Genomic DNA, 69,963 nt, shown 5'->3' with positions numbered 1-69,963 from the left:
CCCCTGGGCTTCCCCAAGTTGAGCCAGAGGCATCCCGAGTGTAGCACTGGTTGGCGGTGAGGGGAGAGCAGGCCCATTGCCCAGACCTGCCCAGAGGAGGTGCCTTTGCCCAGAGTCCTGAAGGCCTTTAGGATGTACTTTGTCTTTGTGCATCATTGCTTAGAATTTCCCACAGCAGAAAATGACTGTGCAGCCGCTACCCTGAGGGCTCGAGGACAGAGCTGGAGAGACAGGAGCCTTCGCTGAGCTTCTACTGGTGTCTGTGGGCTTCTGGGCTTGGACAGGCAGGATCTGGAGGGGAGTGCTCAGCTACCTCCTTGCCTTTTCTCTAGTTTGTCTGGATGCCCCATTGCTGCTGCTGAAAAATTAGCCAAATCCCATGAGAAGCAACAGCCGCAAGCGGGAGATCCTTCCAAGAATAGCTCCAATTCAGATCGGATCCTCAGGTGAGTGAATTGAGCCACAGAACTCACTCAAGGGGCTGCCTCCCCAAATGCTTATACGGGGCTTCCCAGTGTCTCTGGGGGTCCATGTGCACATGTGTGTATGCGTACATGTGCGAGTGTTCATGCTTGCATGTGTGTGTGTGTGTGTGTGCATGTGTGCGCTGATGCCCTCGGCTGCCCTCAGGACTTCCCAGAGGACAGATTCTGGGCACACACAGGGCAGCGTCTGACATCTGCCACCCTCACTGGTGTTTCGTCTGCGGCACAAACACCCACAAGGCCGCCCCTGCCTTACTCTCCCCAAAGGCATCTGATCTCACTGCTTGAGATTGCTCAGGGATCTGTTTGTAGAGACCCTGATCCTGTCTCGAGAGGGTGGACCACACCACCCGAGGGCCACTGCCGTCCAGAAGCACCAGGAGCTGCTCTTTCTGTCTGTCTTGCCTATACGTCCTTCACTCCAAGGGAGGACCCTAAACCAAGAGAGAGAGATGGGTTCATGGGGTGCCCTTCAGAGCATTGCCTCCTTGTGGTCCCAGGGGTTCTGAGGCAGCAGTGGGCGTGTGTGTGTGTACACACCTGTGTGTTCATGTGTGCACATCTGTGTGTGTGCATGCAGACGTGTGTCAGCAATAAGGGGGCTCCTGAAAGAGCATTCAGAATGCATCTGCTTAGCACTCCTGCCAGCCATGTGACCCTGTGAAGCGGGTACCGCAAGTAAGGCCAGAGTCTCAGAAACTTGCCCAAGGTTACACTTGCTGGCTGGGGGAGTTGGCGCTGGCCCCTGGCCAGCTTGGCTTCAGGAACTTGTTCTTGACCACAGTTCTCTACCCATTGGGGTGATTCCCCCCCGCCGCGTACCCCGCTGCCACTGTCCTCACTCAGTGGACCCTCTGCTTCCTGTTTCTCTGAGAGACTAGGATTCACATATTCTTCCCCTTCCTCAGTTCACCAGACCACAGTTCCATATCTGCCTCCCAAAGGAGAATGTGGGGGACAAGGGCCACTGTACCCTGTAAAAGCCTAATACCTGGAAGTCACAAACGTGGGCAGCAACATGGACCCTGGTCTGGAGAGAGGCCCCCTCCTTTCAGGGCCCATCCAACCCTGTTCCTTCCCTGGCGTGTGCCTGGCAAAGGTCCACCCAGAGGAACTTGGTTGCCCACCTTGGCCTGCTCTGCGGGTCCCATGTGTAGAGTCTCTGGATGGGGCCAGGGCCTCACCTTCCTGCACTCCCATCCATGGGTGGCTTTAGGCTTGCATTCCAGTTGGCCTCTTTCCACTTGTTGGCTTTTGATATGGTTGGAAGCGGCTTCTTACCTCCATCCTATAACTGTTCCTTCCAGTTTCCTGCCATTTATTATTTCGATTCCTTTCCTGCCTCAGTCTAAGTCACTGGTAACATGCCACAGCAGCAGGCAGGTGAGGCCCAGTAAGCCCAGGGTCGAGGGGAAAGAGGCTCCTAACATGGTAGCTGTGCCCCCAGGAAATCTGACCTCTATTTGTCTGCCTGTAAAAGTGGACAACAATGTTATCTTGTGGACTTCAAAAGCATCTCACGAGGTTTGAAAAAGATAGTGACATTTTGCCTCCCTGGGCCTTTGGTGAGGAGCCTCCAATGGTCATGATTGTGACCAGGATGCAAGAGCCTTCTGTTCGGGTTCTGTTCATTCTGTGTGGCCATGTTTCTGGATGTCATACCCTGGAGTGTGGGGAGAGTCTTTGCAAATCTATGCTGGTGTCACAGACACTAAGTCTTTGCTGTGGGATGGAGCCCTGGCTTAGGAAGTCATTGAAAAATGGTACCAATGTTAAGTTTAGGGCTCTTTTTTCTCCCGGGAGGTACCTGAGCACACTCCAGTAACTTCTTCAGATGCTGCCAGGCCCTTCCACCTTCCTTGGGAAAGGAGAATGTGCCCATGCTTGAGGGTGTCTGCTTTTTGAAGGTTCTGGCTCAGAGCTGATTTCCTCATGGTTGCAGGTCTTTCCGTCACCAGGCTCCTGTTTTGGGGCCACACACAAGGTCTTGTAAAACTCAGCACCTTGAAGACCTCACCATTGACCCCTTCTTACTTCCTGTGATCCACTCTTTTCAGACTGAAGTCATTTCTTGGTTCAGAGTCAGGAGCAAAGAGAGAGTGGGGGTGCAGAAGGGTCTCCCAGGCCTCCCCCTCTCTCTTCCTTCTCTCTCAGCTGACAGCACAGAAGCCTGTCCACGCCTTGTGTGGTTGCCATTCTCCACCTGACTGGTCTTCCCGCCCTCGCTCCTGTGCTGTTCTGGGCTGGTATCTTCATGCTATCTCCTGTGCATTTTAAACTCTGAGCTCTTCCAAGGGCTTCAGGGATGATGAATTGAATGCCTGCAATGGCCTTTTCATTCCTGTCCTCAACCTTCTCAGCCCCTCCAGGGCTCTTCTCAACTGTCTTCAAGCAAAGAGTAGTGAGGGCTAAAGCCCGGCCCAGTGAAGAGCCTGATTCTGAGAAACACACCCGTCCCTCTAGATGCCCTGGCATCTCCTCCCTGGGGAACTCTGTTATTCCACCAGGAGAATTCTGTCTAGGGGTGGCTGGCCACTGTCCTGGGGTGCTCCTGTCGGGTTGCCTGCCAAGGGCTCATACCACTAGTAGCAGAGCAGCTTGAAACCTGCTCTCCTAAGTTATGGGCAAAGTCTAGGGCCCTCCCTCTTCTGGCTAATGCTGTCTGCGAGGGCACATGCCATTGTTTCTGCAAGGTTCCAGTTTTTCCTCATACAGATCAGGCCTGAGGCACCCTTTAGTGGTGGGATATGGGGGAGGGTCTCTGTGCACAAAGGGTTCTGAAGGGTTCCTGCCTAGGCTGTGGGATGGGGCATGGGGTCCCCAAGCCCTGTCCTCATGGTTATGCACCTCTATCCTGAACCTCAGGCCCATGTGCTTTGTGAAGCAGCTTGAAGTCCCTCCATATGGAAGCTACCGGCCCAGTGTGGCCCCTGCCACACCCAGGGCCAACCTGGCCAAGGAGCTGGAGAAGTTCTCCAAGGTCACCTTTGACTACGCAAGTTTTGACGCTCAGGTTTTCGGCAAACGCATGCTTGCCCCAAAGATTCAGACCAGCGAAACCTCACCTAAAGCCTTTAAATGTAAGTAGGGGAGATATGCTCCTGGGAGGGCTTGAGAGATGGGGGAGGAGGGACCCCTTCGCCAGGAGCATGTAGGGAATCTCCCCCTTAGGGGACCCGAGCTGTCTCAGTGTCCATTCAGGTGACTTTCCCAGGGTCTATATCTTGCCCATGTTTTTGCCACCATGTCCCCCATCAAACTTGACGTATCTCTTCACTATGTGTGAAACAAAACCCAGGTCCTCTATGGTATGCATGTCCAAAGGCTTGAGAATAACTTCCCTGATGTGGTCCACTCTGCAGGGGTTCAGACAATTCAGCCAGGCTCTGCTGAATTGCTTCCTGACAGAAGCTATTTGCTTTCCTGCATGTGGACCATCTTTCTGGATACAGTGTGTTGTTTTAGCTACAAGTGTTGTGGATACTTGTACTAACAAAATGCATTCCTACAAACTTTTGAGAAAAATCCTTCCTGTTTGTTTGGTCACTCAGTATACTAATCTGTGGATTGTAAGCCGATTAGCCCTAGAAACACATATGAAATGGAAAAGCACCCCAGTGTGCCCATGAGATCGGAGCTGGCATCTTGCAGTGGGTGTTTGGCCCTCAAATGTAGCAGTGAGGCATTGCCATCATGTTAATAATGAAAATAGTAACTGATGCAGCTGCCAGCTACAGTATGGACACCTTTCCCACTTGTTAGGGTTAGGGGTTTCCTATCACTGTGTACAGGCACCAACAGACAGTCACAAAGAGCTTTTCATATATCTGGAAATTTACTGGTGATATCGTGATATCAGAAATGTCATGCTTGAGGGTTATTTATGACTACTGTATAATTACCAGAAGAGAGAACATTTTATGTCCTCATTTGTCATGTTTATTTGAACAATAATGTTACTTTATTAAAGAAGTATTATGGGTACACCAAAATCAGCCTTTTGAGATGTTGTGACAAAAATTTTCCTACTTGAGTGACATTCCCATCCACTCTCCCTCTTTACAGAATTCTTTACTGTCTCAGTAAGCATTCACCAATAGACAAGTTGTTTTTGAAATATCAGGGACGCGGGAATGTCTTTGGAGGGTTTTATTCTTTCTGCCCAAATTTTAAATGAGCCAGAAATAGCCGCTTCAATACCCTGTGAGAGGGCGAGTAGGAGTGTGCTGTGGGCACACGTGACGGGGAAGAATGGTCCTGCCTCAAGCCCTTCCATGTAGCTGCGTCCTGTGCTCTCCCAGCCACCCCACAGTCCCCGCCCCCCCCAACCCCCCACCCATGTCTGTGTGGCCACCATCCATTCAAGTTCTATATCAGTCTGGTGTTGTTCCCTTTTTGCAGCCAAACCTTTCCCAAAGGCCTCTTCCCCCAGGCACAGCCCCAGCACTTCATCCTCTTCTGCAGGCTTCGACTACGCGCATGATGCCGAGGCTGCACACATGGCCGCCACAGCCATCCTGAACCTCTCCACGCGCTGCTGGGAGATGCCTGAGAACCTCAGCACGAAGCCACAGGACTTGCCCGGCAAGGTTGGTGTGTCCCCTACAAGGAGCTCCGTCTGAGAGAGATGGACTTTTGGATTTACAGTCAGGACCACATGCCGACACACAAAATGTGCTCAGGGACCCCCAGTGTCCACTTGAGAAACTTTTCTTCCTCCCGGTCACGGCTCCTGATGACCGGAGGGGTAAGATGGGTGGGTTCCCTCTGAGAGCTCTGGGTGCTGTGCCCGAGGAGGACTGAATGGCTATGCACGTGCGTATTTCCTCCTGCTCCCCTCGAGCCTGGGTGCTGAGCACATGTCGGTGTGGGATCATCTCAGGTGTCTGGTTTTGTGGTGTTAGCAAGACCTGAGAGAGTGGAGGCTCCTCCACGTGAAGTTCAGGAAGTGGCAAGTCAAGATTCTTGCTTCCCAGAGGTTCTTCTCTTCTTGTTTGGCTCTGCTTCCTTCTAAGAGAAACTCTTCGGGGCGTTCTGTAATGCTGATTTAAAGTACCAGAAGGCACATGTGGGAAGGGGTGAAATCACTAGCACAGATTTACCTTCACAATTGCAGGCTGCAGACATTGAGGTAGATGAAAACGGAACTCTGGACTTGAGCATGCATAAACACCGCAAGCGGGAAAACGCTTTCCCCAGCAGCAGCAGCAGCAGCAGCCCTGGTGTGAAGTCCCCTGAGGCTTCCCAGCGCCACAGCAGCACCGGTGCCCCAAGCAGCTCCATGACTTCGCCCCCGTCCAGCCAGGCTCCCCGCCAGGACGAGTGGGATCGGCCTCTGGACTATACCAAGCCCAGCCGCCAGCGAGAGGAGGAGCCCGAGGAGGTGGGTGTAGGACCGGAGAGCGCCGATGTGAAAAAGTGCTTGCTTCTCCAGGGAGAGCTTCCAGAGTCCTGCCGCTGCCCACATGGCGCCTTGCCACCTCTTAGGAAGCGAGGACTCGGCCTGCCCTCCTAGAGAATTTTTCACCCTTGAGCCATGATATCATGGTCTTGTCCCATCCAAGAGAGAAGTGGCCTTCTCACTTCCATGGACATGGAGATCAGCCCCATTGTGGGCCCCGGGAAAGCATGAGGAAGAGAAGGGCATCTTTCATATCCCATGGGAGATATTTGGGAATGGCTCCAAATTCTTTGGTTTTGTGGTCTCCCCCCAACCTGCTGTCCACACAGGGACACCCTGAATTCTGGCAGCAGTCCCTCTTCACCATCCACAGGACACTCTGGCCACCTGGCTCCTTGGACAGAAGCAGGAGAAAGCTCCTGGCCCTGGGAGCCCCTGTGGCGGGCAGTGGCCTGAGTCTCAAGACCAGCACCACCTGGTAAAGAGCAAGAAGCCAGGGGTCTGTGTCGGAGATGCAGTCTGGGGACAGTGAAACATTCTTTTCCAGTCATTCTACCCTCTTGAGAGTGGGGCTGTTTGAAGGCTTTTCCTCAAAGACGTGTGCATCCTGAGTAGCAAGGCCCAGCTGTGAGGGTGGTGCAGACTCCAGGCAGCCTCTGCACGGTGTGGGCAGGCCTGTAGACGCCTTCTATTCTCCCTTCCCATCCCTGAAAGCTCCCCACCAACCCTAGAAGGGCTGGGGGGCAGGTCTCTGTGGAGGAGGAGGTGGGCGACTAGGATTCCTCTCTGGGAAGCCACCACCCTTGCAGTTCAGTCCCCCCAGTGAGCCAGGCTCCCGCTACACACTTCACATGTACCCCTACTTTGCAGAGGAGTAGACTGGACCCCAGGCTGAGGTCACTTGGCTCAGTCATGTGGCTATAACTTGGTGTCAGGCCCCGGAAGAGGGCACCTCTCAGACTGAGCCCTGAGTGGAGGGGGCTGAACTGTATGGGAGGTTTTCTCTCTGGTGGGTGGGAGCCCAGTATGAGGCCAGGTGGGGTCTTTCTATTTAGAGGCCATGAGTGGTCTGCTCTTTTCTTGTTCCAGTCCTGCCCCCAGGTCTAAGCTGCTCCCCGCCCTTCCCGGTGACTGTAGTCCCTCCCTTGGCCCCTCCCTGCACCTGTCCATGATCTCCATTCAGGCTACATCCTTGGCTGCCTTGCCCTTCCCCTTCTCCTTTCACATACCCTCTGAGCACCCCAGGATTCATGTCATCAGTCTCAGGAGTCCTGAGGTCGCCGCCCACTCAAGCCGGTCCCCACATTCCACCCCACAGTCACTCTCCAACCCGGAGCCTCGGCTCACTCCTAGACCCTTCTTCTCCTCCAGTCCCCTTTCCTGAGCACAGGAGGGTCACCCCCAGAAAGGCCTTCTGCATCAGGCCTTCCTGGTCCCTCTACTATGGCCCTGGGCTCCCAACTCAGACTCTCCTTCCAGCTCTGCCCAAGGCTCCTTGATCCGTCCTACATAAGGCTGCACCCGTACTCAGTCTCACCTCCCATCCCAGGTGGAGGTGACCCACATGCCCGAGGCCATGGGACGGTGTTGGGACCCAACGCCCTGGGCTGCAGCCAGGACAGTATCCATGGGGCTCTGGGATGCTCTCCCTGCTCTGGAACAGTCTCCTCCCCGTATTTCTGGGAAGTTGCCTTTTTTTTTTTTCTTTTTTTTTCTTCCTGAAGACCCACCTTAAGTCAGACTTGCTCAGGGGAATGAGCCACTTTGTCTGCACCTTGTCCAATAATAGTATCCACAGCAGTAATAGCAACACCCACCACATTGACAAGATTCATTATCAGGTATTGAGAGCCTTCACTATGCGGGGCTCCACTCCCCAGAAATCCTGTAAGGGTCTGCTGTTACCTCAAGTTTACAAGTGTAGCATCTAGGGGCACCTGGCTGGCTCTGTCGGTTGGGCATCTGACTCTTGGCCTGGGCCTGAATCTTGGCTTGGGTCATGGTCTCGCATTTTGTGGGTTTGTGCCCCGTGTCGGGCTCTGTGCTGATGGCATGGAACCCTGCTTAGGGTTCTGTCTCTCCTCTCTGCCCCTCACCTGCCTGTACTTTCTCTCTCAAAATAAATAAGTAAACTTAAAAAAATAAATACATAAAGGTATAGCATCCAGGCCCCAAGAGGTTAAACAACTTGCCTGGGACACACAAGTGCCAGCATTTGGGATTTGGGACCATGAACTATCACACTGGTTAACTGTCTCTGATATAGGCCCACTTGCCGGTGTTGACCTTCTCCACTCTTGTGGATGGGGATTGCCCTTGTTCACCCCTTTGTCCATAGTACCCTGCCCTCTGGTGGTTACTGAACACCTCCAGACATAGAACTGGAGCTTTATGAACTGCCTGCTGTGGTCAGGGTGTCATGCTGGGTGGGGAGGCATAGGGCTAGGGGGTCACAAGGTCACTGACTATTTTTATCACATTTAAAAAAATTTTTTAAAAAATTTATTTCTGAGAGAGAGAGAGACAGAGAGAGACACACAGAGAGACAGCATGAGCAGGAGAGGGTCAGAGAGAGAGGGAGACATGGAATCTCCATGTCTGTGGAGACAGAGCTGTCAGCACAGAGCCCGATGTGGGGCTCGAACCCACGAAGCATGAGATCATGACCTGAGCTGAAGTCGGACGCTTAACCGACTGAGCCACCCAGGCGCCCCTATTTTTATCACATTTTTATGTGATTGTTCTCATTGTGCTATCTCATCATCATAGCATTTCAACAAACACTTGTTGAGTGCCTACTGTCTAGTGAGCACTGAAAGAACTGCATTTTGTGTAGGTTCTTATATACAGAAGGTGGCCCAGTGGCAGTTAGGTGGAGGAGACCCACATGCCTGAGGCCATGGGAAGGTGTCAGAGCCCACCACACTGGGCAGCAGGCAGGCCTCCTCATTCCTGGGGCAGCTTAGGAGCTCTTGCTGAGGTGGGGGAACACAGTAGCTCCTCAGGGGTACTGTCTCGTGGGTTTTGGGGGTTAAGTCTTCCTCCCTCATCCAGATGGTAGGAAAAACCAGAAAATGTCTCTGTGAACACTGTTCTGAAGGGTCCCTCTCTCTCAGCCCCCGGTCGGGCACCCGGCCCCCCGCCAGCCGGTTAAAACATCTCCCTGCTGGTTTTTTGCAGTCAGAGCCAGCAGCCCATTCTTTTGCTTCTTCTGAAGCAGATGACCAGGAAGTGTCGGAAGAGAGTTTCGAGGAGCGCAAGTATCCTGGGGAAGTTACCCTGACCAACTTTAAGATGAAGTTTCTCTCCAAGGACATAAAGAAGGAGCTGCTCACGTAAGTCCCCATCTGGGCTAAGAGGGCTCCTTGAGAACCTCTATAGTCTGGGAAAAAAACATGTCCTGGTCTGAGCCCCCAGTGACCAGGTCCGCTCAGTCCTGGACCCTGTCCCTGCCCTGGCCTAGCTCTGACCGTCCTCCTGGCCAGACTGCCTTGCTGGGCATTGGGCGTCCTGCTCTGCAACCCTCTTGAGCCAGGCAACAGCTGACAGGCTTCCTGTCTTCTCTGCACGGTGCTGGAATCTAACACAGTATTCTAAAGTGATTAAGAGCAAGGAAGAGCCTCTGTTCTGGCCCACAGAGCAGGGCGGCTGAGGGAAGCTGACCCTCTCCTGAGCCCCAGCTCTCTGCCCTGGCTTACAGTGCCCAGGCCTGATGTGTACTCTGCTCTGAGACACGGTGCCCTCAGCTCTGGCAGCCCATCCAGGCCCTTTGAGCTAGTCCCCATGGGGTTCGAGCAGACACTGTTACAGAGTGGGGAAGCTGCTAGTAGATACGAGTCATCCCCTGGTTGGATGCCACCCCGCAGCCTTCCGGTCACCCCACGCTGAGAGCTACTCGTCCTAGAGGACTGTGGGAGGTGGGACCTGGCGCCTGCACCATGGGTGCTCTGGCTCTCACCCATGCTCAGTTTGTTCCCGGGGGTCCTGCTCTTGCTGTGAACCAAACCAGCTTCCTCCTACCAGGTAGCTGGCTCTTCCCAGGCTCTGCTCTGGGGTCACGCCCTCAGGGAAGGAACTCCCTGCCTACATGTTCACGGGTGCAGACGTGCGTGCATGCAGCGTGCATGTGCTCGAGAGGCATCCTAGCTTCACGCGGAGCTTTCATTTGGTTCATTTTTCCTCCTTGAGTTAAGCTGTGTGGGGGGAAGTTGCAGTCTGGCGATGAGGGCTGTGCTCTGAGGGCTGAGGGGGTGAGTCGAGAGCGAGTGTTTATGGCTCTCCTGCGGAGGCTCTGCTCGGGGGGGCTGGCCTGGCAGGTGTGCCGTGCTCTCTGTTCTGACGCTCTGTTTCCTTTGTTCAGCTGCCCCACCCCTGGCTGTGACGGCAGCGGCCACATCACCGGGAACTATGCCTCTCACCGCAGGTTTGTCCCTGCTCGGGTCCAGCCTGGCCTGGGTGCTGCGTGGTGGGTCTTCCCCTCTCCTCCTCTGCTCCCCCTCTGGCTCACCCCGATGTCCCATCTCTTCTCTTTCAGCCTCTCTGGTTGCCCTCTTGCTGACAAGAGCCTCAGAAACCTCATGGCTGCCCATTCTGCTGACCTCAAGTATGTCTGCCCTCCTGGCCACCCATCTCTTGGGCGGCTCCCTTGCTCTGCTCTCTCCTTCCGTGAGGCTCCAGCCAAAGTCGGCCTTCTCCAGGGCTCCAGCCCCAGGGGAGCCCCTCCCAGTGGGATAGGGCAGAGAGACCGGCCATGGAGGGGCCGACTTGCTTGCCTGGGGCTCCTGCTGCTGCTGCCTGTGTCTCTCCGCTCTGAGTGCTGCTGTCCGCCTGTCCCTTGCTGCAGGCTCCTGTGCTGCCCTTGGCCCTGCTAGCTGCTCTGCGGACCGAGGGCTGGAGGGCCTTGAAGGGAGTAGGACCCGCCTCTGGCTCCTGGTGACCTAGCCCGTCTCTCCCTCTCCTGAGGACTCTGTACAGGGCTGTCTGGGACTGCTTTTCTCACTGCCCTTGAGATTTGGGAGAAGTCCAGAGCTGGCCTTGGCTCCTAAGTCTTGCTATGGCTCAGCAGGTCCAGGCTGCGCAGCTCTTGCTAAAGGAGCTGATGATGATGATGATGGAAGAGAAAACGCTTTGCCCTTCCCTTCTCCTAGTGCCCTGCAGCTGCTTCTGTCTTGGCCCCTGGTGACCCTCCCAGTAATGCCTCTCCATGCTCATCCCGTCTCTTTGCTGAGCACCCCCTCTTTCTGCTTCTCCTCCCTGCCCCTAACACACAGGCACCGTCTAGCCTGCTTGACAGCCCTGCTTACATGCGATGCAAGCACCCAGAGGTTTCCCAGGTATCAGTGTCCTCTTGGGGCTGGAGTTGGGGACTGCCACTGCCTTTGATTTTTATGCATTCAGTTGAGCTGTGGCATTGCAGCCACTGTGACCGTGCGCCATGCAGTGCTGATCCTGGGCTCTCAGGCTGAGCAAGGGCTCAGAAAGGAAGTCCTACTCTTGTCCTCTAGGGTCACTCCCTCTCCAGGGGTGGTCATTCCTCCCTTGGGCCTCCATATTGAGGGGCCCCGAATCTAGGCTCATTCTGTTCTGGGGCCAGATAGGAGCTAGGGCCCTAGAGACTCTAAGACGAGGAGCTGTTATTGCCAAAAGCTTCCAAGGGGCCTGAGCTGATTTAGAAACAGGGCAGAAAGCTCTAGATCTATAGAATGTCCCTATCCTGCCAGTCTCCTCTTTGTCACTCTGGGAGGCCTATTTGGTCCCAGAAGCCATAAGCGTGCCATTTCCCCATTGTTACCAATGGGGCTCTCTGTTCTGGGCAGGGTTCACTACCAGAACTGTCCTTCTAAGAGTTAACAGCTTTAATGTAAACACTTTCTGAGGCTCAGCTCATCATGGCAGATTTGCATAGGTACTCATCCACTCACCGTGTCCAGCCCCAGAAATCTGTCAGCCCTGCAGGCTCAGGACCCTCTTCCCTCCACTCCCCCCCTCCTTTCCTTCCTCTTTTCCACCTTTCCCATGTTCCCTTTTTCCTGTTTCCTTTCCCAATTCGACTTGCTTTTTAACTGTGATTAGTTTTCATGGTTTTCCAGCTCGAAGGCCTGAATGACTTTAGAGTTCTAGGTATGAACACATATGTGCACAGTGGACCTTTCTTCCTGCAGAGCGGGTGCTTGGGGACAACGTGGGCCTGGTCTGGCCTGGAAACATGGCCACCTGGGAGGGTTAGCACTCTTCTAAGACTAAGAGCCTATAAGGAACTTTAACCTGAACTTGTTTAAAAATAGCAACAGAAAGCTTTCCTTGTGTGAAAACAAGTCACCCATCAGCCTCAGCAAGGTCTGGGAAGGTGGCCGAGGTACCCTGACTCCCCCCAAGCTTGTCTCTGGTCCCAGAGGTCTCTGCGTGGGAGTCCACTCTTTGCCCTCTCAGGCCACAGCGTGGGCTTGGGGTGGATGTGGGCAGGGCTCCACAGTGTTCCTGGTGTGCTGGCGCTTTCCACTCCCTCCTCCCTTCTCTTGTCCCATGGGCATCTTGGAGAAGCTGCTCCTGACCAGCCATGTGGCAGTGATGGATGAAGGCGATCTGTCCCCAGAGGGGCACAGACATCTGTATCACTGCCTTCCAAACAAGGCTCTTTTGGTGGCCTCCTTGTCAATAACTGGGTGCAGCAACAGTCTCGGATGATGTGTTTTCTGTGTTTTAATCCAACCTCAGGGGCATTTGCTCCTCTGCTCCTCCCAGCTCCTGACTATGGTCAGGGGCAGGGGACACAGCTGCCCTGGACCATTCAGTTTACTCTGTGTGTGTGGAGTTGGGGTGCAGCCACACACCCTATAAGGTGTGTGACAAGGTGGAGGACAGCCCCTCCCCCCATGCCATGGGTCAGGGAAGGGGCTCAGAGGCGAGACCTGGTGTGTGCCACCAAGATGTAGTGAATCTCTTAGACACAGGACTCTTCTTCTTACCCAGACAACGTACTCAGAAGCAGATGGTTGGGAGGGTTCCTGCCACTGACCCTGTGGGTCCTCAAGGGCACAAGAGTGGTTGACAGTGTCGGCGCCTAGCACGGATACCTTCTTCTCCAGTCACATGAACCTCATCCTCTACTGAATATGGCCTTTGGGAACACCCATTGAATCAGGGCTCAGCAAGGAGTGCAGGTGGCCCCACATGCCTGGAGACGGTGTGCCTCAGTGGGACCCTTGGGAACGCCAGGTCCACGTGTGCTGGGGCCTGGCAGGGACCACCCCCACGTGCATGCTCTCCCTTGCCAGCCTAACTCACAGGTGCCACTGGGGGTCGTACCACAGTATGGACCTGCACTCATGGGCATCGAGGCCCAGGGCTGCTGTGGAGCCATGCCACCCTGGCCAGCACTGTAGCACTGAGTCTGAGTTCTGCCACGTTTCCCCGGAGTTGAGAAGAAGCAGAGCCCCAGGGAGCCACCTGAACGGCTGCAAACTCAGGAAGGAGAAACACCATCCTCACGCTCTGCACTTAGCCTTCCGGAGGGCAGGAGTGGGGCTCCAGCTTCAGCAGGCTATGAGAGTGCTCAGCATGGCACTCTGAGCTGAGGAGGGGGCAGCAGGGCATCAAAGGGGCCTTGGCCTCAGCAGACAGTTGTGCGAAGCATACCCTGATGTGCCTGAGGGACTTGGTGCCCACGGCCAGGGGCCAACCCCAGCAGCTCACACCCTGAGACCTAGGATGATGCAGAGACACAAAGCATCCCCGCAGGAGAGGCGCACCAGTTTGGGGTTTGTCTGAAAGGATGAAGCCCACGTAGATGGAGGTGGTGTGTGGTTTCTATGAAAATGCAAAAACTTCCTGGACCTAGATGTGTGTGGGTTGGTATGTGACCACACATGCCTGGATCAGGAGCCATCATAACCTCAACAGGGTTTGAGTTACCCTTAAATCCCACAAAAGGGTGATTTGACTGGCTGGCCTGTTGACAGGCCAGGGAGGCATCCCACGTGTGGCTCACAGGGCAGGGATGAGGAGGGTGCCTTGAGAAAGTCCAAGGGACAGGAGAAGGAGCGGGTCGGATGGGAATTGAATTCCTCCATGTTGCCATGACTCTTTGAGCTTCCTCTGATGCGGAACAGGCAGTGTTGGCCTGTGAGGTCTGGGCGGCAGCCCAAAGCTGTGGGGATCCTTTGGCTGTGGTGGCTTCCTCTGTCTTGCTCTAAACACCAGATGCTGCCGAAGAAGAGGATGTTGAGAAAGGGCCTTGGGCACAGTACAGGGACTGAGTGTCTCAGAGAACTCTGTTGATGGAGAGGCAGAGACCTATGTCCCATTCCAGCTGATGCGAGTCCCCAGAACCCTCTTGGGGTCACTTTTATATTGAGAAACAACCTCAGCGTCCATGGTTTTTCCTCTGTGTGAGGATGAAACTAGAAACAGCAGATAAGTATTCTGTGAGTAACAGGCTTTCCAGATGTAAGCCCTCAGGTCCTGTCTGCTCCTACTGGGTCGGAGCTGCGCCCTCATACGTACCAAGGTGCAAAGCTGGAGACCTGCTCCAGAGGGTTCTGCGGACCCACCTGCAGAGTCAGGCATGCCTCCCCACGCTGACATTTTTCCTCCATGGACATCCAGGGAAAAACAATTTGAGGAAACCCATACTTGTATACTAAAGTGGAATTTTTACCTTCTATGTGACATGTTTGTCAAACGTTTTGGTTGCATCAAGTTGGGTTTTTGTGTTCCCCATCCTTACCCTGGGCTAGTGCCCACCACCCCTGAAAAGCCTCTGGTTATGCAAATTCTGCACTCACTGGGAATTACACCTCTAGGTGCCCAGTGCTATGGATGGTGTGTCATGGATGGTCAGTAAATATCTGTTCCTTTGCTCAGATGGTGGTGACCCTCCCAGAGAACAACTCTTCTTCCTCCTAGCCATGTCAAGGAAGAAGAACCCATCTTAAGTGTTAGGTTTGCCTTTCTGGACACTGTTTCAAGGTCTATGTGTGATCTGGAACCTTTAAGTCCAGCCTAGAAGCCCGCAGAAGGCCAAAACAGGAGCCTATCATTCCTGCAGTGGAGATTTGCTCTCGTCTTGGGCCCTCTGGACCCCCGGGGAGATGGAGTGGCAAAGTTCTGGAGGCCGGATGTCTTGGCAGCAGGCTAGCCAGGACGCTCACGCTGTTTGTGAGACTGGTGCTAGGGAGGCGAGTGGGCCCACATCGGGGCTGAGCACAGAGGGGGTCCTTTTGTGGTCAAATATCTTCACTGGCTCTGGTTCCAGCTCCGCTGTCCTCCACAGGTGCCCCACACCCGGCTGTGACGGCTCTGGCCACATAACAGGGAACTATGCATCACACCGAAGGTGAGCCTGCCGTGGCCTGGGGTGCCAGGCTGGATAGGGTGGGGTGGGTCTCTTCCTCAGATGAAGTTGCAATGCTCCAGATAAGACATTAATGTTGCTGGTAACGACAGCCTGTTTCATCTCTGTGGTCTGAACTGATGTGCCATGTTGTTCTTAGCAACCAGAACGAGGGGCTCATGGTACCACTTCCTGTCATAGCCCTACTGCCCAGTCAAATGCTCCATGACAGAAGTTTCCTTGGGATCCCCTGGGGCTGCTGATCACAAAGCTGGAGGGGAGGGGTGGGCCAGATGTGTGCGAGACGTTGCTGTTCTGGGATGATGGTGGCTTTTTTCCCTCTTTCGAAACTAGCTTGTCAGGCTGCCCTCGTGCCAAGAAAAGTGGAGCCAGGGTGACCCCCACAAAGGATGACAAGGAAGACCCTGAGTTGATGAAGTAAGTTGGGGTCTTGCTGACCCTCTTGGTTGCTTTGCAGAACTGGGATTTTCCTGTATGTTATGATTTTAAAAAGCTCCTTCTAGACTCCTTTTTCAATTAATACAGCTGGTCAGTGACAATGGCCATTTTTACAGAGTTCTCCTACTGTGCATGTGGATACTTACGAAGCTGTGAGCCATGTGCGTTGGTATCGAGGGCACACACAGTGGGCTTCTGTCCAGGCTTCTTAGATCTAGGGGTGTTTGATGGGGCCAGGAGAGGCAAAGAGCCCTGCCGCCCATGCACCTTGGGGGTACACCGGGACGTAGGCTCCGGGCATGGAGCAGCCCCACAGGGTGCTCGTGGGTATGGCAACCTGCACAAATGCGGTCTGATGGGGAAGGTCAGGTGTAGGAGTAGACAAGGAGAGGATGGTTAGAAAGATGATCAGTCTTCGAGTTGTGTGGGTCTGCACACTCACACACTTTTGCAGGGAGCTGGTGTGGAAAGAGTGAACCCAGGAGGGTCACCCTGACTGGGACCTCGACACTGCTGTTGGGAGGAGAGAGGACATCCTGGGCCTTATGTGACTGAAGTCCCTGAAACCCTCTCCTGACTGTCTCACTGGGGGTCCCTAACATGTCATCAGGGGGATTGTGTGTGAACTCTGACCTTGTGAGGGCCTGTATCATTGTAAGCTTATCCTTCCAGAAAGGAACTTGCCACCTGAACCCCCCACTTGCAGGTACAGCTAACAGAGTGACCCACCGTTTGATTTGCTCAGGACTTTCAAAGCCAACGTCGGACAAGGCAGGCAGTGGGTCCCCTTGCCAGTTGAGGACTAGAAGGGAATGCTTCCGGCTGTATTGAGGCACAGGGGCTTGGAGCTGGCTTGGCCAGGTCATAGCCAGGCAGGTCCGCAGGAAGCAGATCTGCCCTGATTGCGTGTTGCCTTTGGGCCAGTGACAACTGGATGCTCGCCCTACAGAGGGCAGCAGCCCGGGCAAGTTGCTCCTCCTCGGAGCTCCCGCTCGGAGATCTCCCCAGCCGTGCCCAAACATCTGCTCGGCCACAGGAGGAGAGGTCTGATTGACCAGCATCACACCCTTCAAAGGGGCTGGCCCCGGCAGCTGTTTGATGGTAAAAAGCTGTGGCTTGTTTATTTTATTTTTTACAATGAAACTATAATGAATGCTAAATCAAAAACACAAAATATGTGGATATTGGTGTCCTGAATGCAGCCCACTAAATGCTAGGATGGATAAAGAGTATTTATCCTTCGGAGAAGCCAGGAATTTGCCTGTGATCATATAAATGCAAGCTGCTATGGATTTAGTAAGGATCCTGCTGCAGGGATATGATAAGTGAATTGTGCTGCATTTGCAAATGATTAAAATCAAGATCAGCATTTTTCAAATTAACTGGGAAAAATGGTTTTCCTCCTCCTACTGTGCTGTCAACTTTGCTTTTTAAAAAACAAGATTTTTGCAGCCAAGTGGAGAATATGACTTAGAAGCAGGTCAGCATTTACAGGATGGATGAAGTTCCTAATGGTTCCATGGCAAGGCGGGGCGTGTGGGAGGGGCGCCTATTCAGCACCTCCATTTTATAGGGCCTCCTCCCCAGCCATAAACTTTAACTGTATTTATAATTGACTATCCTCTTTAAACAAATGCAGACCGCAGCAGAAACTTTAACCGGGGCATCAGGTCCTGCTGCGTGGTGGGATTTTGTGAGTGTGGGCTAGATGGGATTTTGGAGGCTGGTGGAGGAAGAGTTCCCTTTATGACATCTTGTGTCTGCACCATTTGAGATTAAGTCATGTCAGCACGTTGTGGTAAATCCCTTTGGCCAAAACTAAATAACTGGCCGTAAAAGTCTGTGGATGTTCCAGTGCAGGGGTTAGGAGCTCAACGCCTGTTGCCTGTGGAGAGCCCTACCTCCACCCCCTCCCGCTGTGCTATCCCCAGTCACACTGGCATCTGACAAAAGAGATATACCTGAGACCCCGGTGCCCTGGTGGCACAGGGCTTACCTGGGAAGTACAGAAGCTGCCGGACTTGGAACCCTACACACACCTTAATGTGAGGTCACCCGACAGCTCTGAAGATTTGGACACTGGTTGTGGAGGGACAGGAAAGTGGTGTTACCACCCTCATATCTGAAATACTCACTACGAATAAATTCCAGGGAGTCATCCGTGATGAGGAGGGTTAGGGTTTTACAAAGAAAGTTGGAAAAAAGAGTTTAGATTCAATTGTGTTTTTATAACTGTGAAAGGCTGCCTCTCATTTGGCCTTTTGATCTTGTGATGTCAGATTCTCACATGTGCTTTCAGAGCACCTGGCCCAGGTGTCCCCTGGGACCCCACATCAGAGAGGTGTCCTGGTACAAGGGGTAGACATACCCCTGGGGTCTTTACTAGGCCCTTGGCAGTGTCTCCACACTGGACTGATGGCTGAGATGACCTTGGACTGGTTCAGCAGCCATTCCACATGCCTGAGGCCCATGTGGGTGGGGTGAGGAAGAGAGGGTTAGGTACCAGGAGAGGAGACAAATGAGGATGGATCCAGGCAATGGAGGCTGGGAAAATGTCTGCAGTGGCCACCTTGGAGGTGAGGTCCGAGCTTGGGAACAGCTTCTAGGCAGCGAGGCCCTGTCCCCTCACCTGCTGGGGCAGGAGCCCCGGAACGGCCCTTGACCTCTTGAAGACTTTGTGCCTCTGACTTCTCCACCCCAAGGACCTCTCTGTAAACTGGGACCATGTATCCCCTTGTAGGGCCGTGTATGTTTGCCCGGTCTGTGGCTTATAAAACGTGGGTAACAGACGGCAAATTACATGAGTCTCATTTGTTGGAGGGGAGAAAACAGAACTTGCAGGTAGAGGATGTTGTCCTCAGTCAGCTGTTGGTTCCTAGGTGGTCCTGAGCTCAGACACCACGATCCTGCAGTGTCGTCAGTGCTCAGAAGGCATCACAGGAGGCTCCTAGTCCAGGTCCCTCCCAGAGCCCACAAGAGTGGATGCCCAGAGCCCTCTGCATCAGCTGGTTTTCTGTGGTGCATTCATTCCAATGGAAGCATGAGGGAGACTTGCTCTGAACTTTTTCTCAAGTTACTTCACCTGTCTCTGGGGCGTTTGCTATTTCCCAAGAGGATTCTCTCCCTCTCCTCCAACAACTTGGCAGGAGTCACTATCAAATGTCTGAACCGAGTCTTTTTTGCATGAGCACTCTGGCCCATGTTCTTCCTTCCAGAACACACATTTCAGATGTGGCAAAGCTGGGACATCCATGGACATCATGCCATGACAGCCTCATTCTGGGATGCTATGGGGTGATGGGGCCCCTGCTGTCCCCACACTGCCTGGCTCAGGGTGCACTTGTGAACTTCTGTAACTGCCCAGGCCCCCAGGTGCTGTGCTTGGTACAGTCTCCCAGGGAGTGGCCTCTGGATGGTTTCAGCCGACACCTTCACTCCACATTGCTGGGGTGATATAGAAGTGATGTGGCAGTAAGGTCTAGGTGTGGACCTAGAGCCCCCTGAGAGAAACCCGTGGGCACAGAGGCATCATGGCTCCTGGGGGATGGGGAGAGAAGGTAGCTGCTGACCTTGCAATCATGCAGGAGGCATGCAGGTGAGGCTGTAAAGGGAACGTGATCCCTGCTGCCTTCACGTCTGGTCAGAACCTGGGGCTTCAGGAATCACTCCATCAGTGGCAGTTCATCCAGGAGCCCCCAGCAGTCTCGGTGTCTGGCATGGAGAGGCTCTGGGCCTCCCTTCCCCCTCTAGTGCTCTGTGCTCACCTCTGACCTCTTTGTGCCAGGTGCCCTGTGCCAGGCTGTGTGGGGCTTGGTCACATCAGCGGCAAATATGCCTCACACAGAAGCGCATCTGGCTGTCCGCTGGCTGCTCGGAGGCAGAAAGAGGGTTCCCTTAATGGCTCACCGTTCTCCTGGAAATCACTGAAGAACGAGGGGCCCACTTGCCCCACTCCGGGCTGTGATGGCTCCGGTCATGCCAACGGTAGCTTCCTCACCCACCGGAGGTAACTGCCCTGCACACCCTGAATTTCATAGGGACCCTAGCCTTGGGCGTGTGGGCAAAGCTCTTTAGGAAGGACCAGATTACGGCTCAGTTGTGGCCTATAGTTTCTCCAGGAAAACGCAAGGCCCAGATTGGTAGCTGACTGGGGGAAGCCATAGAAATTCTGTTCGTATTAGATCATGGTGTTTGTGACATGCCTCACCCCATGTGGCTGCTCCACATGGAGCATGTGGAGTCCCTCCAGCAAGAGTGAGTGGAGCCCTGAGTCTGGTGTGTACATTCTCCAAACAGGTGCCAGCTTCTCGTGAAAAGCTGGCCCCTCCTGCTGGGGCCTCTTCCTTGAATTTTGGGCCCACGTCTGCCTGCTGTGGGAAGGGACATGGTGACAAGACACCTCCCTGCCTGAGCTTTCACTTGGCCCCCAACACCTGTCCCAGGGCTGGGATGGGGGCTTGCCTTCCCCAATCTATTCCTCTGTGTGCCAGGCAGCTGAGGTACTGGCTGAGGTGCCGGGGTCACCATACAGTCCATCCGAAACCTTCTTTTTCTTTTTTTCTGGCCCTGTCTCTCCACCTATAAGATTAATTAACTCATTCATTCCACAAGCTTTTACTGAGAGTCCACCAAATGCCAGGCTCCAGAGACAGAGCAGAGAACGAGTTGATTTGGGCCAGGTGGGGGACAGGCTATAAGCAAACAAATGAGTAAGGTATGCAGTATGGCCCAGAGGGTACATGCTGTGGGGAGAATAGTGGCAGGGAGGAGTGAGGAAGGCCTCTCTGAGGAGGGGGTGAGGAGCTTGCCCCAAGCCATCTGGGGATAAGCCTTTAGGGCCTGAGCTGGGAAAGGCCTGGGCTACTGAATGAGGAGTTTGGCAGCTTGGCAGCTGGAGCCCAGGAGTAGGGGCAAGAGGAGATGAATGAGAAAGCTCCAAACCAGGATCCTACCAGGCTGCCAGCCAGCAAGGACTTGGCTTTCATTGTGATGTGTCATCGCAGACTGGCCCTTGGTGTGTGATCTTGGACTGGTTTTTGGTGTGACCTTTGCTTCCAGCTTATCTGGCTGTCCCAGAGCAACATTTGCTGGAAAGAAGGGAAAAGTCTCAGGGGAAGAGGTTCTCAGCACGAAGTTCAAGACGAGTGATGGTAAGGTGTCCCTCCTGCAGTTCCTCCGAGTGATCTCTGTGACCTGGGTGAGTGAGCAGTACTGGTGGGATTGGGTGGGGAGGCAAAGCCCCTCCTAGAGTGGGTCATGGTGGAGACAGACCGCTGACCTGAGCCGATGGGTCTCCCAACCTCAGCTCTTGATCCCTGGTTGCCTCGAGTCTGGGCTCCTGGACCTCAAGTGGCCATGTTTGCTCTAACCTGGGAATTGATAAGTGTTGGCATCAGAGTACCCTGATGGCAGCATCAGAAGCCATGTTCTCAGGGTTTGTGGAGTTGTTCACTCGCTTAATGAAGTGTCAATGAAGAGGGAAGCTGAGGAAATTCAGCACCACCTCGAAAACTTCCATCTTTATCTCGGCAATTAATACTTGCCAAATAGATTTATATTCTCCTACCCATGACCCAGAGTCAGGGGGAAAATGTAGACACATGGCTACTAGTCTCCAAGATTGACTTTTCCAGCATGAAATGTGGGATATGAGCTGCCCACCAAGCCAGGCAGTTTGCCTCTGCTTGGAAGGGCTCCCCAGTTCCACCTGCTGGCCGGGGTGTAAAGTTGAGAGCCACAACCAAGGTTTCTCTCTGGGGCAGTACTGGAGAACGATGAAGAGATCAAGCAGCTGAACCAGGAGATTCGCGATCTGAACGAGTCCAACTCGGAGATGGAGGCCGCCATGGTGCAGCTGCAGTCCCAGGTGGGTGGTGTCGCCCACCTGTACATCCACCCCCTCCCTCCCGTTCTGTGTCAAGCCGCTCCCTCCCAACCTGAGAGGTCCTGGTCCTCAGCTTCCTCTTTGGTGAGGCAGGAGAACCGAGCCCCTTATCAAACTCGCTGTCAAGCTGAGCTGGTGGATGTAGTGCTCAGGGACACTGAGAACAAGCCACACTTGCCAGCATTGGTAGTTCATCCAGCAGTAGGGGTCTTGAGGTGCCCATGCCGGGGGTCCTATCAGGGCTAGTGGTGCCATCAGGCTTGGCTGCTGGCCCTGTCAGTAGGAGTAGTACTGACAAAGTGGGTTCTGAGGGCCCGGCTGGAGCCTGATTCTACCATAGTACTGCCCTATATCAGCCTAGTGACCTGGCGAACCTGTTAACAATCTGTATCTTGACGTCCTTACTGACGTACAGTGGAGAGAATAATAGGAATCAACTCTGTGACGTTGTTGTGAGATAAATGCATTTGTATGAGAAAGAGTCTGACCCAGAAAGAGCCACTGTTGCCATGCGATAGGGTTACAGATTTCTTTAAGTGTATTTGTTATCTCTCTCTGATTTCCCCAAAATGAACATTTGTCATCAGAAAAAAATGCAGTGAAGGCCTTATTTTGAAAAGAAGACAGTGCCCTGTCCCTAGCTGCTGAGTAGGAGGCTGGAGCAGAGCCTTGGTCACAGAAGGAGTAGCCACACATAGTTATGTCCCCTATGGCAGGAGGGTCAGAGGGACAAGGAGGTACTGGGCCCTGCAGGATCTGAGGGCAGAAAGTACAGATGGGAAGGTGGTGAGGCTCCTTCCTAGCGGCTGCTGTGTGACACCCTGGAGCCCCACACGTCTTGTGACGCTGTTCCTTCCTCCACTGGCAAGCAGGATTTCATGCTGACCTCCTATACAAAAATAGCATCAGCCCATGGAGATAAGGAAGGATTTTTATTCTGCCATGCAGCACCTCCCCAGGTTCCTAGGCAGTAGGAGCAGAGGAGTGTTGGGGCATCTCTGGGTGCCAAGACATCACCGTGTGACTGCCACCCTCCGTCCCTCACTGCTGCCTCCCTTTGGGGCAGCATCCCTGATTTCTCATTTTTTTTGCTGATCTCCACCTTTTAAAAATGTTTTTATTTAATTAATTTGAGACAGAGAGCGGGGAAGGGAGGGTCAGAGAGAGAATCTGAGAAGGCTCCACACTGCCAGCATGGGGCCCAGTGTGGGGCTTGAACTCACAAACCTCGAGATCATGACCCCAGCCGAAACCAAGAGCCAGATGCTAAACCCACTGAGCCACCAAGGCACCAGGCACCCCTGATTTCCACCTTTTTATTCTTGGAAGGACCAAGAGCCCTCTTTCCTCTAGAGAGAGTTTTGAGTCGTGTGCTCTGTGGAAGGGCTCAAGCAAAGAGAAGGCAGGCCCCTAATTCCTACTCAAAGTAGGTGAAGAAGCATGATGTTTCCCAGCCATGTGATTGGAGGAAAGCATTCTACCTGATCCATAGCTTCCTAAAAGGCAGCTTACCTGTCTGTACCTTGGGACAGCGTAATGTGTCACACATGTCATGTGAGCTTGCCTCTGCCCTGAGGCTTCCTTAAGATGCGGTCAGGTTGGGGGCTGCCCTCCCAAGCAAGTCTTCTCCAGATCAGTCCCCAAGGCAAGCTTCCCACCTTCCCCATGCTGGCTGTGAACCGTAGGGTTATGCTGACCCTGAGACTTACCTGATCGCTTGAGCTGTGCAGAGTAGGCAGGACTGCCCACGGCCGCTAGCCGTGTTGTCACTGTCACTCTCGGGGCATACTGGAGGAGTCATGACTGGCTCTACTCAGCTAGGAGTGGCAGAAAGAGATGCAGTTGCCTGTTCTGCTTGCCTTCCACAGCTTTATTAAGGCACTTTGTTGGTCTTTCTGGTGGGGGGAAAATCCGAAGGCAGTCAGATACCCCACGAAGTGGATGTAGTATTCCCATTACAGACAAGGAATAAGAAACACGGCAAAGTTAACTGCACAGCGAGTGGTGGGCTGGGATTTGAGCTTTGGGGTCTGTTTTCCTCTCGGCCCCTGTAGGATAGATGTGGCATAGAAAGCCATGGCCCCACACAGCTCCTGCCTCAGTCACTGTGCCCCCTCCTCCATCCAGGGACCAGAATCCCTGCCTCTTTTTACCCCCACCCAGAGAGATAAGAGAGGTGGCACAGTTAGCATGCTGGGTGTGTCCCAGGAGAATGGGGTGTGGTCCATGGGGCCCCAATGGCAGGAGGTATTTCCCACCTTGGTCTGGTGCAGATCTCCTCCATGGAGAAGAGCCTGAAGAACATCGAAGAAGAGAACAAGCTCATTGAGGAGCAGAACGAAGCCCTGTTTCTGGAGCTGTCTGGCCTGAGCCAGGCCCTCATCCAAAGTCTCGCCAACATCCGCCTTCCGCACATGGTAAGCAGTATGCGGCCCTGCAGGCACACCAGTGAGCTTGTGGCTGATCCCCTCCCCCCGCCCCCCCCCGACTCTGGGGAGCCCAAGGAGGGTGGGGCACCCCTCGATGTCTAGGGTCCTGCCAGAAGGGCAGGTGCTCTGCCCCGCAGGCTGTTGGTCATGGTGGCTCCAGCTGTCCGGAATAGCTTACGAACCCACAGCAGAATTCTCAGGGTTGTTTTGGCCCAACGGTGCCAGTGCTGACCCCAGGAGGTGTGAGGAGATGGGTGTGATGTCCTGCCATAGACTTCTGTGGCTTCAAAAATCACGGGACCCACTGTGCGGATGGAGCTTCCTAACCTGGTTCTGTTTTCCAGGAGCCAATATGTGAGCAGAATTTCGATGCCTACGTGAGCACCCTCACAGACATGTACTCCAACCAGGAGTGCTACCAGAACCCCGAGAACAAGGACCTCCTGGAGAGCATCAAGCGGGCGGTGAGGGGCATCCAGGTCTAGACCCCATCACTCCAGAAGCCACCCCGCCAATCGGGACATCCGGGGCAGCCCAACTTGGCTCCGTCATTTACCTCCCTTGCTCTGCCCCCACAGTGGGGAGTCCCAATTCACAGTGACTTCTGGTTGGCAGCCCAGGGAGGCCTCAGGTGGGCTTATCCACAGGGGTGCCTGGAAATCAGTGTCTTTCTTGTTGCACTTGCCAGGCTGGAGGCCTCAACCTCCCCACACGAGTGCAGGGCAGGGCATGAAGTATTACAAAGTGATTTATTTTTGTTTTTTGAAAGAAATCTGAAGAGCAGCTCAAAGTCTCCAGTGAAAGCTCATGGACAAGGTTCTCAGGGAAGTTTTGGAGTTTGCAACCACAGTATTCCTTTGTCTGTCGAGGCTGGGAGGGTAGCCGTGGGCACGGGGCGGGTGGTGCGTGTGACAGTGTCAGCCTGGAGCATGCGCCCCTGGGCGCACGTCTGCTCAGTGAGGTCAATGTGGCAAGTGTGTTTTCTGTTTTCATTTAATTCAGTTTTGTCTTAAGGATGGGATAAAGCACTGTTCCAGAGGGTTAGAAACAGAGACCTGCAGCCCACGGCCAGCCTGAGGACTCTAACCTGGGGAACCCCTGGAAGTTCCACATTAAAGCACCTCACATCTAGGGGCAGCTGGCACCACAAGCCCGCACAGACACGTGCAGGCTTGGGGTCACACTCCCTCTCGGGGCTGTTGCCTTCAGACCCAGGTCTGGGTCAGGGCCAGGGTCTCTGGCTCTCTGTGCATCCACTCATGCCCATGACCCGTCACTGCCGCTTTACCTGGGTCACGGCCAAGCTTGACTGAGGTGAGGACGGCGTCAGCAAGGTCAGGGGATAAATTCCTAATTTGGAGACCACCAAGGTTTCACTTCTTTTTAGATCCATTCAAGATGCGAAAAAAAAATTAATATAATGTGTTAAACACAATGTTCCTAACATGTAAATAGAGTCCAATCGGTTGTGACTGCAATTCCAAGTTAGTATTTAAAAGTAGAGAAATTGCACTTCCTGGAAGAAAAAAAAAAAAACGTAGTTAGTTTAATTATTCTGTAAAGTATTTAATTTTGTCAAGATGTAAGTATTTATATTCACAACCTCTTATGTTAACATTTGCTATTTATTTAACATTTTTATTTATTAATTTTATACTATTTCAACTAGACCCCACACCAGGACACCGCGAGAGGGAAACAGATGAAATCAAAGCAAAATTAACTATTTGACAAAAGATAGGCCACAAAAAAAATCTTGTTATAACTTCTCTATATAGAAGTCTTCTTATAATTTTGATGCAACCAAGTTATTTTTTATATATTTTGTTATTTATTCTTTTAATAATGGAGTTTTTTAAAAAGTATTTTGTAACTGAGGAATTTTGATAATTTGGGGATATTTTCCCCCTGGTCCAATGGAAAGAAAGGCTTTTTGGTTTTCTTTATCTCTTTGGTTCCTTTTGTTTCAGGCACGGACAACAGCAAATGGAATTCTGTATTTATTATTTATTTAAGTGTAGCGCAGATGTGTGTGCTCTGGCGTGTTTCTCGTGTTGCGTCTGTGTGCTGGTTCTTGGTGGCTGAGTCATGCTGCTGGAAGGAGTGCTGGCCACAGGCAGCACCGAGCAGTCCCCGCTCACAGGCTCCCTGTTCCTCTGACAGCTCCGATACTGTGACCCCCTTCCTCAGGAAACGCGTGGAACCCACAGCACAGCACTTCTCGGTGTGTTTGCAGGGTGATTTCCTAATAAAAGTCCACTGTGACTGTGCGTGGGAGTGGTGTGTACTGTGCCGGCGGTCTCTGTCCCTGAGAGCCCTAACGAGTCACCTTCCTGGGGAGTGGGTGGGTGGGTAGACTCTTCCATGTGTGGTCTCTTCTTGATACCCTAATGTGGAACCAATATCCTTCCCCTGAAGGGGGTTCTAGGTGGTCTAAGTTACTATGCCCTGCCTCTTCCCACATGACTGGGTATGTGCAGTGCAGAACTCTCTTTTGGGCTTGGACAGAAGTCTTCCTGTTGGGGTTGTCAGACAGGGTAGGGTGGCAGGGGTGGTGGGGTTGGGGGGTAGAAGAGGGGTTGCCACAGGCCATCTCTCCTGGCCACAAGGAGGAAGCCATCTGTGGTAGGAAAGAGTCTGGACATTCTGGAGGAAGGCAGAGTTGAGAAATGGAGAGAGAAAGGCAGAAGTGGAAGGGAGAGGATGAGAGAAGTCTCTGATCTTTTCAGAGCTCCTGGATCCAGCCATACCTGAAGGTTGTCCACCCTTGCATTTCCCAGTTATGCAGGGCAATGAACTCTTGTCCTTCTCTTTCCTCCTTCTCCTTCCTCCCCTTTCCTCCTCCTCTTCCTCCTTCCCTTCTCTTTTCCTTATCTCCCTCTTCTCCCTCCTCCTCTTCCTCTCCCTCCTCCTCTTCTTTTTTGCTTAAGTTCTTGTGCTTGGCTTTTTGGCCTTGCAGTGCCACCTCACCATTTTCACACTTTAGTGTCAGGCGGAGCTCTAGCTCTCCCAGGATGAGACTTAGGTTTGGAGTTTCAACCTGAACTGTCCACATCTTTTGACCTCCTTGGGAATCTGACCCTGAAGGCCAACCTGGAGCTCCCATCTGACGTGACGAAGGAAAATTCTTAGAAATCCTGAGCCTCATTTTCCACCACTGTCTAAGTTAGACAGGGTCTGGGACACCTGGGGGCATTTGGTGTGTTTGGAGGGCAGCTGCACATGGGCCTTCACTGCACCCCAGACCCTCCTCCCCACCCCTCTTCCCACTGTCCTTGCCTTTCTCTCTTTCCTCTCTGTCTACAGTGTGCAGGCTTCTGAAGCCTGGCCTCTTTTCTTCTGGCAACTCTATGGCTCCCCCCTCCCGTCCTCCACTGGTCCCTCTTCTCATCTGCCTTCGGCCACCTGGCCTCTCCCCTAGACCGTTCTTGGCTTCTGCCCCACCCTGCCCCTGCCCCTGTGAATGTTGCCTCCCTGTGTGTTTCTCAGAGGCTCCTCCAATCCACATCCTGGCCTCTCTCCTTCCTCGAATCAACATCCTTACAGCTCATGTCTGCCATGTGCAGAGAACTCCCACACTGCTTCCTAAGCCTGCTTTTCCCAGCGCTAGAACCTTCTGGGTCTCCACTTGGATGCTCCATAGGCCACAGGACATGTCCCCTGGTGACCACAACAGCCCATTTGCAGCTCCCGACCCGACCCTCCATGGACCCAGCAAGATACCAACCCTCATCAGCTGCCTGTCCTGACTCACCCAGTTGAAGAGACCCTCGCCACATGCAGGGCCACAGTGCCTGTTGTGCCACATGGATGTGAATGTTACCACGGAACACCAACCTGGTCATGTGTGCCGCCCAGACGGAGCCACCTATGGGTGCTGCCCTAATGAGGGCAATGTATGACTTCAGGAAGAACAGGTGATTATTAAGGCTACATCCAGCTGCGCAGGGATGCAGGTATGGTGGCACCAGCCATGCCCTGCCTACCACAGGGGACAGGGCGGCCTCAGTGACTACTGAGCTCCAAGGGAGGCCTTCCTACTAACTGAAGTATCTATTTGGGCTGGTTCTGGCTCCTGAGGGTTGGCTACACCCCCAGCAGCTTCTTGAGCCAGTATAGGTCTTAGGGACACACCAGGAGCCCCAAAGAGTCAGAGGAGCTGGTGCAGTCTCAGCCCTGTGGGACCATCCCCAAGCCCACCACTTCTAGGATGAGAGGCCTACAGGGAGGGGCAGGGAAGCCCACGGAGCAACCTGCTTCCCACATAGGGTCCTGGAAGTGGATGTGGAGGAGGCAGGTACAGCTCCCTCTCCAGCACCCTGCCAATGAACCCCTTCATTGGACCCACCCATCTCTGCTCACTGGGTTCCTTCTGCCAAATTGGGACACATTTCTGCCCATGTCTTTCATACACTGTCAAAAATGTTTTCCTTGTATTTAATTCTGTCACCGCTCTCTCTGTAGCAGTTGTCAGAATAGCAAAGGAGAAACCTGGTGCTGTTTATGAATAAAAAGGGTAAGGAGTCCACCCAGGGCTCTCCTGCTGCACTGTGAAGAGCAAGCAGAAGTGCTTGTAAGTCCCACACCGTGCCTCCCAGGACCACCGCTTGAGTCCCCAAGCAGAGCTTGATAATCCAAGACATCATCAGGCACCAACCCTAGAAGGGCTCAGTCAGTCACAGCTGAGTTACCGCACATAAGACTCTAGCTGGCTCAGCCCTGAGCAGGTACAGGAGAGAAGTAATGACAAATCCACCTCTCGTCAATGACTGTGGTGCAGGCACTAGGATTGTCCCTGTCATACTGACCAGAAGACTGAGGCCCACGAAGCTGCTCAGGGTCGCACTAGAGGATTGGCTATGTAGCCAGGATTTATACCAGGCCTCTGGCCCCTGGGGTCTAGCCTCTCCAGGAAGAGGAAGGGGTGCCAGCTCAGCTGAATGCCATGGTGCAGTCAGACCCAGTGGACACAGAGGAGCCACAGGAGACGGGGCTGTTGTGATCCCCAGGCCAGTGGACGGAGCAGGAGGCACCAGGAAGAATCTGTCCAAGCACGGCATGGACAGATAGGTCCCCTAGTCTTGGGAGAGTTTGCCTGGCAGACACCACTGCCTCCCAGGTTGCTCTGACCGTTCCCTAAAGTAGCTGGGACTGGACAGAGACTCTGAAGCCTCCTCGAGGTGGAATCGGGTTCTCCAGCACTCCTCTGGCTCCTCCTGCCGACAGGGCTGAGCAGGGTATACCCTGCCCCTGTGGGGGCCTCTCCTTGCTCCCATCAGCCTGGGCTGGCCTGCCTGGATGGCTCACTGTCGCTGTGCTGGCCAGGGGTTTCCAACAGGGCAGTTAGGCTTATCCAAGACCTCTTCCCTACACTCCTAAAGGCAGTTTTTCCCCACGTACACATTTTCAGTCAGTAGCAGAAAGGACTAAGATTGTGCCTTGTACTGGGACCACAATCTCCAGAACATTCCTGATCATTCCCTAGCTATCACCACACTTGTACCCTCTCTGGAGGGCCTCTCTACCCTCATGCTGTTCCCAGAGGGTATGACAGCTGGCTGCCTGGCCCCATCCCATGTGCTGGCCCTCCGTGTGATTTCTGCTGAGCTCAGGTCTGAGGGAGGGCCTGGAAGCAGGTCTGGGATCACTGGGAGAGACCACCAAGCACAGTTCCTTCTTGCAGTGCTGAATCTGTGGGGGCCTTTTTGGAGTTTGGAACCCCTTGAGATTGAGAAATTACGTGTGCATGTGCAGTGGCGGGATTGGCAGGGGTCTTTCTCCTGATCCACAGCCTTCTGACGTTCTTGAGCAGTGGAGAGACTTCTCAGCTTACAGTCCCAAAGTGTCCTATGAATACAACACTCACAGTGGCCATAGGCTAGGGACCACATTTTGTATTGACTAGGCCCTGAAAAGTTGACTCTCTGTGCTACAGCTTCCTAATCAGTACAGAAGGAGGGGCATATGAAGACGTGATACATGTGCATTCATCACAGGGCGGACCGGTCCTTCCGAAACAGCTGAAGCATTTGGATGCCCCCACTACCCACCAGCTCAGGGTCCCTGGAAAGCTGTGTCAGAGCATCAGTGGGAGGGGCTCATGAGGATGGTGCTCTGCTTCAGGCCTCAAAGCTCACTCCATGCCCACAGAATTCTGGTGCAGACACCATCCACTCGCCACCCAGCCATGCTTGAAGGGTCTTGGGGTAGCTTTCAACAGCCTCAGGGCGCCCCTGAGTGGCCACTGGTACACGGCCGCAGCCGCCACCCTGCATTTTGAAGCCCTGGGTCAGGACTGGTGATCTTCAACCATTGTTCAAGCACTTAAACCCTTTAGATGGAATGTCACACAGAGCCCCTGTGCTATTCTGGCCAAGGTTGAGGGTCAGAACTGGTGTGGCCTGAGGGAGATGCCCAAAATCTTTGGGCAGGTGTCCCATCAGAAGGTCTCTAGCTACCTCCCTCACCAGCCAAGTACAGAGTCCAGGAGACCAAGTGGGGAGAAAGGGCCAGGAACAGGATGTGTGCTCTCTCGGGTAGGGGGTGAGCGGGAAGTGTGTTTGCACAAGGCTGCTGCATGGACGACAGGTAGGGGTTCTGGGCAAGTCCCCTTTTGGGGGCTTCAGGTTCCTGACACAGTAGCACTGGCAGCAGCTCTGTTTGAGTCAGGAGCCATCTCATACCTGGGAACCTTGAGCATGTCACTTCCAGCCCCTGTGCTTTGTTTTTCTCCCCTGTAAAGGGATCCACAGCACATGCTACTGAAGGAGGGGAGGAGGAAGGTGGAAAGGGTTAGCCCAGGCTGCGGGTCATGTACCATCCCCTGATATTCTGAGGACACCCTGGAACTGTCCTCCCCTTCCCTGAATCTCCCCAGTTATACCAGCCATCACTCCCAGCTCCAAGAGCTGCCTCTGTTAGGTGCTAGCCAACCCCCAGGGCCCTCCAAATCTAGGTACCTCTCACCTGGTGCCCGAGGATTGAGTACATCTGCTGCTACCACCGCTGCTAGCAACTGGTCTGGCCTGCCAACAGCTGCATTCAGAAGTTCTGGAGTTTGGAGGTGCCTGGGTGGCTTAGTCGGTTAAGCGTCCGACTTTCGCTTAGGTCATGATCTCGCGGTTTGTGGGTTCGGGCCCCGCGTCGGGCTCTGTGCTGACTGCCAGCTCAGAGCCTGGAGCCTGTTTCAGTCTGTGACTCCCTCTCTCTCTGATCCTCCCCTGCTCACACTGTCTCTCTCTCTCTCCTAGAAATAAATAAAAACCTTAAAAAAAAAAAAAAAAAAGAAGTTCTGGAGTTTAGTCTTTCCAGACTGACCTTCCTTCTCCAAGGCAGCTGCCCACTCATGCTTTCCCCTGATGCCTTTTCTCTTGTAAGTTACAGGAGCTAGGGAGAAGAGTCTGAGGGGCTGGCCAAGGGAGAAGAGACCCTTGAACCGTAGGACTCATGGCTTAAGAAATGTGGGCATCTGCTCCTCAGGGTGCTTCCACCCCAGGTGCCTTGGAGGTAGGCCTCTAGACCCTGGGCTGACACTATTTCTTTGTGTCATCTATCATCTATCTATCTATCTATCTATCTATCTATCTATCTATCTATCTATCATCTATCTATCAATCATCTGTCTAAGAACTGGGGTGAGAAGGGGATTTATTTTATGGAATTGGCTCACTCGATTGCAGTGACCAAGTCTGAAATCTGCGGGCCAGGTGGCAGACTGGAGACCCAGGAAGAGTTGATGCTACAGTCTGGTGTCCAAAGGCCATCTGGAGGCACAATTCCTTCTCTGGGGAATCTCAGTCTTTACTCTTAGGGCCTCAAATGTTTGGATAAGGCCCACTCCACATTATGGAGGGTAGTTTGCTCTACTCAGTGTTTGCTGATTTAAATGTTTTTTAAAAAATATTTTAATATTTATATTTATTTGAGAGGAAGAGAGAGAGAGACAGAGGGAGAGAGAGGGAGAGAGAGAGAATGAGCACAAGCAGGGGAGGGGCAGAGAGAGAGGGGGAGAGAAGGAACCCCAAGCAGGCTCTGCACTGTCATCATAGAGCTGATATCAAGAGTTGGGTGTTAAAACAACTGAGCCACCGGGTGCCCCTGATTTAAATGCTGATCACATCTAAAAAATACTGTCACTCGTCTAGACTGTTTACCCAAACATCTGAGCACTACATCCTAGCCAAGTAGATACATAAAATTAAGCATCATTCGTCAGACCTCTTCCCTGTGCCCACGTATTCCTAAGTTTTTATTAAGGTGGTTTGTTTTAAGAAAAGTATTTTTAGACTCCCTTCTCCATCATTTTACGTATATGAATACATTGGAGTTCCCCAATACTTTCAGATAACATCAAACGGCACTCACCTGCATAGTACAAATAGCAGAGAAACCATAGGTGTGTCTGAAACTGGTTAATTCCACTTGCTAGCTACAAATGGCTTACTGTGAGGATGAATGTTTTTTTCCCCTTTTCGGAGGAGAGTTTGGATGCTTTCAACACAATAACTGTGCGTGGGCGACGCCTTGTGGCATCTTGTGATCTGGCGTCATCCTCATCTTTATTCCTTTGTTTATAACATGTCTTTGTCATCTGGGTGTTTAAATTCTTTTTTCTCTTCATCATTGGTTTTGAGCAATTTGATTATATTGTGCCTTGATAGTTTTCTTCATATTCCTGTGCTTGGGATTCATTGAGGTTTATAGTTGTTATCAAATTTGGAAAATTTTCAGCCTTCACTTTCTCAACTATTTTTTTCTGGCCCATCGTGTTTTTCCTTCTTTTGGGGACACTAATTAAATGTATATCATCAGGTCACATGAGGTTGCCCCACAATTGCCATTGGTGCTGTTCATTTATTCTCTTTTCTCTTCACGTTTTATTTGGGATAGTTCTTATTGCTATGTCTTCAATCCTTTCTTTAGCAATGTCCAATCTGCTAATACCATCCACTGAATTTTTCTCAAATCAGACATCGTAATTTTTATTCTTAGAAGTTATATTTGGGTCTCTTTAGTTAAGCTCTGTGTCTGCATTTAACTCCTCATTATGCTTCATTCTTTATATTCCTGACAATTCTAGGAGTGCCTGGGTGGCTCAGTTGTTAAAATGTCTGACTTTGGTTCAGGTTATGATCTCGTGGTTCATGAGTTTGAGCCTGCGTTGGGCTCTGTGCTGACAGCTCAGAGCCTGGAGCCTGCTTCAGATTCTGTGTCTCCCTCACTCTCTGCCCCTCCCCCCATCTCAAAAATAAATCAACATTAAAAAATTAAATTTATATTCCTGACAACTCTAGATTAGATACCAAACATTGTGAATTTTACCTTGATGAGTGTTGGATATTTTGTATTCTTGTAAATATTTGTTTTTTGAGACAGAGAGAGACAGAACATGAGTGGGGGAGGGGCAGAGAGAAAGGGAGACACAGAATCTGAAACAGGCTCCAGGCTCTGAGCTGTCAGCACAGAGGCCAACGTGGGGCTCGAACGCGTGAAATGTGAGATCATGACCTGAGCCGAAGTCGGATGCTTAACCAACTGAGCCACCCAGGCGCCCCGTATTCTTGTAAATATTCTTGAGCTTTGCTCTTGGACACAGTGGCCAGGAAACATTTTGATCCTTTCAGATATTTCTTTGATATGTTAGGTGGGGTCTGATCAAAGACGGGTCTGGGGCGAGCTATGACTCACTCCTGAGGCAAGACCCTCCTGCGCACTCTTCTCACTGTTCCATAAACCAAGAGGTTTTCCAGTGTGGCTGCTGGTAACCAACATTACTTTCTGCCCTGCTCAACCATGGGCAGCGTTACCTCTAACCCTTTTGGACAGCTCCTTCTCTGGCCTTGGGTTGTTCCTACACACACACGTGCTGATTAGTTCTCTACTGAACACTTGACGAGGAGCTGCTGCAGGTCCCCAGGTCCTCTATGTATCTCTCTCCCCACCTGTAGTCTGCCCTGGGACCTCTAGTTACCTTGGTCTCCCTGCATTCTGTTTTATCTTCTCAACTCAGGGAGTCCTCCCAGATCTGCTTGGGATCCCCTCCCCCTGCACTGCAGGCTGAAGACTCTCACAGTGATGAGATGGGGCAATTGTAAGGGCTCAGCTCTCTTGGTTTCTTGTCTCTCAGGAGTCACCGAGCTTTGTTGCACAACGTCCAGTTTCTGAGAACTGTTGCTTCACATATTTGCCCATTTCTTGGTTGTTTCAGACATGTCGGCAAGTCCAGTCCATCTTGGTCAGAGTTTCAGAGGTTTTTTTTGGACACATTTCAGTTAGGGATGATGAAAAAACTCTGGAGATGGATAGTGGTGATGGTGGCACAACTATTAAGATGTACTTAATGCCACTGAACTATACACTTAAAAATGGTTAACATGATCAATTTTATGCTATTCATATATTATCACAATAAAGCCATTTTTTAAAGCTACCTTCACCAAAGGAAGTGTTAGTACTGTAATTTGAAGATAAGAACACAGCCCACTGCATGTGGTTCCTGGCACAAGTACCCAGGCACATCCTTGCCTCAGGCATCTACATGACCTTCCCTGTGCCAGGGGACTCTTCCTCCAAGCACGAGGGGCCCACAAATCACCCACCCTTCAGGAAGTCTTCCCAACACCTGTTAGAGACACCCCACAGCTCTCCATGGTAGCACCCCACACACCAGGATAAGAAAGACAAGTTCATCCAATTGTAGGGTGTCTGGTGGCCTTTGACAAGGCACTGACACCTCCATTTTACAGATGGGGAAACTCTGAGTGGATTGGGTGGTGTGAGGAAGCAGAGGCATCTCAATAAGTGATGTGCGTTAGGAGGGCAGGGGGAGGCTCATCTTTAAGTGATGAAGGAGCAGGAGTCGCTGGTATTGGTTGGGAGGGAACATATGTGAGATTCTGTGTGTGGCACAAGGAACTTGTTTTGGTATGTGTTTGGGCACAATTATGACGTTTTGTCTCACTGTATCACAATGTAGCTTCTCTGCAAGATTGTCTATGTCCAACAGGAGAACACATCATTCCTGAGTGCCAGGCCGGCTTCCTGTGTCAGGGACTGCTCTTGTCATTCTCAGTGGTCATACCAGTATCTACTTCACGGAAGTAACCAACGTAAAGTGCTTAGAGTGACACTCTACAGAGATTAATACTGATGGGATATGGATGGTGGAGCTGACATGGAACGAGAATGATCCTGGAGAGCCAAGCAGATGGGTCTTATGACTAGGTAGAAACAGAGGACTGATGTGATCAGACTGTGCTTTAGGAAGACCACTTGGCAGAGTCCAGGGAGGGGTGGTGAGAGAGCTGGCAGGAGGCCAGTTAAGACATTATCTTGGTGAGAGGTGAGACATACAGGGACAAGACAGGCTGGAGTATATGGAAGGTGTGTCCCCTGACAGTGGGGAGAGAAGGTCAAGGGTAGCTGTGGGACCTCTGTAACTTGAAGCCAGGGTCAGGGTTGTGAGGTTGGTGGCAAGCCCTCTCCTCCACAGCAGCGATGCTTGTAGTTGTTATATATATATATCCAGCACATCGACTGCCCAGCACACACACACACACACACACACACACACACACACACACACACACACAAGGCTTTGTTCAAAGGAAGGGTCTGATGTTAAAAGCTCATTTGGAAAACCACATGTGAGGTTGGGATGAAGTGAAAGGAAGAGTGGGAGGAGTTTCACAAAGTTTACTGTGTAGGCCATGCAGGTGGCTCACAAAGGGATATGTGGCATCAAGGTGGCAGAAGAGGACAGGTCTCAGGGTGGCTGGGGGTGGTGAGGGGAGGCAGCATCAAACAAAGTACTGCCAGTGGATCTGAACACAGAGTCACAAGGTCACTTCTGAGATGCAGAACGATCTTGACTGATGTCCAGCAAAGGTATCTCAGGCTATTCTCACATGCAGGGCTTATCAGGCAGCCCTGATAATGTAGAGTCCATGTGCAGGGTCAACAAAATCTAAAGCATGATGCTGTTGAGCACAACTTCCCTGCTCTGAGATCAACTCCACCTTCAGCCCTCAGGGGCTTGGTCTCCTACGTGGTGTCCCCACAGGCCAGCAAAGCTTCAGTTCACTAGGACAACCTGAACTCACCTTAGGACAAACAAAGGAGACATACCCTTACTCTGCTTTCTGTGTGGGACGCACGCACACCCTGGCCCCTCCAGGTCTGCAGGCTCCGCGATGGCACCCTCCTGTCATCCAGCACATCGCTCGCCCAGCATGCTCTACTAGGGGAGCTTCCTCCTCCTTCCTCCGATGCATTTAGGAAGTTCATATCTGCATAATGTTTCCTTTATATGACTCCTATTCATATTATTCAGAAACCGTTCTCTTTGCCTTGTCAGGACCCAAAGAAATTTGACCAGTCTGCCTCTTTGCCCAAACTCCGCCATCATCTAGGAATGAAAACCTTATGATAGTAACTCTCATTTCTTGAGAATCTACTGTGCTGGGTCTTTGTGTCATTTGAGATGTCTTCAGCTGTCTGGTATGGAGACTCCTATGTAAACCAGCTCCACAATAGGAGAATGTATGGGTTCACGGTTCACTTTGTGGGACAGAGCTTATTACACGGGGCCTATTCCAACTCCGTGTTTCTCTGCGGACGCCCAGAAAAAAGGTGAAGGGTTTGCCCAGGTGCAGGCGTAGGAGCTGGCAGCATACTGAAGAGGAGTAGGGGTGGGTGCGCCCGGGGCTTGCTGTGGCCTCCTCTCAGGTGTGGGCCTGACAGGTGGCTCCTGCCCATTTGCGCTTTCCCTCATCTGCAGCCACTGGCCCCTCTCTTGGCACAGCTGGATCCTTCTTGTCCTGCAGACCTTTGCTCCAGTGTCCTTTCCGTGTCCCCCAAGCTAGAGTAGTCACCGCCTCGAGTTACCGTCCATCACACAGTTTTTTCATTTCTTCTTCACCTGTTAGCCCTTCCCTGCTGGATCCCTGCTGGGTGGAGGGAGGGAGTGATAATCCTCACCTGCAGCTGTCCTTTGACCAACCTCTTCCCCAACATCTTCGCAGAGTGCATGGCAGGCCTTACGTCTCTCTCTTGCCTCGCGGTCAGTCTGGAAGTCGTCTGCAGGGACTGCGCCGGGGCCCACCAGAAGCGCCGTTGCCCCTTTAAGCGCCAGGCTGGGGCGCACGCGCATTCGGGCCGTTGCGCGCACAGGCGCAGTAGGGCGGCTGATGTTTACGGCGGCCGAGGTCTGGGCAGCGCAGCGGGGCCGCGGACGGGCGAGGGGCCCCCGAGGAGCTGCTGGTCGCGGCCCAGGCGGCCCGATCTCGCGGGCCGACCGAGCCCGGAGGTAGAGCCGCCGCCGCCGCCGCCGCCCTTGGCCCGGCTTGTGTTGGGCGGCGGCGTCTTCCCCCTTCCCCGCAGCCCCTCCCTCCTCTCTGTCTCCCAGTCCCGAGCGCCTGGACCCCTCCTCCGGGGGGCGTCCCTCTCCGTTCCTGCGTTCTCCTAGCTTCTCCTCGCCTCCCCTCTTCTCCGTCGGTCTTCCCTTCTCGTCCCCCCTCTCCTCCCTCCACCAGCGACTCCTCCTCCCACCAGCGTTCTCCTCCCCCTGGGCGTCTCCCCCTCCCCTCCCCGGGGTCTCCCCTCCCAAATCTCTCCCCCCATACCCTAATCCAACCCCGGCACTTCTCCAAGAACGTCCCTTCATTCTCCTGCTCCGTTGCCCGGGGAGGGGGAGGGGGGGCGGGGGGGTTGTCTCTGGGGCGCCCTGTGGTTCGCCCTCCAGCGTTCCAGGGCTTCCCGGAGGTCACCCAGTGCCCGTTGCTTGCACCTTTGGATTTACTTGACTCTACAGACGTGCATCTAATCTGTTCCTAGTTTATTCAGTCGAAAACGTTTGTAGTTCTAAGGCAAGTCAAGGTTTATGAAGCAAATTCTACCTTGGACCTTTTCAGAAGGTGATAGTCTAGGGGCACCAGGCTGGCTCAGTCAGTTGAGCATGAGTGTAGAGATTACTTAAAATTAAATCTAAAAAAAAAAAAAGGTAAAAGTCTATTACATAGTTGGCCTTTACAAGCCCTGGGGATACTAAGAATTGGCACAGAGCCCTAGGACTTCAGGCATCTGAAAAAGGCCTGTAGCTGGGAAAGGAGAACTTGCTTGGGTTGCCTGAGTTTTGTTTTCTTCCATGGGGTGTGTCTCTCAAATTGATGTCTGCTCAAGTGTTGTACCTCAAAAATGTTACCTAAATCTCTGTCTTTCCCCTTTGGTCTTCACAAACCTGTACTAGTTTTCTTTCCTTTTGGCAGAGGAGTGGCTGAAGTAAACAACTCTGTTTTGGGTGTTGAGTAGACTGTCCTTCAAGAATTAGTGAAGTCAGTTTCCTGTAAACAACTCACAACTTGTGGCTGTGCTTGGGTGAAACAGAGCCTTACAGGTGGAATGAGAGGGGACCTCTGAGGTGATGGGGTCAGTGCTTTGGCCTCTTGGACCCACCTCAGCTTGTACCTAGCCTGGGATGTCCCTGGGGGTGAGAGGCTCTCCAGGTTCTGAGAACAGTGCAGTGCTTTGAATTGTAGTTGTTAGAAAGATTTTCTGTGTGTTTAGTAGAAACGATCTCCATTTGATGTGTTCCACTGCTCCAGCTTTTATCAGGTCCATGAATATTGTATATGAGGCAGCCTTTCAAATATTTGAAGAAAATCCTTTTGTATATCTTCCTTTCAAGAGTTTTAGTTTCCAACATGAGAAATCTGCATTTCATTGTTCTGCCAGCAGGAGGTGTGGTTTTAGGTTTGTTTTCTGATGGTCTCAGCCTGTTAATCACCAATGTGGTTGGACTGGCCCATGTGGTTATTATGATTGTAAGACACCTTTCAGTAATAACCATCAGGAAACTTCAAAAAAAAATAAAGGTTTATTACTTACAGAACTTGGAAATTTTACAGCATACCTGGGGCCACTCAGTGAAATCGGAGGCTGTGAAGAGAGAGCTTGAGGGATCAGAGGCCTGGGGTTCTGCTTTTATTGCGGTCAAGGGTGGGGGCCTAGCGGTTTTCAGGCTTGCTCTTTATTGAGGAATTTAAAGCCTGGGAATAGAGAAGACAAGTGGCCCAAAAGGTCTCTTATCAAAATCAACTAAGACCTGATCCTTAATAAAGGCTACTCCGAGGGGAGGTGTCCTGGCTGTCTCTGGTTGAGTGACAGGAGGCGAAGTGTTTATTCCTCACCAGTCAAAACTTAAGTCCGGTACTTGCATTACAAAAAAGAAAAGCCTCTCAGGACTTACACTACAGGGTCCTTCTCCTCAGCTCATTTTGCATATGCTATTACCTTGTCCATATTTCCCTTAAGAAGGGATATTCAGGTTGGAACACAGCTCTCCATGTGGTGTCTGACAAACCCAGTGTAGACTGAAATCCTGAACCCCCATTGTCACGGCTTGTAGCTGTGTTGACCCAGCTACGGCCTCCTTGGTTGTCAGTCACAAGACCTTCCCATGCTTTCCCTGCTGCTTGAACCATTTTCCTCACTGTCCACAGGCCGTTGGCTTTGGAAGGAGCAATATGAGAGTAAGGGTGTCCTGTTGGCCATTTACCCCAGAGCAATAGATTATATTGAGGATTGCAAAGTATAATCAAGTGCAGCATCCAAAGAATTATTTCCCATTACTTTTAACAATTTGGTTTGACTAGATTGTATATCCAGATTTGGTTTGGCAAGAATATCTTTGAACCTTTGTTGGTATTTTGGGGTGGTGTTATGACCAGTCACATGGGTGGTTAGTAATAAGCAGAGATTGTATCCAGTGTGAGGGATTGTTAGATGTCCAGGCCAAGTTAGTAATATCAGACCCTGTAGATGGTCCCACACATCCTACTGGTGACAACAGATAGAGTTACCCCATAATTTTTAGTCTGTCATGTGGGGCAAAGATTACCAACATGGTTTGTGTTAAAGAATGTTTCTCCCTTGAGAATTTTTAAAAGCTTCATTTGGTGTGGGGTAAAGAACATAGGCCTTTGGCTAGACAGTTCTGAGTTTGAATTCTGGTCTTTTCCTCACACACTGCTTTGTGATCATGAGCAAAGTGACTGCTCAGTCCCAATTTGCCTCATTATGTTGTGAAACTAAAAGGAGCTCCTCTGACTGGCAGGTGATGCCTGTAAAAAGTTGTAGCTCTTTGGGGCACCTGGGTGGCTTAGTCGGTTAAGGGTCCGACTTTCGCTTAGGTCACGATCTCGCGGTTCGTGGGTTCGAGCCCCGCGTCGGGCTCTGTGCTGACTGTCAGCTCAGAGCCTGGAGCCTGTTTCAGTCTGTGACTCCCTCTCTCTCTGACCCTCCCCTGCTCACGCTGTCTCCCTCTCTCTCTCTCTCTTCTAGAAATAAATAAAAAGGAACATTAAAAAATTAAAAAAAAAAAGTTGTAGCTCTTTTAAGTAAAAAGCTAGCTTTTGCATATTTTCAAAGTGAGGAGAAGTTGAAAATAAGGATAGGTTACTTAGTAGAAAATAAAATATACCCAATATATAGTTAGTGTTTGCTTCCTGAAGATAGAATGATGATATTGAGATAGAATGATAGAACATTATATGTGGGGTTGGAGCCACCATGCAGGATATGTGGTTTCCAGGCCTTTTCCTAAATAGACCTTTAAGCAGCAAATGCAACTCCACTTTTAAGCAGTGACCTAAATTTTCAGATGACTGCCCTAGACTAAAGGTGTAGACTGTCACCTCAGCACTAAGTGGCTTATCTAAGATTAAACATGACCTCATTAGCACTTTATCCCTTCAGCTAAGTTAGCTGGCTGTGGACCATAACCTAACAATGGCTCTGAAACAACTTGAAATGGAGTGAAAATCTAGCAATTGGACCATCGTAGTGATTGGGAAAATATGATATTTAGCTCTAAAAACTGGATGAGGAAGATGAACTATTCCAACCGTAAATGGAAGAGCATTTGTACTAAGCCCCATGCTTTACATATTTTGTGTATTTGTTGTGAGAAGCTGACAATTTATTGTGTGGTCTTTTATTTTTATTCTTGGGAAAACCTCTCCCAGTACAATAGCCAGTAGAGTGCATGGGGCATGTAAATGGAATCTCTAGTATTGATGGTTCTCATTCTGCTGTTTGAAATCCAGATGATTGTGAGGGGGGAAAGCAAGGATAAACCTTGTAATAATAAATTATGATATATTATTATGGAAGTTGTCCTGATTCAGAAAATGTGTCAGTTTCTGTGAGGTCTGGTGTTTTCTGTTTTTCCCAACAGTTTTATGTCAGATGTTTTGTAAAACGTTACCATTTTATGTGACGTAAAAAATCATTCTTTTCAAAATAGTTTTATGGAGTAAGTATAAAATTAGAGAAGATATTTTTTATGGTTTGGGAAAAGTAAGACCTATGCAGATGGGAGATTGTTGTCCCTGAATTAGATGGAGGAACATTGTATGTTAGCAGTTGGCTCAGAGGGGATCACACTTTTTTCTTCTCGAAGGCAGTTGGGAAGAAGGTAAGCAATGTACCTTCTATTGTTAGAGGTGGAAAGGTTGCCTGGCATACGCTGCCAAAGGGTTGTAGGGGTTCTAATACTAATGGCGGCTGTAGCTGGTAACACATTTTGTATTTGTTATAATAAAACGTCACCATTCATCCAGTTGAGTAAGAGAGTTTTGTTAGTGGTGTTTTTGCGTGAAATTTGTACATCCAGAAATCCAGATGAACAGATTGAATTGATTGCTTGACTTGATATTTATGTGTATGTGGGGGTGTAGAGTTGTCAGATAAAATATAGGACACCAGTTACATTTTAATTTCAAATAAGAATGAGTAACTGTAGTATTTGTTGTTTACCTTAATTTCATTTTTTTTCTTTGCTTTTAAAGATTCATTTACCAAAGATGATCTATAGTACTTGAAATATTCAAAGAGAAGCTGATATTAGCATGATTTTTTAGACGTATCTGTGTTCTTTTTGTGTTTATATTCAGTGACTTTGTCCTGTGTCCCTGTTAAGGCAGATCTATGTTCAAGATAATTTCCGTCCTAAATACCTGACTTTCTAGATTGACTATTTGTAGTAAAGTATCAAATTCATACTTTAAAGATGTTTTTTCAGTTGTCCAGTGTGTTTTAGGTATCTCAGGTTCATCTGAATTCATCCAATATTGTAAATCACAAAGTTACTTCTGAGTGGATACAATGGATTTTCATATATAACTGTTTTTTTTAACCTTCTGAATTTGGCATCCTTGGGGTGGGGTGGGGTAGGTGGGTACTGACAAAATACATTCCATGTGTATGATTTTCAGAATTCAAAATTGGCGTGTTATTAGAAATTTTACTGTTGTGCTCTTACCTGTTATGTAAATAGCTCTTTAAAAATTTTTTTTAATTGCAGTATTGCCTAAGTGTGAACTTGAAGATGGGAGGTGCTGTGAGTGCTGGTGAAGACAATGATGAGCTCATAGACAATTTGAAAGAAGCACAGTACATCCGGACTGAGCTGGTAGAGCAGGCCTTCCGAGCTATCGATCGTGCAGATTATTATCTTGAAGAATTTAAAGAAAATGCTTATAAGGACTTGGCATGGAAGCATGGAAACATCCACCTCTCAGCTCCGTGCATCTACTCAGAAGTGATGGAAGCCCTGGACCTGCAGCCGGGGCTCTCCTTCTTGAACCTGGGCAGTGGCACTGGCTACCTCAGCTCCATGGTGGGGCTCATTCTAGGTAAATCTGGAGAGAGTGTGGGACCTTGTCTAATTGCACTTGGCTTTCTGAGCACCGCCCCCACCTGTATTGTTTACACACAGTCACTGGGTGGGCTGCTGCAGGTTTCTGGAGGGACCCCCTCCTTTTCCCTCTCCCCTCCCACCTGAACCTCCACAGTCTGTTCAGCACACCCTCCTTGTGGACAACAGAGGACCTAGAGAATTACGGTGGGAACTTACAGTGATTTCTTTAAAAAATTTTTTTAAACATTTATTTATTATTAAGAAACAGAGAGAGAGAGCATGAGCAGGGGAGAGGCAGAGAGGGACTCACAGAATCTGAAGCAGGCTCCAGGCTCTGAGCGCTTAACCGACTGAGCCACTCAGGTGCCCCAGTGATTTCTTGATTAATACAGTCACACAGCCTGCTTTGTCTTTCAGTCTGTAAACTGAGACTAATTAAGTTTAAAGTTCCCTGGAAGTTAAAGTTCTTCCAAGCAGTTTTGGTTTGCTTTGTTTTAATGCTAATAGAGTTCATACCTGTAAGTTTTTCTTTGTAAATAAATTCCAGGGATGGGAAGGATTTCACAAATGATCTTACTTGAAGCCATTTTGCCTCTTTTCCCAAATAAGTTGTGAGACCGCACGTGGGAATTGGCATTTTTGTTATTGAAACAATAGTATTGTCCGGTAATTGAGGGTTTAGGTGTCTGTTTTTACTCTGAGTGAGGTGGAACGAGTAACGGGAGCTAACCTGGTTTAAAAGATTGCTCTAAAGAGGAAGCAGGGCGGGGGCTGCTGCAGCTGTCTGTGTGAGAGAGGGTAAAGCCTGGACCACAGGCTCCAGGTGCCAGACGTCCTGACAAGACCTGCTAAGGAATATCAGGGCTCTGCTGGTGCGCACCCACCTCCTCGTCACACCAGCGTGGGATTGATTCTAAGCGTTGGAGATTTCAGGTGCGAGCCATCGCCAAGTACGCTGCAACATTGTTTCTTTGCAAATGTTACAGAAAATCTTAACTGTAACAGTTGGTTTTCATGGGTATGGAATGAAATTTTTGGTATCTTTTTTCTTAAAAATTTTTTAATGTTTATTTTTGAGAGAAGGAGAGACAGAGAGGGGAACTGAGGATTGGAAGCAGGCTCTGCTCTCAGCATGGAGCCCGATATGGGGCTTGAACTCACAAACTGTGATATCATGACCTAAGCTGAAGTCAGACACTTAACCAACTCAGCCATACAGGCATCCCAAGATTTTTGGTATCTTTATAAGTTTATAGGTTTGGGAATTTGGTGAAGTTTTGAGGCTGGTCATTTGACTTTAGGCTATAGATTGCCATCTTCAATTTTTTTAATGTGTAGGGTTTTTTTTTTTCTTTTTTAAATGTTTGTGTATTTTTGAGAGAGCGCATGAGCAGGGGAGAGGTGAAGCGGGGGAGGAGTGAAGCATGAACTCATGAATTGTGAGATCGTGACCTGAGCAAGTCTGACGTTTAACCGACTGAACCACCCAGGCATCCCTTGTTTTGTTTTTTAAAGCTAAATGCTTTTTGAACTTATTTTGTCACAGATTGAAACTGCTTTGCACAGGACCCCAGGTTATGTATCATTCTGGTATTAGTGAAGGGTAATTCCCTTCAGTGGAGCAGAAAATGGGGGAGCTAAGGACGATATGATATTTGGCAGAGAGGAGGATGGGGTATCACATTGACTAGATTAGAAATGCTATTGAAAATAACTAAGATCCTCAGGAAGAGAGGGCATACAGGAAGCCTGCGGTGTCTGTCCTGTTGCACTTGACATTCCCTAGAAGTCATAAAGAAATGGCTTCTGTTCTCTGAGTCCCCTGTTTGCTGGGAGTGTAATTAGATGTTGGAGTGGGGAGAGATCTGAAGGAGGGGGAGGTTTTTGGGGGGGCTGTAGAGGATACTGTGTACTTCTTGGATGTATTTGAAGGAGGTGACTGGAGAGTTTCCTTTCCTGGACAGACATCTTGGATCTGCAGGGAGGAGGCTGCATGCACTGGACCAGTACCTCTGTCCTGACATCATGTGTCCTGGGCCTCTCCCTCTCCAGTTCATCCAGCCTTTAGCATTGCTTCGAGCACATTGCTCCAGAACTGAAGACCATGTTGGCTTCCCAGTGCTTGGGAAGTCTGGAGGTCTGGAGTCTTTCATCTGACATTTTTGACCTCAGCTGCCTTTCCGCCTGGCCCTGAACTTTATGCCTTTTCTGCTGCATTCCTGTCTCACTGAGCTGAAAGTGCTGTGTGATTGGGGAGTGGAGCGCCCTCATCAGGGGCTTTGTGGTCTGGTTGTAGTGCCATGTGCTCGATGTCTCAGTCCTGACTCTTCCTCCATGTCCCCCCTCTCACCTTAGTCATCTTTTTATTGGGGTGGTTCAGGAGCTATGTGGTAATACTGTATTTGGTGTTAAGCTTCTTGGGAACCATGTCCTATATCTGTTCTTAGAATGAACTACTTAACAGGTGTTGATAAGGGGGCTAATGAAACTATGATGACTGGGAAAGTAGAGAAAGGTTTTCTCGGGTTCTGGTACAATGCTGCTAGCCAGAGAGCAGTGGAGATGGAAGTCAGCGACTTGGCAGAGGGTCTTGAAGTTAGATAATTTGGATTTGATGTTGTAAAGAGTGAAAATGTGACTTCTCAAGTAGGGTGTGTTCTAATGAGAGAATGTTTTAGCAGCAGCGATATGTATGACAGATGTTGAGAGAAGAGAGTCACAAGTGAGTTGTCCAGGTGGAGGAGAGGGAAGCCTTGGCTTTGGGTGGCTGTAGTGCTGTCAGGGGAGCAGGTAAGCCCAGGTGGCAAAATGTAAAGGTATGGGTGTGCAGATGGTTGCTTATTTCCTCATATTTCTGTGGGATTGTGGTGTTAAATGCTTCACTGTGACTTCAGTATATCTGTCTAGTAAATAAGGTTTTACATGCCCTGTTGATTTTCATATGGAGAATTTTAAAAATGGCAGTGTAACTCTACCTATAGTAAATGAACAAGTGTGAGGTGTGGAGCTTGGCGAATTTTCACTGAAGTATTCATGTTTCAGCAAGCACGGGGTTCAGAGTAGAGAGCCCCATGGCTCTCGTGCTGCCCCTCCCCCCAGAAAGGCGAGCACTCTTTTGTCCTCTGTGATCACAAGTGAGCATTGCCTGTTTTTGACCTTCATATAAATGAATTCCCACAACAAAGAGACTCACCTAAGGTGTCTGTGTCAATAGGTTTCACCTAGAGGCAGTTTTATACGGAGGGAACACCTTTATTGTTAAATGGGCTTCCACCTTTTCTCACAGCTTTATCTCCAATTACCGATAAATTTCCTTTGGTATAAAAAAAATATTTCATTGTGACTTGGTTATAGTTTTATTTTAATGATGATCAAAACCTATTTGTGAGGATTATTAAAATGTTCATGTCTGAGTGTTTGGGGCGATCTTTTATGGAAAATAGGGTTGTGTCCAGTTTCATTTGGAAATATATTTTTCTTCTTCATTAGTAAGGTCTTGAATTTCTGGGTGCAGATCTTGGTTGTTGGGGTGTTTTATTTTTGTTTTTTGCTTTTTTTACATTTTCAAATGATTGAGAGCAGGGAGGCCCACGCTTTGGAAAGGTGTGGAGTTAGTAATGTCAAAGAAGCGAGTGTTTACACTGTGGTGAGCGTAGTCTACCCTGCATATTTAAAGATTAGCTGTTTGATGTTTGATTTAGGTCCCAAAATGTGGTAAAACCTCAAAACCTTGCAAATTTCTTCATTTAATTATACTTGCATAATCTGGTGCATTGCAATTGATTAAATAGAAATAAAGAGTAAGAGTTTTTGCCCTAGTTCTAAAAGTTTTCTTTTTCTGAAACCTTTTAGGTCCTTTTGGTGTGAACCATGGGGTTGAACTCCATTCAGATGTAATAGAATATGCAAAGCAGAAGCTGGACTTCTTCATTCGAACCAGTGACAGCTTTGACAAGTAAGATCAGACACTCCCCTTGGGTTGGTGTGTGAATTACAATTTAAACTTTTGATTAGTTGAGAGAAATGAGTTTATTAGTGTTCATATACCAGCAAACATGATTAAACTTTGGCAGGCGAATCAGGGGTATATGTATAGCTGTTCTAATTATTTTTTATTTGTTTAATTTTTTTTTCTTTTAACGTTTATTCAGTTTTAAGAGATAGAGACAGAGTGCGAGTGGGGGCAGGGCTAGAGACGGGGGGTGGGGGGACACAGAATCTGAAGCAGCTCCAGGCTCTGAGCTGTCAGCACAGAGCCCGACACGGTGCTTGAATTCACAGACCGTGAGATCGTGACCTGAGTCAAAGTCCGACGCTTAACCAACAGAGCCACTCAGGCGCCTCTGTTCTATTTTTTTTTTTAAATATTTTGTGGTTTTGAGGGCGTTAGGGTTTTTTGACTATAATACCAGGTAAGACTAATTTTTCACCAACACAATAAGAGAAGGAAATAGAATATTCATTTTGGTCAATTTTCATGTTTCTGACACAGACAACAGTTTTTCACCTCATTGTTTCTAAAACAGCATTGTTGCATTTGTCTTTAAGCTGTATATAGAATTACCTCTTGCCACTTTTAAATAAGGCATTAAAGTTCTTATTTTAGGGTTTGCTGTTGTTAGAAACACCAAATGTATTTTTCTTTCCTTTCACTTGTTTTTAGTAGATCTTGAATAAGGTAATGATTTATAAAACCAGAACAGAGACTGTGATGATTGGAGTTTGGATGATTTAAACTTGAATTGTGCTTATGCCATTCACTTTCATAATATTTTGTTTGGAATTTCTAGGGTCTTGTTAATTAATAGTATTCTTTTTGGAAGTCTGGCTTCTGGCTCTGTGAATTGCATTACATCACTATAGGATTGTTCAGTGAAACGCGGTTAGCATAGACGTACTCTGTAGACTTGCTATAATGTGATAAATTCAGTTACGGAAAACATTTTTTGCCTTTAGATTTGACTTCTGTGAACCTTCCTTTGTTATTGGCAATTGCTTGGAGATTTCTCCAGATTGTTCTCAGTACGATCGTGTGTACTGTGGGGCTGGTGTGCAGAAAGAGCATGAAGAATACATGAAGAGTCTTCTCAAAGTAGGGGGCATCCTTGTCATGCCGCTGGAGGAAAAGGTCAGATCCCTTTCATAACTGACGTGTTTATTGGCCAAGTTCTGTCCCGGGAAGTTTACATATATTTTCCCCTATATCCCTCACAACAATTCTGTCCATTTCAGAAATGAGGACCCAGGCAGGGACAGGGCATACAGACAGCCCAGCTGGGGCCAGGGCAGACCCGGGAAGGAACCCTGGAGCCTGCACTGCAAGCCCTAACCCTCACCTCCCTTCTGTCTCCTCCTGTTTGCTTTCCTCTCTCCTACCTCCAGAGCTATTCCAGGGTGCTTTTTCCGTTGTTAGGGTCGTTCGTGAAAGTCATTTCAGTAATTCTGACCGTTAGTCTGATTGTTAAATTCTGTGACAGTGAGTATTCTACAGGAGTCTCTTCCTTAGTGTAAATCTGGTCTAAGTCTGCTATTTGGTCATGTTTCTGTGTGTTGTAGATATTGTGCTCCATGGAGGAAAACAAATTGTAAGAAATGAGCAAGGTTAATCAAACTTGAGTTGAACCTAAGGAAGAATGTCTCAGTCACAAAGAACTAGGAAAACTTGAAATGATAAAAATTCGGAGATAGTGCATTTTTGTGTGATTTTCTCCGATTGTAAAATGTTAGCATTTTATTTTGCTTAAAATGTAATCATTCATTGTAGAAAATCCAGAAGATACGATAATTGAGAAAAACTGCTCACAGTCCCACCCTAAGTGCTGTTACTGCAGGATTCCTGTAGTTTGGACTCCTGTTTCAAGAATGTCATTGTACATGCAGTTTAGAACTTAAAATGTTTTACCTAATTGATGAAATAAATTTTAAGCCTTTTGACATTTCATATCATCACTTTGAGCCTGTGGGACTGTTGACCACACTGCACCCTCTTGGTCCTGGAATTGGACATGAGGCTGCGTGTATAACATGGTTATTTACTATCATATACAGACTGTAGTGAATGTCCCTAAGTAAAACAAAATTTTTATCCATGGATATTTCAGTGTGTATCTAGAAAACATAGGGGACCTGTTGTTGTTGTTTTTTATATATCGCAAAACCATTATCAACTGAAAAAATTAACAGTAATTTCTTAGTGTTTTCAAATGGTCAGCTGGTATTCAAATTTTCCTGATTGTCTCAAAATTTGTTTGAATAGTTTATTTGAATAGGGCTTCATTTGATTATGTCTTTTTTTTTTTAATTTTTGTCAGTTTTATTAAGGTACAATTCACATACAATAAAACTGAGCAATTTTAAGTGTATAATACATTGAGTTTTGACAGATGACTGCAGCATTGGTTTACAATACAAACGAGATATAGAACGTTTCTATTGCTGCTGCCAGGCCCCTCATGCCCTCCTTTTTTACTGAGATGCAACTGACAATAGTTTCAAGTGTGCAGCATAATAATTCAGTAAGACAGTTATGTTTTGATACTGTATACTTATAAAATATATTTGAATGTGGTCCAGATCAGAGCTTATCAGCTTTGGGCCACGTACAGAACATTGTGTTCTCCAGCCGAACAATTCAAACAACAAAGGTCTCAGGCCTGTGGTATCAGTAACTTTTGTCTGGAGACAAAAATCAAATTACAATACTGATGGAATTTATGAGAAACATTTGATTTGTGTCTTGCATTTGGTTGATATCTTTCTCTTTTTTTAAAAGATTTTAGTTTTAAGTAATCTTTGCACCCAACGTGGGGCTTGAACTCACAGCCCCTGAGATCAAGAGTTGCATCCTCCATCACTTGATCCAGCCAGGCACCCTTGGTTGATAAATGTCTAAAGTGTTGTTGCTTTTTTCCTTTTTTTTTTTAAGTTTTTTTTTTTTTTTTTAATGTTTTATGTATTTCTGAGAGAGAGAGAGAGACAGCATGAGCAGGGAAGGGTCAGAGAGAGGAGTAGATACAGAATCTGAAACAGGCTCCAGGCTCTGAGCTAACCATCAGCACAGAGTCCGATGCAGGGCTTGAACCCACGAACCATGAGATCATGACCTGAGCCGAAGTTGGATGCTCAACCAACTGAGCCACCCAGACGCCCCTAAAGTGTTGTTTTCTATAACTTTTTTTTTTTTTTAACATTATCTTTGCATTTGTCTTGTACAGTTTCCTATAGCCTGGATTCGGAGATTACATATCTCTGTGGTGGTATCTTACATATTTCTTCTGTTCTGTTTTCCCTATAAATTGCTAATTGGATCCAGAGACTTGCTTAGTTTTCCAGTTTGACTTAACTTTTGGCGGGGAGAGAGGGTGCAAGAATACTTAAACAGGTAGTAGAGGGGATATCTATATACATGCACTTCATACCTGTTGTCTCTTTCTGATGCTAGCACTGCGAATGTAGTCCTGATCCATTATTTCAATAAGGGATACAGGATGATACATTCTGCTTCCATCATTTCTCTTCATTTAGTAACTTGAATACTTTTTTTTTAAATTGTTTAATGTTTAATTTTGAGAGAGAGAGAGCACGCACGCATGCATGAGCAAGAGCGGGGGAGGGGCAGAGAGAGGGGGACATAGAATCCAAAGCAGGCTCCAGGCTCTGAGCTCTCAGCACAGAGCCTGATGTGGGACTTGAGCCCATGAACTGTGAGATCATGACCTGAGCTGAAGTTGGACACCCAACCGAATGAGCCACCCAAGCGCCCCCACTTTTTTCTTTTTAATTTTAATTCTAATATAGTTAACATAGCAGTGTTATATTAGTTTCAGATGTACGATATAGTGATTCAGTGGTACCATACATTACCCAGTGCACATTGAGATAAGTGTGCTCTTCATCCCTTTCACGGGTTTCCTCCATCCCCCACCCACTTCCCCTCTGGAAACCATCAGTTTTGTGTCCTCCCTCCCCCTTCCTCGTTCATTTATTTCGTTTCTTAAATTCCACATATGAGTAAAATCATATGGTATTTGTCTTTGTCTGACTGGCTTATGTCGCTTAGCATTATACTCTGTAGTTCTGACATCCATGATGTTGCAAATGGCCAGATTTCATTCTTTATGGTTGAGTAATGTTCCATTGTATATACGTATATACTACATTTTCTTTATCCATTTATCAGTTGATGGGCAACTGGGCTGCTTCCATATCTTGGCCATTGTAAATAATGCTGCTATCAACATAGGGGTGCATGTATCCTTCTGAGTTAGTATTTTTGTATTCTTTGGGTAAATACCTAGTAGTGCAATTGCTGGATTGTAGTTCTATTTTTAACTTTTTGAGGGAACTCCATACTCTCCTCCAGAGTGGCTGCACCAGTCTACATTTCCACCAACAGTGCACAAGGGTTCTTTTTCTCCACATGCTTGCCAACACTTGTTGTTTCTTGTGTTTTTATTTTAGCCATTCTGACAGGTGTGAGGTGGTATCATTGAGGTTTTGTTTTGTATTTCCCTGATGGTGAGTGCTGTTTAGCGTCTTTTCATGTGTGTGTTGGCCATCTGTATATCTTGTTTGGAAAAATGTCTTTTAATGTCTTTTGCCCATTTTTAAATGGGATCATTTTCTTTTTAGGTATTGCACTGTATAACTTCTTTATATAATTTAGATGCTTATCCTTTATAGGGTATGTCATTTGCAGATACTATCTTCTCCCATTCAGTAGGTTGTCTTTTAGTTTTGTTGGTTGTTTCCTTCATTGTGCAGAAGCTTTTTACTTTGATGTAGTGCCAACAGTTTATTTTTGCTTTTGTTTCCCTTGTCTCAGAAGATGTTATCTAGAAAAATGTTGCTGTGGCTGATGTCAGAGACATTACTGCCCATGCTCTCTTCTGGGAATTTTAAGGATTTCAGATCTCACATTTAACCCTTAATCCATTCTGTGTCCTCACGTCACCTTCAGTTACTCTCATCAGTGTTTTATAGTTTTCAGAGTACAGGCCTTTCACCACCTTAGTTAAGTTTATTCCTAGATATTTCATTATTTTTTGGTGCAGTTATAAATGAGATCATTTTCTTAATTTCTCTTTCTGCTTCATCATTATTAGGGTTTAGAAATGCAGTGAATTTCTGTACATTTTATCCTGCAACTTCATAGTTCCTGGACTACTTAAAGAGAAGCGCCTTCATCAGTTATTTGGTTACCCTGGGTCAACTTTAGACGGAGAGGCTGGATCAATCCTGATTCCTAACCTTTATTAGTTTCCTCAAGAGTCTGGTTCTCTACCATCTGCCGAAGGTGGTGACTAATAAGATTTTGTTTGATTTTTAGTGTCAGTGTGAATTAATGGTTATAAACATACTTAATATTTTAATCATTGTACCATTCTTATTAAAGCTTAAAATGTCCCGTCTTTGCCCGTGGGGACCTCTCCAGCTTGGCTCTTGGGCTTTGATACAGTTTTGAGTAGTCTGTGATAGTTTTGTTACTTTCTGGTAAGAAAAGATGTTTCACTCTCATTTTGTATACACACATTTTTTTTTTTTACCACAAAGTTGGGAGGTAGCCATTTCTGAGGATCTCTGTTAATTTTAAGTTCAGTGGGAATTGGTGTTTCGAGAACACAGGTGGGGCCTTTGTGGGAATCTTTGATGCTGGGTTAGTTTTTCAGTAGAACTCTAGAGCTAGGAAGTTCACACACACACACACACACACACACACACACACACTATCTTATGTTTTTGTTGTTTTGGTTTTTTTGGACGTAAAATACACCATGGGCTTATATTGATACTTCCAGCTCAAAGTCAGGACGAGAGGATTTTTCTGACTTCTCTCACGCTTGAAAGTTGCAGATCCTGACTACCCAGCTTACTGTTTATCCACAGTACATAGTAGCACCACTGGCACCAACAATTTGATTTCTGAAACTAGGTCAAATTTGACCTATTTGGCTGAGGGGTTGGAGGGGGAGCTTTTTTGGCCTTTATATTCCACTAGGGATGTAGAGATCAACATGTTTTAAAGTCCCTGGAAACAATGCTTTCCTGTGAGGTTATAACATCAGTATGACTCATAGCTCATTTGTTTTCAGTTTTTAGGGATTGCTGTTTTAGGTTTTGTAACTTGGTAAAATATTTACAACATTCCAAAGTTTAAATAATGAGTACTCACAGACTTTTTCCTCCCTGTATGTTCCCTCCACTTCACCTGTGGGTAACCATTTTGTTTGTTTTTAGTTTATGTGTTTATTCAAAAAGTATATAAGCAAACACATTTTTTCATACATGAAGATATGCATACCTTTTTCCATTCCATGTACCTATGCAGACCTATGAAATGGGAATTGATAGTTCTAAGTTTTATACATCATTGTTCATTTTAGGTATTTGATGTCAGTATAAGTGGAACTTCTTTTTTGTCCTTATTTTGTTTATTTAAAAGTGTTTTTTTGTTGGTATATGAGAATGTGGTTTTTTGATGGCCAGTTGGGTCCTTTATAAACAGCTTCTTGCTGTTTATAAGCAGTGCTGCTGTGACAAGGGTGTGTGTGTCCATGTTTGTGGATATTCTTAGTCTTTGTCTTTGTCTATACCCATGACCTCTTCCAGGTGCAGTCTCAGAAGCAGGAGTGCTTGATTGGAGACTCTGTGTTTTAACTTTGGCCAACTGCCTTTCCAGAGGCTTTGCTGTCAGCATGGGAGAGGAGCCATCCACGCCCTTGCTGACAGTCCCATCTGCTTATTGCTGTCATTGCTAGTAGATTGTTGTGTATGACAGGGCTAGATGTCCCCATTTTTGCTCTTTCTCAGAGTACTGTTTTAAGTACATCTTTACTTAAATTATTTTAGAAATGTTTGTTGCATGACAAAAATACTTTGGACTTACTATTGGAATTGTGTTACATGTTGAATAATTTGAGAATTATAGACATATTTTCAGTATCTGTCTGTGGAATGTAGGATATGGATTTACAGTTTTCCTGAAGGATTCACACATTGTTGATGGATTATATTTAAATATTTGGTGTTTAATATAACTAGAATTTCTCCTTGAAAAAAAGTTTTTGAAAAAGAAGTTTTTGCGGGTGTACGGGAATGTGAGTGACTTGTTTACTTAGTACATGGCTACTAATGCTTTCAGCTCTAAGATTCATGACATAGAGTCTTAGATTTCAGAGGATTTGCTGGCTTAGATATTTTTAAACAAGAGAGCATATAATCTTAGCATGTCCAAGCTGAGCAGAAATAGTACTGTTACCTGTTTGGGCCGTTCAGAAACTGGCACCATCACATAGAACACACAGGAGGGCCACGTTGTCTAACTAGGCCCTTCTGGTGCTTCGAATACTGTGATTCTCTGCAAATTGTGTGTTTTGGTGGTGACATCACATAGAAATTCACATAAACACTGTAGTGAGGAGAAGCTCCAACATATCCAAGATGTTACCATCACTTTCAAGCAAGTTACTGCAAAACTGTTAACAGTAGCTCTTATTTTGTGTGTGGTTATGTTGTTACAAGAAAGTCTTTTTATTGTTTATGTTCCAGAAACAACAGCCTGGGATCCAGTCTAGACAGAAGCATTATAGGTGGTCCTGAGTGTCTTTAATGACTTTGATTTGAGAATGTACCCCGCCCCCCCAACTTTTATCGCCATCAGGGACTCTTGTGGACGGCCCTGGGAAGTCATCTCATCTGATTGTCTCTTCTTGTTATCCTTTGACTTCTTTTCTCTAACATATGTATTTTTTGTAAACAGAAATTAGGTCTGGAAGCTTTGAATATATTCAGGCTAAACATATTTGCAACAATATTAATAAGTTGTGTGTAGTTCATGCGACATCACATTAGGGGCCCCTGTTTTAGGTTATTTCATTGTTAGCGTATCTGTGTTTTTTTAGTTTACGTGTAGGAATGATTAAATATAAATTAACAGTACCCAAATCTTTTGAATATTCTCGTTCTCTCTTTGGGATAGTTGACTAAGATAACACGAACTGGTCCTTCTGCTTGGGAAACCAAAAAGATTCTGGCTGTTTCTTTTGCTCCTCTGATCCAGCCCTGTCATTCAGAGTCAGGAAAATCAAGACTTGTCCAGTTACGTAAGTACAAAGATCTTCACTTATCTTTTAGATCTTTAAAAAAAAATCTCATTAGAATTTGGAGAGAAAGAAAAATTTTAAGGAACCTTTTAACATTAAAGAGGATTCTGAAATCTTACAGTTTTACAAATGATTTTCTAGTACTGTAAAAATCATAATCTGTTTTCAGCCTATTTTAGGTTATTTTGGCCCTCTTTTAAATCCATAGGAATTATTGCTGGTTGAAATCATGCCATTGAAAGCAGAAGGCTCCTACAAAAGGGGGTTAGTTCTGCTGTGTGGAACGGTCTTACAGAGAGAGTGTGTTCCCAGCACCAGCCGAGCCAGAGGGCTCTTAGAGTCGTGGGACCCTTTCTTCCTCAGGGCGACCTCGTGGTGCCTGTTTCAGCCACTTGGCCGGTGTGTGGTGGGAGGCTTCCCACAGAGCATTAACTTGGGTAGGCCTGGATGTAGATCCAGAAAGAGCTAACATTAGGGCCAGCATTCATGCAAATACTATTTTCTAATTTAAACACATTTAAACAGCAATGAGAAGTGCAAATGACTTTATTTAAAATAAAACTATTCAGCGTGGATTCTACTGTCTGATCATTTAGAAAATTTGGAAAATGTACCAAAAAAGGGAAAATAGTTACCATAATCTTACCACCCAAAGATAATACATTTGGCAGATTCCTTCCAGAATTTTTTTTTTTTAATTTGTTGGGATTCACTTATCAAATAGTAATGTTCCGCCTTGGTCTCTGGTAAGTGGAGGTCACATACCATAGATATGGTCCTTGAAATGTAATGAACAACAATATAATATAGAAAGGGCTTGAGAGGGGAGGGTTTGACAGAAGATGGGACATTTGTGCTTGGTCTTTCTGGGTGAAAATGAATTCTTGAAAGCTAGAAGAAAGGGAGACAAAGCTGGGGCAGAGGCTGATGGGGACTTTTCACACGCCCACTCCCTGGTATGGTCTGAGTGGGGGTGTACAGGAGACACTAGCCCAGTACATAGGTTAGACTTGAGTTTATCATGTAGGCTGTGGAAAGCCACCAGATAGTAGAATTAAAAGATGTGGCACATCTGTCATCTTGATTACCCTTGTAATCAAGGGTAGTGAGGGTGAATTTGTCACATGCAGGGTCCCTGAAAATCCCACCAGAATGAGCTAACATTGCTCGCAGTCAGCCAGAGCAGTCCCTTCCAGAATGCTACCTGAGTAGCACCAGATGTGAGGACATAGTTGGAGTATCTATGGGGCTTTTTGGAGGTTTGGTTGTAGACAAGTCTCTTGGTGTGAGGGCTTTATCTGATCTGGATAAGAGTTGTGACGACATGGGGGTACCTGGGTGGCTCAGTCGGTTAAATGTCTGGACTTTGGCTCAGGTCATTGATCTCATGGTTTGTGAGTTTGAGCCTCACATTAGGCTCTGTGCTGACAGCTCAGAGCCTGGTGCCTGCTTCAGATTCTGTGTCTCCCTCTCTATGCCCCTCCCCTGCTCATATCTGTCTCTCTCTCTCTCTCTCTCAAAAATAAATAATAAACACTAAAAAATTAAAAAAAACAACAAGTTGTGACGACACAGAGGGCACCCTGAGATGCTGGTTTTGAGGCTACAGCTTCAGAGCGAATGCTGGATGACAAATAATCATGTGATGTTGTTTAGGGTTCCTGAAGTGAACATTCCAGTTGTTTGTAACTGTATCTTCCTGGGTGCAGTTTTCTTTTTTTTCTTTTTTTTAAATATTTTTATTTCTAGGAGAGAGAGAGACAGCGTGAGCAGGGGAGGGTCAGAGAGAGAGGGAGTCACAGACTCTGAAACAGGCTCCAGGCTCTGAGCTGGCAGTCAGCACAGAGCCCGACGCGGGGCTCGAACCCACGAACCGCGAGATCATGACCTAAGCGAAAGTCGGACGCTTAACCGACTAAGCCACGCAGGCGCCCCACTGGGTGCAGTTTTCTAAACTCGTAGTTGTGTCGATGGAGACAGTGGCTTCTATAGTGGAGTGGATTCAAGGCCAGCACATAGGGCTTTCTGAGGAAGGATGTGGAGCCCAAGGTGTCCAGCATCTGTTGTAGATGTGGGTCTGTGGGAGGCTCAGGACCCCCATCAGGACTGGAGCAGAGCCGTAGGAGCCGTTGCCTAGTCTTTATTACTTGAAGCCACAGAATGGATGCCAAAACAGGGATCGATAGGCACACAGAGAGGGGAAAGTGGTAGAAATCAGCACCTGAGGGAACACTGCTAGCTTGGGTAGAGGAGGGAGCCAGCAGGAGAGACTTGGTCCTAGTTAGTTCCCTTCAAGCGGGCACCTCGGGGAGAGCCAGAGAAGCCGAAGCTTGTGTTCTGGAGGTCTGGTGACCCATGAAGGTGTCCGTTCAGCAGACTGAGTGGTAACAGCAAGTGAAGATGTAAGGGAAGGAAAGGCGGGGCATTCTGAGCAGAAAGTCATGATTGCAGTGTTGCATAGTGGGGCAAATGCTGGAGCCTGTCCCAGACGAGGGAGGAGACAGTTGAGCAGGAGAGGAGGCCTGGTGTGGACGAAGGGGAGAAGGTGCTGAGAGCCTGTGGCAGGGGCACTTTCCAGGGCTCCTATGGAACAGTGAGCCTTGCACGGGATTGTGCATAGGCCTCTCTGATTTCAGTTATAAATGTTACAGACAGCCTAAGAGCCCTCCCTAGATTGTAGTTGGTCATCTCTTTTGGAAGAAGCTAGGTACAGGAGGGAAAGAAGTGATACTGTATACAGTATAATGATACAGTATAATGTGTTTAAACACACAACCCCTAATTCCTCTTCCTTTGAGGAAAAGCTCTTCCGTTGCCATATGTCTACTGCCTGCATTAAATTGAGCCATAATTAAATCACCAGATTCTATTTTTCCTCAGTATGCTTTGGAGTTTTAGTACTTATTAAAAATGGTTGGATTAGCTTTTCTCTACTTTAATAAAAACAAAAAGGAACAAATACTCAATTTGTAAAGTGCTGTGAAAATATTAAGATAGATGAAAGAATTCTGGAGTCCTACATTTTCTGTATTTCCACTGGATGATATAGAACCCATGAATGAATACAGTAAATAGAATAGTGAACCTAGCTGTTCAAGAAGCAAAACACTATAACCCAGGGTATTCCCTTGCTTCTGACTGATTAGCCAAACGATCTCGATCTTACTTGTATAGTTCAGGGTCGATGTATTTGAAAATACCTTTTGAGAAGGACCACATGCATGCACATTAGAGCACTAACTACTTGACTTTGCCAGAAATGCTCTCTTGTGCCTGTTCTGTGAATGCGCCACTGAATGACAGCGACATGAAGACTTTCCAGGGTTGGGGCTCTGTGCTGTCTGGGTCGCTCACAGACAAGGTTGACGTGTCTCCTCATTTGCTCTGCAGCGCCACTGGCTGTGCGAAGCCTCCAGGACTTGGCTCGCATTGCCATCCGGGGTACCATTAAAAAGGTGATTCGTCAGGAGACGGTGAGCAGCAGTGGAAATGGACTAAAGAACACTCCTGGGGTTAAACGAAGGAGAGTCCGCCGCCGTCGAATGGAAACAATTGTCTTTTTGGACAAAGAGGTTTTTGCCAGTCGGATTTCCAGCCCGTCTGATGACAATAGCTGCGAAGACTTGGAAGAGGAGCCGCGGGAGGAGGACAGAGCCCCACCGCCCGAAGCCAAGCCAGCCCCGCCGGTGAACTTTCTACGGGAGAAGGTCCTGAGCCTCCCTCTGCCAGATCCCCTGAAATACTACTTGCTGTATTACAGGGAGAAGTAAGTCTGTGGGAACAGGGGACCGAGGCAGAGCTGATGCTGCGCCTGTCGTCCCTGAGGGGTCGCCCGGGCACATGCTGTGGGCAAGGAAAGCGCTCTCCTCTCGACCTTCCTGTGTTTAGTTCGTTCTTGGTTTTCCTGTAGAATCTCCATTCAGTGGTATTGTTTCAGTAAACGTAATCTGACAAACATAAAGTTCATAGGAGAAGGTTTCCTCAAAAGGGAGAGCATCTCCTGGAGAAGAGTATTTGCTTTTTGCTTTGATGAAGCTCTGACGTCTGCCTGCAGAGACTGCTTTGGTGATCGTCTCCCACTCAAGATAACACACGAAGACTGAAGTTGAAAGTAACCTGTGTTGCTTAGAAAAAGTGAAAGGAAGTGCAAGTTTGCAAGTGTGTAAAAGCTTTTCTGGGTGTGCCACACCTGTGTCTAGGTTAGCACTTTATGGTGTCAACCTCTTAATTACTGGCGCTGAACTCCACTAACCCTTTTAGTTCTCTAAAGGGGGGTGGGGTGGGAAACGTTATTGGAAAGCTCTCCCTTGTTTTAAATAAATGTAATTAAATTTTATGTGCATTGTCAGTAGTAATTTTAAAAGAGGGAAATTGTGATAGGGGAGGAATAAAAGTATCAAATTGCCAGATGGAATTCCAAAAGAATTCAAGGAATATTTTCCTGACACCTTTTCTTACCTTTAGAAGAACCAATGTCAGATAATCCCTTAAGGAAAATACTCAAGAATGAAACAAGTGTTGTGTGCAGTGAGCTACCTTACTTTTACCCCGGGGATGGGGATGACTGTTGACCCAACCTTGAGTATGTTAATGGGTGTCTAAGGCATGGATCGTCTAGTCCTTAAAACAGGTGGGAAGTATTAAAACTGCAGGAAATACATCAGAGACAATGTTACAACAGCCTGTGCTGTTTTTTTTTTTCTTCAGTTGACTATTTTTCTGTAATCACATTATAGCACTGATTAATAGATTTTATCTTTTATAATTCTGGAGAAGATGTGTTAGTTTTCTAATTTTTCTCAATAACAAAAACATGTATTTTAGTAGCTCCATTGCATTAGAATAACAGGTCAACCTGCAGTGGTTTGTGGAATCTACCTTCTCTAGGCCCTTTGTGTTGACCGCTTTCTGTGTTCACCAAGTTCCAAAACATTGGTTCTTTTCAAACTTGCTTTTTGTACCCAAAGAAGGAAACAGTGGTATAAAATGTTAACAATAAACCCAAACTTAGAGTGCTGATGTGGGATCGACCATCCAGATTTTATGACTCATTTTGTCCGTTGGACTCTTGGGTGTTGCCGAGCTTGAATATGTCTTTGTGGTTTCACCAGCTGAACTGAGTTCTGGTTGGTTATCTATCTATCTATTTATTTATTTATTTTTAAACTTTTCTTCTTTTATAGGTAACTTAATCATTTTCACAGGATACTATGTGCATGCAGAGCTGGGAAAATATGTCTTTTGCCCTAGATTTGGAAATGTAACTTTTTGTAAAGACAGTTACTTCATAGTTGTTTTCAACCTGACTTTTAACTGAAGGTCAGGCATCGCTGTCTCAGAGAGAAGCTTACAGTTTGTGTTTAGTTGAGACCTTGAGATCACTTGGTGGTGTGCACATCCTTGCCGATGTCACGCTGGCCGGCATGTAGCGACCTCTGCAGCACACGGACATTTGGAGCATAATGTTAAATGTGTATTTGTGAAATCTTTACACTAGGTGGCTTGACTAAGTTCTTTCCCTATAATTGTATGTGGGTTTTATTTATTTTTTAAGTCACATTTGCCTTTATGCTAGACTGTAAAACCTCTTCACCATGCATAAGACATGTTTTTCCCTATATAGGTTAGACCTTTGCTGACATTTGTGTTCGTATTTACATGTTGTCTGTGGTACCTAAACCAGAGTTTGGTTAAAAATATATATAGATGTAATATATGTGAAATAGTTTGGTGTTTATCTTATACACGTAGAGAAGAATTGTAAATGGGTTTTCCGGGCTGAAGTGCCCCTCCCCAGAGTCCAGTCTGATGCACTACTGTCTGTTCCCTGACAGATGGATTATGTATAGTCTGTGTGGTCTGTAACCTCTGTATTGTAAACCACTTTTTAGACAACCATGGACTCTTATGTTTTTAGGAGTATGTATTTCTGTATATGATTTATGTCTTGAAAGTAGTAAAGCCACAGACATGTACACAGCGAATATCAAATTTATAAATATCAAGTGTGCAATGTAAAAATCAACTGTGTATGTAAGAATGATTTTGCCAGTCTGGACGTTGCAGGGAATTAATTTCAGAAATTTGAAACCAAGATTTTAATGAGCAGATATACATTGGATAAATATAAAGACTGTCAATAAACCTGGTTGAAGCACTTCAGCCTTCTCGGCATGGCTTGTGTTTCCTGTGTGGGGTTGAAATTCTTGACTACATATTTTCCAAAAATCTTTAAATCCTTATTAGAGTCATGTATTTTCTTTCACTGTTCGTGTTATGGCCTCATTCTGTGCCATGCTAGTACACTTAGGGAAGACATGATTTTAAATTAAACACACTCAGTTTGGGTGGCAAAACAGAAAAGCTGTAGCTCTGACTCCAGGAGAGAATATGTGTCCGAAGGGTGTTTGTGGTTAGTTTTTTGGCACAATTTTCCTATTTTGTGAAAATGTTAAACAAAAGATAATTGGGTTAATGGTAACTTCTTCTATGGCAGCAAGGGGTGAGGGTTAGGGTGATGGTGAGAATTTTGGGTTTAGAGTTCAGGTTTGGGGTTGGGGTGCGAGGGCCATGCGCTAGGGTTGGGGCCTAGGGTCAGGGTCAGAGATCAGAAGTAAGGGCCCAGGGTTCAGGGACAAGGTTAGAGTTAGTATTCAGGATCAGACTGGCTGCTATCCATCAGAACTGCTGAAACAGAACAGAATTTTTGTATTTTTGGTGGCTTATAACCAGTAGCAATGTATTTCTTAAAGTTGTTGAGGCTGGAAGTCTGAGATGAGGATACCAGCATGGTCAGGCAAGGGCCCTGTTTGTAGTTGCACACTTCTATTTTGGCATGTAGGGGATGAGTTAGGGTCTCTTATAGAGAGAATAATCCCATTGATGAGGACTCCACCCTCATCACCTAATCACATCCCAAAGGCATCCTAACATCACATCAGGTATTAGGATTCCAACAGATGAATTTGGGGAGAGACAAACATTCAGATCATAGCACTGATGTAGGAAATGGATGGAAGAACTTTTTTTTTTTTTTGACCTTTACTTTAAAAAAAAAAAAAATTTTCCCAATCAAGGTACCGGAATGATGGGCTCTGTTAAGTTGGAATTTCCAAATCATGGCACTTAATAATCAGAACACTGAATTTAAGAGATTAACTGGACATGCCTTGGTGGGCTAAACTGTGAGTCAGGTGTTCCCTGTGCTGCAGCCCAGCGGACAGCAGGGTGCAGCCTAGCCTGGCTCTCTGACCTGAGGGAGAGCATGCGTATCCTGGCCTCAGAGTCAGACCCACATCTCGATGAGGCCGATGGGCTCCAGGGTGCCCCTACAGCCTTGGGACAATTTGGGGGCAGTGAGGACAAAGCTAGGAGATGATTTCTGTTGGCATCTCCAATTAACTTTAAATTAAAAATAATTTTTTTTAATGTTTATTTTTGAGAGAGAGATTGACAGAATGTGAGCAAGGGAGAGGCAGCGAGAGCAGGAGACACAGAATCTGAAGCAGGGTCCAGGCTCTGAGCTGTCAGCACAGAGGCTGACTCAGGACTCACACTCACAAACTTAGATCATGACCAGGGCCAAACTCGGACGCTCAACCAACTGAGCCACCCAGGTGCCCCAGTTTAATTTTTTTTAATGTTTATTTATTTTTGAGACAGAGTAGACTGTGAGCCAGGGAGGGGCAGAGAGAAAGGGAGACACAGAATCTGAAGAAGGCTCCAGGCTCTGAGCTGTCAGCAAAGAGCCCGATGCTGGGCTCAAGTCCATGAACCTCGAGATTCTGACCTGAGCCAAAATCGGATGCTTAACTGAGTCGCCCAGGTGCCCCTACAATGAACTTTAGTTTAGAACAACCCTCCCAAATGTTTTCCTAAAATCTAATAAAAACTGACCTTTATGTCTCTTCAAATGTCCCTATGGTTTGCCATAGCTCACCTGTCCCAAACAGTAGTTCTGCTATTTCCAAATAAACTCATTTTACTGCTAACATAACTGATATTTTACTTTTATGTTGATAGTTTTTATTAAAAATTTTTAAATGTTTATTTGTGTGTGTGTTTGTGTGTGTGAGAGAGAGAGTGTGTGAGCCTGGGAGGGGCAGAGAGAGAGGGAGAGAGAGAGAGAGAGAGAGAGAGAGAGAGAGAGAGAGAGAGAGAGAGTATCTAAAGCAGGCTCCAGGCTCCGAGCTGTCAGCACAGAGCCCGATGCAGGGCTCGAACCCACAAACTATGAGATCATGACCTGAGCTGAAGTTGGACACTTAACCGACTGAGCCACCCATGCACCCGTATGTTGATAGTTTTTATGTGGAACTATCTGTATCCATATTAAGGTAAAGATGAGTTTATACTAGTGTCTCTGAGTCATCATGTGGAATATTGTGATCTCCCTCCGCTCATCTGTAACTTCCCACCGCAAGAGTGATGAACTGGGGCTCCTACTCTTTGTCATCTATGTAATTCATTGTTCTGGTTTGTATTACAGATATGATTGTTTCAGCATCATTAGCTACTACTATCATCGGGAGGAATTTTATAGACTCCACTGTTTATGTGCTTTCAGTACATTTTGTTCATTTCCAAAGCTGCTTAGGTCAGCATCTTCTGCTCCAGCACTTACAGTGAGTTGTTTCATACATTTCTAGTACAGTTAGATTACTTATCATATTCTGTATTCTATCCTGTGACAATCCTACATCCTAAATAATCCAATTTGAATAATTATGATTAGCCTTTGGGCTATAAAAATATATGAGTTTTGCCAAATGTGTAGTGGCAGGTTATCTATCACTAAAATGTCATATGGAATACCTCGAACTCTAACCCCATGATCTGTTTATCATCTCTGTAGCTTTGCCTTTTCCAGAATGTCCTATAAATGGGGCCATACAGTACGGAGCCTCGTCAGACTGGATTCTTTCACTTTGCAAAGTACGTGTAAGATTCATCCATGTCTTTGTAGGGGGTGATGGATCATTCCTTTCTACTGCTGAGTAGAATTGCATTGCATGTACAGGTGACTAAAAATAATTTTTCTTTACTTTTCTAGGCTCTTGGCTGAGACTACTTCTTGCAATAAAAGGTTAACAGGAGGAAAACAGAAGTATAGTTACATGTATATATCCTGTATACATGAGACATCCAAAATGGCCAAAGTGATCACTTGAAATGTTATGGGTGGTCAGAAGCCCAGTTCAGGGAGGCAATCAGACCAAACAGAGTATATGAGGATAAGGTTGTTATTCAGGTTTAAGTCCAGAGACACTGTTACAAATGAAGGGTTCTTTTGTAAATGTAAATTTTGCTCACTAAAGGATAACTTTTACTCGGTTTTCAGGAATTGTCCTCTGTCTTCTGTTTATTAAAATCGGTCAGCCCCAAATAATCCTTGTGCCCAGGAGACTTATCTTGTGGGTGGCATATTCTGCTTCCTTCACATGGATACACCTGTTTGCTTATGGATTCATGTTTTGAAGGACATCCTGATTTCTTGAAGTCTTTTGCCATTATGAGAAGAGCTGCATGCATAGCTGCATGTGAGTTTTTGTTTGGAAATCGTTTTTCAAAGCAGTTGTCTGAGTACCTGAAGTGTGATGATGGTTGATTCATAAGGTGAGACTTGTTTAGCTTTGGAAAAAAATGCCAAACTATTTTCTGTTAACCCTAAAAATGAAACTGCCAATTATTTTATCAACAAAAATAGGTTTATTTGGGAGTAGTTGAGAATTTCAATCCAGGACAAGAAAGCTTAGGCAAAGCCATAAGCAAGTACACTGAGCAAAGCAGAGGAGCATTAGTCTTTTACAGAGGAAAGTGAGGAAGTTGGAAGGCACTGTCCTAAACAGAAAGTCTACTAGAGTAAACTGGGGGCTGGATGTGTAGTGGCTTCTCATTGGCTGACCTGTGACAGTGTGTCATTGGCTGAACTGTTGCCTGGGGAGGAGGAAACCCTTCTTCCTCCTGCTAGAATAGTAAAATGGTCCCTACTGGGCAAGGTCTATCTCTTCCTCTTGGGTCTGCAATTAATGTAGAGTGGTAGGTGTGAGAGTCTCCCCTGCTGAGCCTTCCCAGACTTCATTTTAGTGAGGTTTCCCATTATTAATTTTCACATCCAAAGTGGCTGTACATGCATTCCCCCAATGAAGGAGAGTTCCTCTCATTCTGCACCCTCCAACAATTGGCATTATTATTATTATTATTATTATTATTATTTTGGAGTTTAGCAGTTTTAATCGTGTGTAGCAATTTGGAATTTCCTAATGATAGATGATGTAGAGCATATTTTTGTATGCTTATTTACTATCTGTATATTTTCTCTGGCTGGGTGTCTGTCCAGATCTTTACCCATTTTCATTAAGGTTCTGTTTTTTGATTGTTGACTTCTGAGAGTTATCTGGGAGTTCTTAGTTTATTTTGAATACAAATCTATTATCAAATGTGTGTTTTGCAGAATTTCTCACAGTTTGTAGGCTTGCCTTTTGGGACTCTGAGAAAGGTCTTTGATGGAGTAGACGTTTTAATTTTATAAAGTTCACCGTACCGGTTTTTTTCTTTTGTGGATTGATTTTGGTGTCTTAAAACCCAAGGTCATGTAGATTTTATGTTTTCTTTTTGATATTTTGATAGTTTTGCACTTTTTAAAAAAATATTTATTTCTGAGAGTGTGCAAGAAGGGGAAGGTCAGAGAGAGAGGGACAGAAGCCATGAAATGGGCTTTGTGCTAACAGGCTGACTGCAGTGAGCCCCATGTGGGTCTCGAACTTATGAACTGCCAGATCATGACCTGAGCCAAAGTTGGACACTCAAACGACTGAGCCACCCAGGTGCCCTGATAGTTTTGCACTTTAAATGGATCTGCAATTTTGAGTGAATTCTGGTGTAAGTGACAAAGCTTGTGTTTATATTTCATTTCACTTCATCTCACCTCACCTTGTTTTGCTTCATTTCATTTCATTTCATTTCATTTCATTTCATTTATTTAATTTCATAGTGTTTCCAACTAATTGTTCCTTAAGTATTTTGGAGAAGTTGGGGGATAGTGGGCTCTGTTTCAGTTTGAATTTCCAAAAGTTAATGGATTCAGCAGGACTAGAGGTAGCCTAGTGAATCCTACACTGCCTTCACTGCCTGCAGGGGCACCAGAGCTTGGCTCCCTGACCTGAGCGGCTCATGTGCCACCAGCTGGCCTCTTTTCCACCTGCACAGACTGGTGTTCCTCCTCCTCAGGACCTGCTGTAGGGACTTGGGGAGGGGAGAATGTGGGGACTTGTCCATGCTGACAGGAGCCGGGTCTCCTCAGGACCCAGTGTGGGGGATGTGGGCTGTGGAAATGTCATGGTGCAATTCTGGGTTCATCGCTGAATAATTCTGCGCTGGACATGAGCCCCTATGTCATTTATTCTTCAGATCTAAGCAGCTGGCCCTCTTCAAGCTAGAGCCATGGCTAGGATCAAGGTTCAGTTCAGGAGGGTGGCAGGGGCTGAAATGCCAGCAGTGCAGTGATCTTCCCAGAGGGCTGAGTGAAGTTCAGTTCTTAGGGTGTGTGTCAGGTTTAGGGGCTGGGTTCAGGAGCCAGATGTTGGGGTGGGCCAAGGTTAGGTTTGGGCTCAGGATCCCCTTCTGCACCTCCATCCTAGCCTTGGAAACATCATTGCAAAATTCTGAGATCCTCGCTGAAATATTCTGTGCTGGTCATGGTCCATAAATCTGTTCTTTCTAGACCTAGGAGGTGGAACCCCTTTCTAGCCAAGCCATGGCTAGAGTTAGGGTGAAGTCCCAGGAGGTGGCAGGACAGAAGTGACACCAGGTCAGTGATCTCCACAGGGGTTGAGCTGAGGGCGTGAGTTAGGGTGTTGGACAGGCTTGGGGTTTGTGATCAGGGGTGGCCAACGGCATGTGTGTTCCGGCTTCAGGTTTGGGCACAGGATCCCCTTGGGCACCTCCGTTCTGACCCTGGAATCGTCATGGTGAACACCTGGGTTCCTCATTGGATAATGTTGTGCCAGCCATAGACCCCAAATTCATTCTTTCTGTGACCTAGGAGGTGGGCCCCCTTAAGGCCAGAGCCATGATTAGTGTTAGGGTTAGGTCCCAGGAGGTGCCACCAGCATTGCAATGATCTCCTTGGAGGGCTGAGTTAAGGCACGTGTTAGGGTTTGAGTCAGGATTAGGATTGGGTTCAGGAGCCAGATGACTGAGTGGGTCCAGGTTAGGGTTTGGCTTCACATCCCCATCTAAGCTCCATCCCGGCCTTGGAAATGTTATGGTGAACTTCTGCATTCCTTGCTCCAATATTATGTGCCAATCAACCCCCAAATCTGTTCTTACCTCAGACCTAAAGTTGGGCACCCTCGGGGCAAGAGCCTTGGTTAGGGGTAAGGTTATGTCTTAGACTCTGGGTCTAAAGTTCTCTCTTGTCTTAGCAAGAGAGTGGGACGCAGGATTAAAAAGTAGGAGAGAGAGATGGCTAATATCTGGGAAAAGACAAGAGCTCCAAATAAGGGTCCTTGTCCCGTATTTATTAAGATCACAAAGCTTACAAACATGATGGGCATGCGCAAAGAGACAAAGAAACTGTGAACATTAACTTATGGGCATGAGGGAAAGGTGGTTTTTGAAGACATACATTTTTGGGGGTTTGGGTCATATAAAACAAAATCCAGCCACCAGGCCATTGGGCAGATGGTTGTTAACAGCAGATAGGAGGCTAGCTAGCCAAGAGGAGAAGACAGATGGGGAAAATAACCTCAGGGTTAGCAAGACACCTTTCCTCTCTGGGCTGCTTAGCCTGCAGTGCAGCGGTCTATAGTCCAATTTACTTGTTTTGCCTAACCTGGCCCTATTCTCCAGCTTCTCTGCTATAGTACTAAATTGGGGGGCACTTTTGCCCTGCATGCCTAACCTTGCTTACCTCATATACCTTTGTATTGGGAGCCTTTGCACCCATTCCTGTCTTGGGACTTTGCCCATCCCTCTCTTTCTTTGGGGTTCAGCACCCCCTATTCTTGGGGTGTCTTTGCACTGTTCTATTCTTGGGGTGCTAATGTGCCGCCCTATTCTCTGGCTGCCTTTGCACCGTCCTATTCTCGGGGTGCCCATTATGTTTACCCAAACTCGGGTATATAGCTATGGTATCTCCAGCCTCATTCCCAGCTGTCTCACAAAGGGGTCTTCACCTTCCAGGGACATTGCCTTTGGAAGTCCCAAATGAACCTGTCTTCTCTTCCCTGCAGTTATGTCCCCAAAGCCACAACCTTCCTCAGTAGACTCCCTGTTGGGGGGTCAAGCTGCTGCACCGGCATATATTTCAGGTAAAATGTAGGCCAAGTTTTCATCTGAGCACTCAGGGCTGTGCAAGTATGCTGCGACCAGGCATACTTGTCCCCATGCCTGTCTGATGGAGTTAGTGTGTCCCATATGCCCCAGGCCCTTCTGGTTGTGGGGCTCCTGCTCAGACTTGAGCTCTGGTCCCTACAAGCAGGAAGGAATAATGTGACAGAGAGAGACTGGATGCATGAACGTGTGTACCCCTGGGATCAGGTAATGTGTTCCTTCTGTCTCATCCCCTCTGCTTCTCACTGTGCCATTCAAATTTATTTGAAGAACCTTGTGATTCCAGCATACTAGTTTGGTTGATGAGCCTGTGTCGTCCATGACTCCTGGGATACTTGTCTAGCAAAGCACCTGGAGGAGATGAAGCAGTGTCTTTACCACCTCCTTCAGTTGCAGCTCCTCCCAGTGCTCCAGAGGTGGAAGGATACTTCCTGCCTGCCTTTGAGGGAGCATGCAATTATGGAGGCAACTGGCCCCAGAAAACAAACCTTGTGTTCTTCTCCTTCTGTGAGTCAGACACAAGATCTGGGCTGGCCCAGAAACAACTGTTCTTCATGGTCATCAACCTCAGGAGATTAAGTGTCACCTGGTGTGTACGGCTGTAGCCTCTATAAGATGAAACATTCTGGCTAACAAGAGTTAGGCACAGCTAGTTGCTCACATATGTGCACGTGATCATGTGACATGTTGGTGGATAACCACAGTCATCCTGAGGCCCTAAGTAGCCACACCATGTCCAGACAGTCACAGTGATGGCATGGCTTTGCATGCAGGTGTAGCCCTCAGGCACTAGCTCTGACTGCTTGCTCCCTTCTGTGTTGTGCTCTAAAAAGTTAAGCTGCAGGCTGGCTGGAACATAGACCATGGAAGGTAAGAGGTGGTTGTTTTTGCAGGAGAGACACGCTGGCAGCAGTGACATGAGCAAGAGATGGGGGAACTGTGAGCAGCAGATCCAAGAAATTAAAACGTCAGTAGATGGGGCAGGTGGTGCCAGGGCTGCTTCTTTGGGAACCTCATTGCTTTACTGTTCAGTGAGGCATGGCCTGGCCTTGCAGACATGTGTGCCAAAGCCCCAGTGGGACCTGGGATTGCCCAGGCATCTCTACTGTGTGCTCGTCAGCCATAATTCAAGGTTGTGTCCTTCTCACCTTCTGAGGATCAAGGGTATCAGTGGTTCCTGCAAATTACATCCTAGGTCTTCACAGTTTGCAAGGAATGGCACTGGGGACCCAGCTTCCCAATGCAGCACTTTCTGACATCAAGCTGCCTCCTCATTGGCAACCTGGTGCATTTTGTAAATAGGGTTTATGTTTGCTAATCCAGCTGCATTGAAGTTAATAAGATCAAATAAAGTCTTTTCATATTACATTAACACCAAATCCAATGAGATACTTCTGAGAATTGGAGGTGACAGAGAAGGCTGCCCCCACAAGTGAGTTTTCCAGAAAATGAACCCTGAATCATGAAGCAGCAACTCAAAGATTCATCTTGCAGTTGAGACCCTCCTGTAAGCTCCCCTCCCATGGCTTGTGTCAGGTGTCCCGCTGCTGCCATGTGGGGATCAGCCCCAGGGCTGGCCTCCTGTCCATGACATTGTACACGCCTCAGCACGAGCAGATGGGCTGCTGGCATGGAGGCTGGAACAGGGGACTAACAGCATCTCATCCCACATGTAATTTCTAAGGGGATCCAGAATGCAGAGCAGAGCCACCAGGCATGTGGTGCTGATGTAGAGAGATGTCCATGGTTTTGGAACAACCCCCGGAGACCCCCCCCCATCCCACCTCCTCCTGCCACCAGCAGATACTGAGAAATTCCATTACCAGGTGAGTGTGGGGCAT

The 69,963-nt window shown here is 47.9% G+C and overlaps 2 protein-coding genes across 3 annotated transcripts in view; both read left to right on the top strand.

Moving 5' to 3' along the window:
* The window catches only part of MYT1 (myelin transcription factor 1), a 38,487-nt gene extending 13,661 nt beyond the window's left edge, over window positions 1-24,826 (top strand). The window contains exons 9-22 of the mRNA XM_039237030.1: window positions 333-446; window positions 3,351-3,565; window positions 4,950-5,074; window positions 5,602-5,868; window positions 9,067-9,221; window positions 10,247-10,309; window positions 10,421-10,489; window positions 15,158-15,220; window positions 15,572-15,655; window positions 19,461-19,682; window positions 20,735-20,826; window positions 21,439-21,542; window positions 23,834-23,977; window positions 24,334-24,826. Of these exons, the coding sequence (XP_039092961.1) occupies window positions 333-446; window positions 3,351-3,565; window positions 4,950-5,074; window positions 5,602-5,868; window positions 9,067-9,221; window positions 10,247-10,309; window positions 10,421-10,489; window positions 15,158-15,220; window positions 15,572-15,655; window positions 19,461-19,682; window positions 20,735-20,826; window positions 21,439-21,542; window positions 23,834-23,977; window positions 24,334-24,474 (1,858 nt within the window). The 3' untranslated portion in view covers window positions 24,475-24,826. The remainder of the gene's footprint in view (window positions 1-332; window positions 447-3,350; window positions 3,566-4,949; window positions 5,075-5,601; window positions 5,869-9,066; window positions 9,222-10,246; window positions 10,310-10,420; window positions 10,490-15,157; window positions 15,221-15,571; window positions 15,656-19,460; window positions 19,683-20,734; window positions 20,827-21,438; window positions 21,543-23,833; window positions 23,978-24,333) is intronic.
* Window positions 24,827-37,061: 12,235 nt separating this feature from the next.
* PCMTD2 (protein-L-isoaspartate (D-aspartate) O-methyltransferase domain containing 2) lies at window positions 37,062-61,023 on the top strand. 2 transcript variants are annotated; one of them, XM_039236990.1, is made up of 6 exons: window positions 37,062-37,295; window positions 42,351-42,681; window positions 46,539-46,641; window positions 47,643-47,814; window positions 54,664-54,787; window positions 58,178-61,023. In XM_039236990.1, exons 2-6 carry the CDS (start codon window positions 42,375-42,377, stop codon window positions 58,555-58,557), a joined length of 1,086 nt encoding a protein of 361 aa, XP_039092921.1. In that variant the 5' UTR covers window positions 37,062-37,295; window positions 42,351-42,374; the 3' UTR covers window positions 58,558-61,023. The 2 variants fall into 2 exon arrangements, with proteins under 2 accessions (XP_039092921.1, XP_039092922.1); XM_039236991.1 differs by having other exon boundaries at window positions 37,203-37,854.
* Window positions 61,024-69,963: the final 8,940 nt, after the last annotated feature.

Source organism: Hyaena hyaena, unplaced genomic scaffold (genome assembly GCF_003009895.1).
Source record: "Hyaena hyaena isolate Hyena2069 unplaced genomic scaffold, ASM300989v1 scaffold_118, whole genome shotgun sequence".
In the NCBI taxonomy this organism is placed as follows: Eukaryota; Metazoa; Chordata; class Mammalia; order Carnivora; family Hyaenidae; genus Hyaena; species Hyaena hyaena.
Note: the sequence above shows the minus strand (reverse complement) of the source record. Positions and strands in the feature narration are given on the sequence as shown.

Excerpts from the sequence above, each read along its gene's own strand:
- PCMTD2 (XM_039236990.1), top strand. The coding sequence starts at position 42,375 with ATGGGAGGTGCTGTGAGTGCTGGTGAAGACAATGATGAGCTCATAGAC. Across the intron at positions 47,815-54,663 it reads TCATGCCGCTGGAGGAAAAG|TTGACTAAGATAACACGAAC; the intron begins GTCAGATCCCTT and ends TCTTTGGGATAG. Across the intron at positions 54,788-58,177 it reads ATCAAGACTTGTCCAGTTAC|CGCCACTGGCTGTGCGAAGC; the intron begins GTAAGTACAAAG and ends TTTGCTCTGCAG.